The sequence below is a fragment of the Battus philenor genome, unplaced genomic scaffold (genome assembly GCF_028537555.1).
Source record: "Battus philenor isolate CCGP_79_NKW_IND1 unplaced genomic scaffold, ilBatPhil1.0.hap1 SCAF_29, whole genome shotgun sequence".
Lineage (NCBI taxonomy): Eukaryota > Metazoa > Arthropoda > Insecta > Lepidoptera > Papilionidae > Battus > Battus philenor.
Window position 1 is genome coordinate 1,452,470 of NW_027181692.1, and position 72,089 is coordinate 1,524,558.

The following is a 72,089-nucleotide window of genomic DNA, read 5'->3' on the forward strand; positions in this document are numbered from 1 at the left end:
GCTGAATGATGTGCATTCCTTTACCGTTCTAAAAAAAAAGTAAACGTCAAAATGAGAATTATAGACAAATACAGCTTCGGAGGTTAGATTTACCATTAAATATTTAAGATTCGTGAGCATATATTTGTACAATTTGATTTCTAACGCTATTAAAGAATTTTTACATTTAAATATATTTTTATCAAAAACATTTTAGTATTCAAAGATGCATATTACATTTATCGCAGCCTTTACATTTAAGTTTAACATCGTCCAATCCACGTACCAAGTAGTAATAAAATATAAAACAGAATTGAAACAAAAATCGTAAAATAAATAAGACATTGACGTCGAAATTGGCGGCAATGAATGTCAACTGTCACAAGTTTCACAAATTATAGAAATGTCACAATTTTTTTTTCTTGACTAGATACAAAGGCGCACTTTATGCGATTATCTGTACATGTTTCTTCTGTTCTCTCGGCTCTTTGAGAATATATGACGTGGTACGTCTAAGGGTTCCTGCTGAATCTGAAAAAATAATGACAGTATATATATATATATGTGTGTGGGTGGAGTTTAACAGGTTAGGCAGGCAATGTTATAGACAATACCTAACGAGATGGAACACAAAAATTTAAACGCTTGGATGAAAGATACAAACAGTTTTATCAACTTCAGACACAAACCGTAAGAAATTATATGTCATGCGAATGAAATAATTTTTACATAAACTTTCACCACTCATTTGTACATATTAAACATTGATTCAAAATTAATATAAGATAGTCTTTAATTCAATATTCCACCACAGCACTAAAGAATTTATACAAATTCACAAACAACAACACATATGTCACTTGACGCCGTTCGCCATTATTATATTTCATAATATTTTTCAGCGTGAGACGCAGTTTTGACAACCGCCTACAAATCATACGCCGCGGGTCCTAAGTTTTTGCGCATGCGTAGATTGATGGATTGACAGATAAGCGAAAGACTTTTGACAACTGTGATTATTTCGCTACACATATATATTTATATACATATATATGAAACAAACCAGGCTTTTCTTTCGTGTAATTTCAATAAATTATTTTTAGGTTATTTTTAATCATTATTGACATAATTTCAACCGTATTTCTTCCACCACTGGACATAAGGTTTCGCCATATATTTCCTAGAAGACCGGTTGTAAGACTTCATTCAGTGACACGCCTTAAATAAAAACCTAATCCGAGCCTTCAATCAACCTTTTCTATTTATTCATATTTTTTTAATTTATTTAAAAACCTTTTACACATTTTTGTACAGCAGCGAAATTAATGACGACGGCATTCTCTGCCAGTTAACCTTTAAGCGGTGCAGAGGAAAAAAAAGGCAGGTGAAACAAGTTAATATCATAAAATACGAAAAATTACATAAAATGTGAAATCAAATTGATAATAAAGAAAATTACATAAAACACCTTATATAAATATACTAATGATTTCTGCGTTATATAATCTAATATATAAAATTCTCGTGTCACGGTGTTCGAACTTGAACTCCTCTGAAACGGCTCGACCGATTTTTACCAAATTTTATATGCGTATTTAGTAGGTCTGAGAATCGGCTACTATCTATATCTTTTTCATACCCCTAAGTGATAAGGGTTGTTCACCCTTAACATTTTTTTTTGACGAAATTTTTTGTTTTTATTTTTTTATGACAACATACAAAAATACATACAACCCTAAATTATAACCCCTCTACAATCAACCTTTATTTTTAAATTGAAAATTAAAAATATTTTTTTTGCAAAACAACGTTTGCGGGATCAGCTAGTTATATATAAATATATCATAACATATATATTTAAAAATCTACATATACATATATAAATATAATTTATAATAAAATCCAATTATCGTGAGATTCCGTCAACTTGTCAAGTGACAGCTGTCAAACCTTAGCTATGAATGTAATATTTATTCCTGTTATAAATTGTGGGTATAAAGAACTTACTGTAGTGCTGCGAGCGACGCAGCGTGGGATGGTGGTGATGGTGATGGTGGTGCAGCGGTACACGGGCGGCGGGTGACGCGGGCGCCGAGGCGGGCCCGCGTCGCGCCCCGCGCTAAGACCACCTCAACTCCTTCAGCTCGACCGTGCTGGAAGCGTCCGGCATCTGAACAAACAGACAGAATAAAACATCTCTGTGTTTGGCACTAATACGGTGTAACATAGCTCCTGAAGATGCCCCGTGGAGGGGTGAAACACGTGTTGAGTGATTTAACCGTGGCAGTTGTGTAATTCGCATTGTTTGCCGCATGCACATTTATCAGCGGGCTGGCGGGCGGTGCGTTTCATTGCACGACTACCACTGCATGTGCGGAAGTGGATAAATATTGGTCCTTTTCTTACTTAGGATGGACTTCCGCGAGGTGACGCCTGATTCCATTAAATAAAACATGGCATAGAGTGGCATAGAAGAAAACAAAGTGGCATGGATCTATTGGTAAGTATTCCTGAAGGACAGTTAAAACACCCAGGCCTTTATACCGGCTTTCAAGAATCGCCTATTGATGTTCATCAGTCAGATCAGTTATTTGACATTCATTTACAGTAAAAAACAATATTGTGGAAACCCTAACACTGTCACAAATATTAAAATGAAAAGCTGTACGAATATACAGTACCCGGCTTTCTTTCTTTCTTTGAAAAGAGACAATCGGCTAATTTCAGCTTCGTAGAGCATTATCTCTGTCTCACACTACCTGTGTGACGTTTTGCCAGTCGTTGTATATCGTGCGACAGAGATAACGCTCTACGAAGCCGAAATAAGCCGATTGTCTCTTTCCAAAGGTCGATGTGTAATAGACGGTTTAACTTTGATATTTAGTGGACTGTAACGTGACGCGAGGGGTTTGCTGTTGAAAGAAATTCACAGTACGGAAAAAGGAGGTATAAGAAAGAAACGACAGCATCCACCATGAGGAAATTCTTCTCGGACGCCTTATAAGCCTATTTCGTACTCTGAAAAGTCCAGCTGGACCAGATGTTCATGGGGCACAGGGGATCCTGTATACCTGCACAGGTTTAAGCTGAAGGAGCATCCCTCGTACATCTGTGACCCGGAGGAGGACCGGACCATGGTGTACCTTATCGTTATGTTTGAAAGGCTCCACCTTGATCTCGAGGTTGAAATGGAGAGTGGGAGATGGAAGGAGGAGACCACCTTCATTCTAAGGTTGTGCAGAGAAGTGATCCGGAAGACCAATGCTCGGGACGTGAGCAAGAATCAAAATAGAAATAAATAAAACCAGTAAACGTAAAGTTTACCAGTATTATCAAAGAAAAAAAAAAACAGCAGAACTAGAACTCGAACTAGACTCAATTCCTACCTGTATTAATACTGAATATAAATACTGATTTAAATACGAACTTGTGACACCTCCGCGCGCATACGCCGTTCAAAAGCTACTGAGGATCGACTTCCCGCGAACACGCGTTTTATGCGGCACTACCTTTTTAAAGTGTGCGAGAGGGACTTGCGATGAGCGCCCTCATTCTCACATATAAATAGAAGTCATTTTTCGAAATTAAATCACTCTCAAACGTCTTTCTTTAAACACGCAACGATATATCGGTGACCAAAACAGCTGCCAACGCTAAAAACTAAAAATAATTTATACATAAACTAACTCTATGATTACAAGGTATCGTATATGAGAGAGCAGAATGTTTTCGTCGCTTTGACAACTTTTTTGGACTCATGGCGCGAAGATCCGGAACCCGGGAGCTAATACATTTAAAAAATCGCATCAATAAAGCATTGTTTCAGTTTGAAGTTATTGCTAATTACTTTTTGCCTTAGTGCAGCTTCATCGGTTTTGAGTCCGCGGAAATAGAAGGTCCGAGAGCTAGAAAATGTACTCTGGGCGATCATATCCCAGTTACATCGAAGAGGGACCTATACCCGTGTAGGTATATCATGTTGTGAGTGTAGTGTAGTGTAGGTTTGCTAAGTGTGGACTACTCCGCGGTCAGGAGTGACACGAGTCCCTCCTAACCGCCCCCTCTTGAACGCAGGCGCCGGTATCATGAGTGTTTGCGTCATGTATGTTCTAAAGGCTCGATGTGCAGTGTGTATTCTATCCTTAAGATGATGAGGGGAACTTAAATAAATTCATTCAAATCATCATCTTCTTTTCTTTCTTGACCGGAGGCTTTGTGAAGTTTAGCAGCTAGAATAGAGACATCCTCGAGGTCTGTATTTGGCAAGTACTGGTGGTGGGATAAGGTGCCTCGGCTTCGAAGATTTCGGCTGCCCAGAGTGAACCGTCGAAGATATGATAGCGGAAGTGATGAGTGATGACCTTGGCTCTTAGATAGATAGGCCTAGACTAGGCCGATGAAACCGGAGGCGGAGAAAGGGAAGGGGGAGGTTTCGAAGCGAGTTATGAAACTTTCAACAAGGAAGCGGAAGAAGCCGATCAGGTGACATTCCTGGGAGACGGGAGGTGCTTTGATACCGTACGTGGACTTGGATGTGATTAGTCTGCTGGTGGGAGATATCGTCATCTGGTCATTTTGACGGAATTCTCGAGGTCGAAGGGTTGGGTTCCGTGTATCAACTTTATGCACAGGTGCTCAGGATGCGAAACACGAAGGTGGGGGCTTCATGTATGCCTGCTCAGCTCGACTCTAGCCGTCCGTAACAGGGACACTGTTTTTTTTAATTATTCTTCTATTACAGTAATATAATTATGAATATTTTCCAGTATTTAATGGAGTCAGGCGTTATTTTGGGAAAGTCCATCCTAAGTAAGAAAAGGACGTCGTGCAATAAAGTGCACCGCCCGCCAGCCCGCTGATAAATGCGCATGCAGCAAACAATGAGAATTACACAACTGCCACCGTTAATCACTCAACTCGTGTTTCACCCCTCCACGGGGCATCTTCAGGAGTTATGTTACACCGATTAGTGTAACTGTACAGCGTAGTGTAGGGACGCTATGTTTGACTGTGTTTGTTAGCTATATATTGGTCCTTTTCTTATTTTCCAGTATTGCAAAAAAAATTATAAAAAAATATTTACCTAACCGTTATCGATTTTATGTGTAAAAGAAATACCTCGTATCTGGACGGAGCTGGTGGCACATGGGTCGCCGGTGAACATCTAGAGCATCCAGGTCTCAGCACCGTTCGTGATGAACCACCCCTCATTGCGGTTCTTAGTTCCTGAAATATATTCACATCATCATTTGTCCAACCGATCTCTCCATAGCTAACTGGTTATAAATTAAATTCTAAATTACAAGATATAAAGTTTATTTTACAATGACTGGTTTTAATAATTATTAGCAACACCCGACTAATTTGTGAAAAAAATTCTAATCTGTAAAGAACTGAATCAGACTTTTTTAATAAAACTGCTAAACATTATTGGATATTCAATGATAAAATTCAAAACTCTTATTAAAAATAAACACGCATTAAAAACATCCGCATGATCATGCGGAAGATCTTGAGACCAGCGAGAAATCAAGACGGATCTTGGAGGCTCCGAAAGAATGCCGAAATTGAGACTTAAGTAGCACAGCCAAATATCATCGGCGAATATAAAACTCAACGAATCTGCTGGCTTGGTCACTTGGAGCGAATGGGATCGGATCGGAGCGTGAAGGTAGCGTACCTGGAAAAACCGAGGGATCGAAGACCAGTGGGTAGACCCAGGTATCGCTGGATCGATCGCGTTGAGGCAGACTTGCGCGAATTGAATGTCAACCAATGGCAGACGATGGCGCAAGATAGAGGAAAGTGGAAGTCTCTCGCTTCGGAGGCCAAGACCCACTTTGGGTCACTGAGCTAGCGGAGTAGTAGTAGTAGTAGTATTAAAAACATCAAAAGATACATGGACCCTAGTCTAAATATTGAGTGCTAAAGCACCAAACAACTTACTTGTCCCATCTCGCTGCAGAGCGATTGGCGACCGTGTGACGCATTCTTCTTAGTGTTCCAGCAGAATTCCAATATCGCGACCACAATCGCCAAAGCCAGCCCGCATAATAACGTCACGAAAACACCACCTGAATCATAATTCACCACTGTACATAACCTAACCACCATATTGTGGTGGTTGTGGAAAAATATGTACCCAGTCCGCCATATTGGAAAGGCGTCCATCTTGAATTTTAAATTTTGACATAATCATCGTGTTTTACTAGTGTAGCCCTTTCATTTGATACCCATATTGTTGTGGTTGTGGAAAAATATGTACCTAGTCCGCCATATTGGAACGGCGTCCATCTTAAATTTTAAATGTTGACATAATCATCGTGTTTTACTAGTGTAGCCCTTTCATTTGATACCCATATTGTGGTGGTTGTGGAAAAATATGTACCTAGTCCGCCATATTGGAATGGCGTCCATCTTCAATTTAAAATTTTGACATAATCATCGTGTTTTACTAGTGTAGCCCTTTCATTTGATACCCATATTGAGGGGGTTGAGGAAAAATATGTAATCCGCCATTTTATATCGGCGGCCATCTTACATTTATAATGTTATTGATTTTATTATATTGTATTGTCATCTAAATTAAATTTGTGTACCAAATTTCAGATCAACAACTGGAAGGTGCTTAATTCAATTTCTAGTTTTGACCCAAATAAACAAATTCCGTACGGATCGAACTAAATAAAACCGTTTAATAAATCAATTAATAGATCGTGAATTGGGACAACACTTAAAGAGTTGAAGTAAAAAGATTAAAACGCTTAGATAAAAAGGTAATAATAACACTCAACACTCAAATATACGTATTAAACATTATTTCAGAATTCATTATTCAATCAAAGCACTAAAAGATTTAATACAAATTCACAATCAACACATATGTGGTGGTGAAATGAGATAAGCGGATGCTATTGAGAAAATTTATTGTTCACACAACCACTATACAAAGGTAGGCGCGTCGGAGAGAGAGTTTATTAGAGTATAGAGAGTGCAGAGAGACGCGAGCGCCGAGCGACCGGGGATCCGGGCTGCTGGCGCTAGGACGCACATGTTGCCGCCGCGGACAGGACAGTCCGACATAGTGGGACTGTCCGCCATACATATGTCATTTTGTGCCGTCCGCCATTTTGAGAGGCGTGTGACGCGGTTTTGACTAGACTGAAATCGAACGCTCCCGCTTACGAATCGACCAATCACAGCGCGTCTTGAGATTTTACGCATGCGCATACTAATAGATTGACAAATAAGCGAAAGCGTTTTGAAATTTGCTATTATTTCACACAGGGGCGGCTTTACTTATAGTGCAGTGTGTGCAATGTACACGGGCGCCACGACGCTCCCTGAGACAGCTAAGAGCATCATCTCGGTCCATCACAACAATGATATGACAGAAGCGGCCAGCCAGCGCGGTGGCGGCAGTTATCAAACGCGAGCTCCCTATGGGCGGCTTCTTTTTCGAACATTTTATTTCAACTCGAAATAAATCTTATTTCACGGCGAAACATAAATTCGATACACACCGCTGCTACTTCGCTGTCGACAAAACTTAAAACACAAGACGAAACATGAACTATCGCGGTTCGCCGCTTAATTTCGCAACAGAGATATGCTACAGGCATAGAAACAATGAGTATTATTCTGCCGTCATAAGAAAGGCCGTAACTAATACCATACTGTAAGCTATACCTACTTATAAAATAGCTTGTTGGAATATGAAAAAACTTTCTTGTTACGAAGGCAAAGTTAATAGTTATTTAATGGAATCAGGCATTACCTTGTGGAAGTTCATCCTAAATAAGAAAATGACCAATATTTAGCCACTTCCGCACATGTAGTGGTAGTCATGCAACAAAAGATTATATTTATTAGTGCCAAACACAGAGACTGTAATCGGTGTAACATAACTCCTGAAGATGCCCCGTGGAGGGGTGAAACACGTGTTAAGAGGTTTAACGGTGGCAGTTGTCTAATTCGCATTGTTTGCCGCGTACGCATTTATCAGCGGGCTGGCGGGCGGTGCACTTTGTTGCATGACTGCCCCTGCATGTGCGGAAGTGGCTAAATATTGGTCCTTTTCTTACTTTTGGACTGGACTCTCACTGCTGCCCATGGTATTTGCAGATTCTGCGGGTATATGGTACCAGGGTGCCTTAGATCTCTTTTATCGCTAAATATTAGTCCTTTTCTTACTTAAATTAATAGTTATAGCCGAGAGGGGGGGCAGGTCTAGGGGCGACAGGGTTTTATTGCACACGAGGGCTACACGAGCTAGAGCCGCCCCTGACTGCACAATGGGTTTTAATCGTCCAGTTGGAGATTAAAAACGAGGCAGATCAGACAGGATCAAGGTTGTGGAAAGTTCATTATGATCTTTGGGAGGATCCTTTCCCTTGTGAGCAACTGAAATAATGATGGCGATGAAGCAAAACAACAATAGCGCAAAGTAAGGATTTGTTTACATTGTAAAATTTCAAATAGCATTAACTGTGCGAGCTATAGACACAGGAACACCAAACATAACTATAAAAAACCGTGTAAATTCATACTATAAATATTATAAATATATGTATCTACATGAATTGCTGGAATATCTTCTGATAGTTCTAGAGGTAACGCTTTTGCGTGATTGATGCTGACCAGGCAATAGCATCCAAGGTTAGGTTCCAGAGCCTATGAATACAGGCTCCATAGAAACAGGTTGCATCAGGCGTATTTTTGTACAAAGTCATCTTGTCCATTTCCAACGCTATGGTTACAGGTCTTTTATCTCCAATTCACAGTCTTAAAGCCATCTATGTAACCTTCCTATTGCCTGCCTCTGGGGGGAGGTTAGGAGGTTAGGAGTTAGGAGGACAGAGGTATGTGGGATTCCTACCCACTACCCCCCCCCCCCGATGGTCGCCCTCTGCGCTATACGGGGGACCGCGGTATCTCCCGGTCAGGGATCGCCACGCGGTCTTCCCTCGCGCCGTGCTATTTTAACCTTCCTATTGCCAGTTCAACTTGACAGTTTTAAAAAAAACTTACTTTTTTATTCGAAAATGAAATGTCATTGTCAAAAAAGCATTTGCTTATCTACGCTACGTAAAAATAAACAACACAAGAGCGAGATGTAAATATATATCTATGCTAGTCTAACATCAAGCTGCTACTGACCAATGTTCTGCACACCAAGGGGGTTGGCCTTGCTGTCCTTTCCATCGCGGTTGCAGACATCGCCGGTGTTCTTCCACCACTTGTCGTACAGGATCTGGATCACGCCCTTCTCCTGGAGGTCGAGGATCGCGAGGGATATCCTGTCCCTCCACGGGCTGCCTTTCCACGTCGCTATTCCATAACCCTGAAAAGATAGAAACAAGAACCTTATAGTTAGACGGCAATATGTCTTAAGTAAATTTTTATTATAATTATCATGACTATATAATTAAAAATAAATAATAAGATAATTACCTAATCAAGTTTCATAAAGCCGAGACATCTTTTTAAAAAAAGCTATAAAAGAATATATATATATATATATGTATATATATCTTATTCTATTGTTTAACTTGTCTAAGAGTCGTTTTGAGAACTCTGTGAGTTAGACCAATATTCCTCTAACTTTGCAAGAAAATTGCAGAAAAAGCAATCAGTATAAATGAAAGTTCAAAATAAAAATAAATTTAAACAATAAAATAGCAAATAAAGCGAAATAAAAATGAAGTGTATATAGAACAAAATGTTTAAAATAGAATAAAGAATTGTAACACTGAGGAATGAGGTGAGGAATGAATGATATCGAATGAAAGATAAAGGCAGAAGAAATGTGGAAAGAATGATAAAGTACGAAAGATTATAAGAATGCAAGAAGAGCGCGCAAATAAAAGTAATTAAAAAAAATAAATGAAATAATGATACTCCTTCCCAAAGGTAGGGGTACGAGAGGCCCAAATAGCGGAGGCTATTTTAAAAATAAAAAAAGAACTCTGTGAATCTGAGCTGGTGCTCTGGTGAGCAACGACACCTCGCAGCCTGACCCTGAACTGATGCTGAAACCATCCGATGTCCCTCACGTTGTTCAGTTTCTTGGAAGGCACGACGGATATTCATATCGTTTTGCAGACAGCTTATTTGGCATAGTAAAGTCTAGGAAATTGATATAGCTTCTTGTCTAATTTGCGCATTGCTGTTTTTGTATCTAAATTAATTTTGCGTACATTTTTTATTTATTTATTTTGCTATACAAAAAAAAACTACGAAATGAGATCAACTTTACCGAATTTAATTTTTTCTTGCTTTCTAATAATGCAAAAAGCTCTTGCATTTGCATATACCAGGGGTTGCCAATCTACGGCCCAAGCCACATGCGGCTCTTTGAACAATTATTTTTGTCTTCGATTGACAGTCGAATTATTTAAATATTTAAATTTATATAACCCACGTCAGCTGCTGGGAAATCGAAACAAATTACTGGCGTGAATAATAATTATTATTATTGCACCACAACATTAGCGAAATACAAACACCGATCGTAATTAACTAACCGGCGTCTTAAGTATTGTTAGGAGTGCTGTCATATACGTGTGCATATATCTAACTTTAATACACATATTTTTTACTTTTGTTTAAATTTATTATTTAAATTTCAATAAATATGAATTTCGTAAAGAAAAAACATTGTATTGCATGTTTTAAATGCGTATTTAATTGCGGCTGGCAAGAAACTTCAATTTGATTATTGTAATATGAGCTAAATGACTTAAAGATAAGAAAAATATATAAATCACTCTTTTCTTGTCAGGGATATATTTTGCCTCTCTACTCGATGCAATTATACATCGAAAATAACAAATATATCACATATAGGGTTTGAAACATCGCCGATGTTATTTTAACCCCTATTTTACAAATGCTTCCTATTATATATTTTTCATATGGACATCATCGATATATTTATTCCTTAAAATAAAATAAAATCTGACCTTAGAATCTAAGAGTCCACCTATCTGAGTGAGATTGCAATCCCTCTGGACCCTATGGTCCAGCATTGTTGACTCCATCAGGAATGCGTAGTTCCCCGCCAGCACCCTTCTCACACCTTCCTCGTATGATGATACAAGCGCCGGTGGTGAAGTAGTGGACATGTGTTGCCACATTTTCTGGTAGATATCTATATTAGAATCCTAGAAATAAGAATAAAATTTTCAAGGTGATTAAGATTAAAAAAATGTTTAATGTGATCATAAAAAAGTTGAGTGAATTCGGGGCAACATTACGTTATCGTGAGCAGCTTATCGAAATGGGGAATCCCACAGAAAAATAATTCTATATTTACATCGGTATTATGGCAGCAACATTACTTCATCTTTAGCGGCGCATTAAAATGGGGAATTTCATTGAAATATATTTTTTTATTTACACCAATATTATGGCAGCAACATTACGTCATCGTGAGCAGCTTAACGAAATGGGGAATTCCACAGAAAAATAATTCTATATTTTCATCGGTATTATGGCAGCAATATTATGTCATCGTAAGCGGCGCATCGAAATGGGGAATTCCACAGAATTGTAATTCTTTATTTATAGATATAGCCTAGCAATTTGCCTAGTTCCAGCAGTTACATGGTGTTCAAGTAAAGGCAGCTGGAGTCAAGCGCAACGTAATTCTTCAATTCACCTGAAGACCTTTAATTTCTTAAGACCTTTGTAAACTGTCAAAGAGTCGCTGAACGCAAGCAACTTCTAACGGGTTCTATTGGAAATATATAGCAGTGATTATGTCAAACAGTGGACATCCTAGAGAAAATTATGCTGTAAATAAAAATAAAAATATATAAGCAATTTACCCTAAAGAAGGTCATGGTGGAACCACCGTTAAGAGTGCCGTATTGGACGTGGTTCTGTGCAGCGAGGTCCGCTGCACTCTGGATGGGGAGGACAGTCCTCTCCACGGTTAGGAACGCTGCCAGGTTCGCGGTGTACGAAGACAAGATGATCAGAGTGAAGAACCACCAGATGCCGCCGACTATACGTGTAGATGTCGCCTGGTGAATGAATTTTTTTATTTACTCAATCTCAATGTAATATTTGCTTTGTTAGAAATATGTTTGAAGCGGTTTTCAATAATAGCTATACTTTTCATACAAAAGTGCCGACTATAAAATCGTCATAAAAAGAAGATATAAAATAAAATCGCCACGCTTCACCGGCGGGTTGGTGATCGCAGTGTGGTATTATTGTACGCAGAGGACGCTGCTGTTCATCCTCTGGAAACTTGTTTGTGAGCTGTGGTGACCCATTATAATTAATGCACAAAGTGTCATTTATATTAGATTTTATCACAGAAATCTACACCACGACCTATGAGGTCTACCATTCCTTGGTCATAAAATATGTCATCTGAACTATTTCCAAGGGTATATAAATAGCTATATACAGTACCTGACGATAAATATTGCACATCGACCTTTGGAAAGAGACAGTCGGTTAATTTCGGCATGGTAACACAAACTGTATTGTGCAAGGTAATAACATATAAGGCAACTGTTACGGGGCTGTCTAGACATGTCTACATTTTTCCCCAAACAATATTGTCGGTATATTCCCCAAATCCGGCAGCCACAAAAATACTAAAATCCTACAAGGATAAATAAATCCATAAGTGAATTTATATCAGGGGTATCTCACCATGGGATTAAGACCGGAACCTTGACGCAGGAAGGTCCCGGTGATGAACCAGAAGGAATTGCAGACGTTGAACTGGTTCGTAAGCTGCTTGGTTTCATGACCGCAGACATGTGTACTCGAAGACCTGAATATTAAACATATACCCATTTAGCGCTGAAAGAGATATGGAAGAACGAGGAAGATGATTGCCAAGAGTGATCAAAGAAGATGTTTTTATATATATAAAGAATATTTACAATTTACACGAACCTAACACAACGGCAGCAATATCACAAGTCCGAATTCAAACCGTCGTTCGATATTTGAATTCGAACGATTTGAATGATATGACATAAAAGTATTGCGGCCGTACTGGCAAGCAATACGGTGTTTGAACACTACACACATTTAAGAAACAATCTCTTATCGAGCTGTAAAATATGTCTGGATTTTTCTGTATAAATATTATATATACAGCTGTGTAAGTCATTATTTTTATGGCCCCCGCTATTGGGGACCTCTCCTTCCACCCCCTATTTAATTGGGAACAGGGTTTTGTATTCCTTAATATTTTTTTCACTTGAATTTTTATTTTCATTCTCATCTTCCATAGTACACAATATCTCTTTCACCTCCTACTATCATTCTACAATTCCATCTTCCTTTCTCAATAATTCCCATTCCTTTCGTACATCCTCAAACACTTCAGTTATCCATTTCTATTACAGTATCACAGTTTTAATTGGTTTAATTATTTTCTCGTGTACATCAATTTTATCACTAATTTATTTTACAATTTTTTTTTAATATCAATGAATCTATTTTAATAACTTTACAATGTTTTATCCATCTTTGTTTTGTTCCTGACAATATCTTATCAAGCTGTAAAATAGAACTGGATTTTTCTGTATAAATATTATATATACAGCTGTGTAAGTCATTTTATTACGCTCATGTACTCTTTTTTTCAGTCAATGAACGCCTACTGCAAGGCATTGGCTTTCTCCAAAGATCATCACGGTAACTGGTCCTGTGGTGCCTGCATGTAACGACTTCTCGTGGCCTTCAACTATATCGTCATTCCATCTAGTGAAGAGAACATTTCGTTTTTGACCCCAACCGCCATCACCACTTTAAACGAGCAGATCTTCAAGCTATATCTGTGATCTAGTTGCGATAACCTTATTTCTTATTCGATCTCGCAGCAAAACATCGAGCATAGCCCTCTCCATTGCTCTTTGGTTGATTAAAATATTCCAGCATATATATAAAATATTTTTTATTATTTAACAAAACTTGTAAATAAATCAATTAATTTATTATTGTTTTTCAGTTATTTCTTCTACTTCTTTGTTTAATTCTCCTCTTCCATGAATCACATTTCCTTTCGCTCTTTTCGTGTACCTTCGATCCATTCTTTCGTCCATCTTCCATTCATTCTTTCGTACATTTTACATTCTTTTCATTCATCACCTCACTCTGCTCCACAACTTCACAGTTCGTTATTGTAATTTTTGATCTACTTTGTATATCACTTATTATTACATTATACATTTTTTCTTTTGATTTTTTTTTGTATACTCTGTTACAATATTATATTCTTTTGACTTATGTTCTGACTAGATATATAAATATCTAGTCCCCTTGATTATTTCACTGCAACATCTAAGAAATGCGTGAAGATGTTCGTCGCTGCTTATTTAGAGACGATTTTGCCAATCTCTTTCTCTCTGTTTCGATTTCAAAATGCTTCCTGGGTATTTTTAATTCAGAACAGCCGGTCAGATCTATGCTCAGAACTTTTCTTTCTGGTCAAATCAAGAATTAGGAGATCCGTACACGAATAAAGGAATCTACAATGTCCAGTGGATTGGCAATGGGTAGGGCGTTGCGTCCAGAACAGACTACCTCTATGGCTTTTAGGTTTCAGCGTGAAGACCACGGTTGGGCAAGCCGATTTAAGCCGGATCTATTAGAAAATCTAGATCTATTTCGAACAGTGAACGGTAATTACCTGAATTGATGATAATGATTTTAAATTATTTATTTTATCTTGGGTTTTAGTTATTAATATAGATAAAGGAGTCATTAATCTTACCATTCATAAGGAGAAAACCTAGCCATGACGAACAGGGTGAAAGAGACGAGGATATATGCAGCCAGAACGTAAAGCCAAATCTCTATTGCCAGAGGATTCAGGAAGCTGAACAGTCTCGTTGGCTGAGATGTTGGTACCTGAAAAAGAAGTAGAATAAGTTCAAACATATATAAAACCTTTTTAATGAAATTACTACGTTTCTTTAAATATATATCATTAGCTTTTATATTTTAAAATCCGATTTTATATTTTAAGATCCGTCCTGAATCCACAGTTAGGTTTATCATGACGTGGTTTAACGTTAACTCCGAAATAAAACCTTAGCTTTCACACTGAAGAGGCTTTAGTTAAATTGCGATAATGAACTACACGAAACAATGCAAATCAACGCGGATTAAATCAGATTTCGTTAGGACGCAAGCGATCCGTCATCACCGACTGTTACACGCCTGTGAATCTTGAAATGTCAAAATCAACATGGCTGCACGGTGATTCTGGCGTTTGACTAGAGTAGGAACTTCTGGACTGTTCCACTCTCGTCCACTTTCGGAAGGAACGTTCCATCCTATTGTACTAGATGGCGTCACCGACCCGCCGTCATATACATAACACTGTTTACCCATATGTCCCATAAATCAACGTCAAGTCGAATTCGAGCGATAACGTATATATAACAATTGTGGGTATACATATACTTTTATATTTGTATGTAGTATGTACAATAAAGTGTAAGAACTATTACGTTTTAATATTTACACTTTTAGCTCTCATCTATCCCCTTCGCGAAATCAACGCTTCCACAACCCCATTGGGAGACATGGGCTAAAAACTCCATTCTTAACTGATCTTTACTCAGGGATATTACTTTCAAATTTGATTACACTAAGCATAGTGGTTGTGAGCAGCGGTAGAGGATAGAGACTGGATTCGATTCCCGGGATACTATCTTATATAATTCTTAGTTTCCTGACTATGAACAGCAGCGCCCTCTACTTATAATACCATATTGCGATTGTCAATCCGTTTACCAAGCGTGGCAAATGTGGTATATCCACTTATATTTATCTTTGGGGAAGGCTTTTGCTTTACTATATATGTAAGTATGTTTATATAAGATTTCCGCCCAATAAAAGACCTTGATTTTTGAAAAATCCGATTGGCTTGATTTTGCCATAGTTATAGATTTGTATTATTACCTTGAACAGAATTCCAATACCAAGATTCATGAAGGGTTTAGTGAAATCTATGACCGCTTCACGTGCGTAGTTTATAGTCATAGACGCTACAGCTATGTCGGCTTTCTGAAATTAAATAACAACATATAGTACATATATATACCGTCTTCTGTTATATATTAGGGCGACCGGTAAGTAATGTCGCTTTCTTAAGTTAAATTTAAACAAAGTTTTTATTTCTAATCAATACATTCACCTTCGTTATCAACAACTTTGCCGTCTATACAAAATGCCGGAACGATAACAAATCAATTGGTTTTTCTATAAAATATATCGACAGAGATGATATTACTTTCCGGTCCCCCTAATATATACGCCTTTTTTTTTTCATCAAAAATCGACACGTCGACCGGTTCTATCGTTGTAGTATGTCGTTGGTCCACTGAGTGGAACGTGGCCGTGCCTTCCCACGCCTCATCTACTGGCTGATGGTCACCATTCAATAACCATTCGGTTCCAACGGTCACCAGTTGACCTGCGACTTTATATTTCAAAAACGAGTCATAAAAATAGTTATTCAATTTGAACTCAATGCTTGTCAGCAGTGGCAGGGAACAACTGACAGATTATGAAACCAAGGGTCCCAGACTGGCGACCATGAGGCGTGAAGTCATGGGAAGTTTCTGAATGAGTTCAGCTCAAGAAGTCAGATTCTCACCCTATCCATCAGCTCCTTGACGATTCCATTCCATTGTCCGGTATCAGGATCCCAGGCGCCGTACATGTTGTCAGGAACCAGGCGCAGTGTGTAGTGGAAACCAGCTCGTGCAGCTACACGGGCCAAGAGATCTATGCAGAATCCCTCGAAGCGGGCGTTACCTTGGAGGTTCCATCCTTCTTTTACCATGACATACGGTTTCTCCTAGAAGAGGTGTTCTCAAATGAATTATCCAAATACATTTAAGCAGAAAAATAGATTTGGCACTTATTTTCAATCAACCTGTATTACTTGATATCTCTGAAATATGTTATATTAATTTTTCATAGTACACCAATACCTCGCTTTACGTCGTTTCGTTTTGCGTTTTTTTTTTCTAAGTCGCGTCGCTGCTTAATTAGAAGTCGAAAATCTAGAACGAAAATCTAACGACGCACAGTGAAAATAAGTACTTATTTTCACTGTGCGTCGTTAGATTTTCGAGGTTGCGTTGTTTTGGGTTCGAGCCTTAAATTTTTTTTTTGAAATTTTCTTTTTTTAAACTAAAAATAAACGCTATTTTCATACAGTTTTATTTTCTCTTTGTTTTGCTAATTTTAAAGTTCAGTTTTAATTACGTAGTGTGTTGTAATGTAGTGTTGTGCTTTTTTTAAAAAAAATAATAATAAATTTATATAAATTTTTACGTGTTCTTTCTGGTTACAAAAAGGATAAATATTATTCCAATTTATTTATTGGCAGAGTTATATTATTTTTGTTTTTTTTTTTTATGTTTACTTTGTTCGATTTTCTTTTTAAAAAGTAGTGTTTTCGTGACCCTGATGATTGATTATTTGGTCAGTAGATAGCAAAAAGCTTAAAAGAATATCCGGCAGTACAAAGTCTGTAGGGAAAAATAAACAAACGCATGAGAGATCTTTGAGCTCATTAGAGAATTTGAAATTAAAAATGGCGGCGCATTCTACTTCGCTCATGGTCAAATCTTTCACCACACATGCCATTCGATTGTGGAATGATTTACCGCTGAATATAAAACGTGCTAACACACTGCATATTTTTAAGAAAATGGTAAATTAATATTTACTAGACCTATGAATAATTATCTGTTAATTCATTTCTTTTTCTTCCTAAAGCAAATGCGATCCAATTCAGTTTGATTCTTTTATTTATTATTATGTATTATACCATATTTATTATAAGTATATATGCTACATATACATATGTATGTATGTTTTGTCTACATGTAGACGATACTATGGTAATCTTTAAGAGATTGTCTCGTGTGATAAGACCGCCCATCGTACTTTTTTCTTTTCTAATATGCAAATATGTATATGCGCTTTTTCTTTATTTTTAGATATGATGTACCCTTCATACATTAATTGATAGTAAATTATTTATATATATATATATATATATATACGTGTGTGTGTGTGTGTATGTATGTATGTATGTATATATATATATATTATAAGAGTAATAAATAACTTATATATATAAGTAATATATTACTCTTATAAATGTGTACGTTTTAAAAACTGTGAAGCATTGAACTGTTACAGTGTCATTTACCTCAAAGAGGCGCTGTTCGTACGGAATATGATTAACTTACCTCAACGGTGACGACAGTGAGGGTGACATTTGGAGGTGGATCCCGCCTGTACGCGGCCGGGTCGGTGAGCTCCAGACCCTGGGTAGGAGTCCAGCTGCCCGCCAGCACCGCGCCACCACCTTCCCCGCCTGCCAGTCGCATCAGCTGGAGCCTGAATTTAGTTCTGGCGCCGTGGGAGAACTCAATTGGTCCGGTCAAACCGTGTGCTTGGATCTGAAATGGTAATCTTCTATTGACAAATAATATCAGAGTAACTTAAGCACTTAATATATGCAGTTTTGTTTATGGTGGTTAGTCCAATAAATTAACAAGAGATGAGGTTGCAAAATAAATTCTGATCATGAATCTGGATGTAACATAATCTCTTGGCAAAGCAATCTTGGAGATTCAAATCGTTGAATGACAAAACTCTGGAACCCTCTATATCTTCCCCACATCTATGTTAGAGTACAACTGGATTCAGAAGCGACTACTTGGCTTTTGTAAGACATGTCCAGTGTAACGCGTGACGACGTCTGGATCAAGAATCAGACTTACAACTCCACCCTGGACAACAAAACCCTTCATCATCAACATATCTGTAGCTTCTGGAGAATATTGACACTGGTGCTCTAATGAGTTCAAACATCTACTCTTTCTTTTTCACCACCATATTTTCAACCGACTACGTGTCTGCGCCGCAAAGAGTTGGAGAATCGTGGACACAAAAAGAGAAAAATTCTCTTTCATATTGTTACGATATACCTGTCGTCCGGCTAGCCCATGGACGCCCACTGCAAGGCATAAGTCTAACCCAAAGATCGCCACTATGACCGGTCTTGCCTACTGCTACTCAGACGAGGAATTCTTCGAGCTATATATGAGATCTTGGTTCTTCTGTGGATCTTCTTATTTCTGATTCGATCTTGCAACAAAACTCTGACCATTTTCCTCTCCATTGCCCTCTGGATGACCTTGAGGTTACCTAGGAATCCCATCGTAACTGACCACATCACGCTGTATCTACCAGCACATAGTCGTCTGGCTTACCTTGTTAATATTATCCCGGAGTGTCTTCCCATGTGTCCAGGCGGTTTCAGTCTCGCAGGACATGTTCGCAGTGTGGACTTCCTTCGTAGACGATAGTGCCAGTGCTAAAACTTGAACTGCGTCATATAGGAGAGCTGGTTCCGTCTGAGGACATGGTTAATAGTAAATTAACTTGGTTTCCATGCTACCAGACTTTAACAGAAGTCGAATGGCGTCCACTTGTCTTCATCAAGCTTATTCCAGATTTAACCAGGTCGTATGTCCATTTTTGAGGTGGACTCCTTTGTTGCGTAAGCGGATCTGTGGACTCTAAGATTCTGGAGACCTTAAAAACCCTGACATCAGTTGGAGTACCCACTACCAATAACCAATCTGCTGGACTACCTTACTTATATTGGTGTATAGATATATTCATCAATGAATCAGTCTAGTAGAGTAACCCCCCATAAAAGTCCAGTAAGTCTAGTGAGGCCAGGAGTTACTTTCAGTGCGGTAAGTCGTCGAACACATTGGTTGTAGACCTTCGTATTTAAGCAGGGAGGTATATTGAACAAGATGTTCCTTAACTCCTCTGCCCAGGCTAGTTCGATTCGATTATTGACCTCTTTTTAGTAGTTTTTTTTTTTAATTTCCCTACCATGGGGGCAGTGATGTTACATTTCGGATATAAATAATTGGTCAGATTTTATTTTTTAATTCTTGCTCCTTTCTTTTCACACACTCTTTCTCTCTTTCCTCGCATTCTTCACAAAATCTTTCATTCCTGATTACGAAAGGGACTAGCATATAGCTACTTCCGCTATGCAGCAGTAGTCGTACTTCTGCATAGCGGAAGTAGCTATATATTAGTCCCTTTCTTACTTAGAATGGACTTCCGCAAGATAACGCCTCAATCTATTAGATATTCCTGATAACCTTTCTGATTTTTTTTTCATACTTTTATTACATTTAAATGTTGGTGTAAAATTTAATTGAAATCTTAGTAAAAATGATTTAGTCCAAAATAATATTTGCCTTTATATGACCACCAGTGAGGATGTTAGCACCGATCGGGTGGAACTTCTCCATCACTTGCAGGGCCTCCTTCACCTTGTCCGAATCTCGATCCACCAGCCGCCAGCCGCTCATGTTCACACGGTTGTAGTAGAAATCCTCAAGGTCGAAGAGTTCCATATCCTGAAAACACAAGTTTCAAATGAGTTTCAGGGGAAGATTAGAAATTTGTCAGGATCAGGTGCGATAATGGAACTTAGAGGTATGCTAGAGAAATATAGAATGAAAGAAGAGGTAAGTTAGATCATATACACCAATACCTCACTTTGGTCGTGGTTACGTTCCAAAAAAAATACGACACAAATTGAAACGCCGCAATGTGAATTAAGATTTTCTATAGCAAACCATGTAAAGAACGTAGATAGGTTCCAGGGTTACGAAAATACTACTTTTTAAAAAGAAAATTGAACAAAGTACACATTTAAAAAACAAAAATAATATAACTCTGCCAATAAATAAATTGGAAAAATATTTACCTTTTTGTAACCAGAAACAACACGTTAAAAATTATATAAATTTACTATTCCCTTTTAAAAAAAGCACAACACACTACATTACAACACAATACGTAATCGTTGATTTTTAGTTAGAAAGGGAATCCCCCGGTTTTGATGGCATGGCGGAATAAGAAACAAAAGTGTTGACATCTTTTGGAAAACAAAGAAAATTTCGAAAAAAAAATAAAAGACTCGAACCCAAAACAATGCAACCTCGAAAATCTAACGACTCACAGTGAAAATTAGCACTAATTAAGCAGCGACGCAACTTCGAATAAAACGCAAAACGAAACGACGCAAAGCGAGGTATTGGTGTATAATAAAAGAAGAGTAAAGAAATAAAAAGTATATAAAAAAAAATTATTTAAAAAAAATGTAAATGCCTTGTCTCAAAATCATATAGGAGACTACGAGACATCCCCAATAACGAATGCCATTATAAAAATGACAGTGATAAGGTTGGAAACACATCATCTTCATTCACCTATGATGATATGTTCCAATCCTACACTGAATCAGCCAACGTGGTACGAAAACTCACAAATTTTGTACTTAAAAGCGTAGTCTTTAAATAGTAAGCCATTATTATATCTTCATGTTTTATACCAGGGGTGAACAACCTTTTTATTCGACGAGACAATTTTAGTTTTAAAATTGTTTAACGGGCCGCATCTAAAGTACTTATTAATCTACAAAAATAAATAATAAACATTAGAAAAAAATTGCACAGGCTCTTTGTGTGAGTAACTCGTTACAAACAAATTGTTTTGTATGCACTATTATAATAAATTTTATTAATAATAATAATTATATATATATATATATATATATATATATATATATTTAAGAAAATTGATAAAATAAATTCAATTTTCGAAATACTAAGCGGGCCACATAAACATGTTTAAAATATTTAATGGAATCAGGCGTTACCTCGCGGAAGTCCATCCTAAGTAAGAAAAGGTCCAATATTTAGCCACTTCCGCACATGCAGTGGTAGTCGTGCAACAAAGTGCACCGCCCGCCAGCCCGCTAATAAATGCGTATGCGGCAAACAATGCGAATCACACAACCGCCACCGCCAAACCACTCAACAAGTGTTTCACCCCTCCACGGGGCATCTTCAGGAGTTATGTTACATCGATTAGTGACTCTGTGTTTGGCACTAATCAGTGTAACATTGGTCTTTTTCTTACTTATGTTTAAAATACAAGCAGCCTGTATATTGCACACCCCGGGCCTTATTGTATTCGCCACAGATATTAATAGATTTAAAAAAATAATACTCTAAAATCTCAACGAATTATAGCTGGTATTGTAAATGTTTTTTTTTTCTATTACGCTACATCAAAGGTTTGGTTTTAAATAAAAAAAACTCTTAAAGTTATAACAATAATAATTTTCCAACAAAGAACTAAACGTCGGACTGAACCGATAGATGGCGCTGGTAGTCAATTGCCTCGCGCTATCGGTTATTGTATTTAAAATTGTTCACTTAACACAGACATTTTACTTTCAGACACAACCTACGAACAACAGCCTGTTTTCAAGTGACGACCAATACATGCGTAAGCGCAAGAGTGATCATTAAAGCGACCTTTGTTTGAGGGCCTGCCAGTTGTAAGTCATCTCTAAGTTGTTTTGATATTAACTAATAAATAGAATCGTAAAATATATACATTTTGAGAAGGAAGAGGTCCCCGTTTTTGGGCACTAGTTTCACCCCTATTTATGTGGGAACATTGATTTTACTGTCTATATTAAATTTTTCACTTTACATATATCACAGCTTTTTAGTTTATCAAGATAACCATATCTTTGTTTCTTACATTTTAACTTTTCCTGATATAATTAATTCCAGTTCACATTTTTTTCTTGCCTGTTTTACTTATTTATTTTTATTTATCACAGTTTTTGCCGCCAACTTGCGGAAGTTAACCCTTAATAACCTGATTTACGAAAGTGATTTTTTTTATATTACTGTGTTTGCTTGAGGGTCTAGATGAAGGGAAAAATAGATTTTTTTAATTTTGTTGGAAAGAATATTATACAACAGTAAAATTCGTACAGCCAACCTATAAAAAAAAACTAATAGTAATGTGAACATTCGGTATAAAAGATTGGTATCAAAATTGAAACTCTAGGCTATTAAGGGTTAAGAAAGGAATCTCTTCCTTCTTCGTGACGGAGGCGATGGTCGCCTCTTCAATCTTTTTCCCCAACCGGCACTCATTTTAAGAAAAGTGAAAGTTTACAATAAAAGTTAGACCACGAAAATTATGGACTTGTTACTATTTTTAATTTTAATAATAGAACAGTCTTAACCCTTTCCACTCCAAGGCTGTTATGTAGCATCGATAAAATTTAATTGAATTATAGTATCATGCGATTCTAGAATATGTTTCATTCATTCGTGATTCAAACATTTTAGTAACAAAAGTCTTTGCTGTTTTAAAATTTTCTGCGAAAAGAAGTATTACACCATGTCGAGTATCACTCGACAGTGGAGCTTGTGGAACAAAATCAGTGTCGAGTGACACTCGACATTGGAGTGGAAAGGGTTAATCACTAGGAGAGGAGTCAGGAGTCAGGTCGGTGAAGGAGTTACGGCCCCTCTCCCTGCAAAGAGATCCACGACACCTGCACGGTGAACCCATGGTACATCGTATTTTATTTTTCCTTCATTTATATTTCAAAATTTATGAATTGTTAATATTACAGGCTTGTACTTACAAACGACGTGAAAATGTAATGATATCTGTCATTGTTCATCTGAAGCTGCAGAATCTGAAAGTAAAGAAATATTACATTAGACTTTTTTTATATATAAATCTTAAAAACATTGGCATATATATATATATATATATATATATATATATATATATATATATATATATATATATATATATATATATGTATAACTCTTCGTATGGATTTTATAAAGAAGGCTTTGTAGGAGTGGTCGTAGTACTGTAGCCTCTTGTTCTTCGGTAGCCTCTTGTTCGTCGGTTGTTTCTTGTTCGTCGATTGCTTCTTGATCTTCATTTGCTTCTTGTTGATCTGTTGACCGCACCTCCGCTAGCACTTATAATGAGCGCGGAGACTCTCAACAGCGCGATGCAAACTTTTGTTGCGTCTACTGTGGCGCCATCTGTCATTTATCCGTTTCACTGCCGCCGCCGCCGCGATGCGATCGACTGCGCGGACACTTGGGTAAGAGCTCGTTGCTCGGCAACGCGTGTTTGAGTGGCGCGCGATATGCACGCCATAGCTTTTATGTAGACGGGGGGGGGGGGGGAGGCTCCCATTAGGTGGAAGGACAAGGTCTCTGGTAGTGAATAAATGCAAGAAAGACGAGATATGGAAATGATATGCATTCCATTATCTTCTTAAAGTGGACCCGGAGACAGTAATAATATGAAGTGGTCTTGGTACCTTGTAACACAAAGGTAGCACCAGAGACTCTTCCACTAACTCCGGTAACTCCTCACAAACCGATGTGTTACGTACAAGATCCTGCTCCTAAGATATCAAGGTCGACTGCAAAATTCAGGCCTCCCCCAAAGGGTCCCTCCTATGACCGGTCTAGCGCTGTCCACATCCAGGGACTTCCCGCGACCCCAACTACGTTACCATGCAGCAGTGGTCGTGCAATAAAGTGCATCACCCACACAGAACTCTGTGTTTGGCACTAATCGGTATAACATACTCCTGAGGATGCCCCGTAGAGTGGTGAAACACTTGTTGAATGATTTAACGGTGGTAGTTATGTAATTCGCATTGTTTGCCGCATACGCATTTATCAGCGGGCTGGCGGGCGGTGCACTTTGTTGCACGACTACCACTGCATGTGCGGAAGTGGCTAAATATTGGTCCTTTTCATACTTAGAATGGATTTCCGCAAAATAACGCCTGAATCAATTAGATACCTAACTACGTTGTCTACGTAGTGGGGAGGTCTACCCACGCCGTGCTACCGACTCATGATTGCCACAAGAGAACACAACACAACAGCCATCAGCTGAAAAGAAGAAGTAGAAGACTATCTTCTCCCTGCAGACTTATTGCCACTTGGGTTTTCGCATTTAAATAGAAAAAAAAATAACTCATGTAATTTTATATATATTTATATATATTTGTGTGTGGAAAGGAACGTAATAGCATGCGTGAATAGGAACGTTGGATGGTGCAAGCGAGAGGGGTGAAAAATGAAGTGAGAGGGACGACGGTTGAACGAAAGAGCGTGCGCAGTTTAGATTAGGAATTATTTTTTTAAAAGAAATATTTGTGCCCCACAAAAGACTTTAAAATTCAATCCCTGCATCCCGACTACGATATATATATATATATATATATATATATATATATATATATATATATTGATGATATAGTTGGAAAATACGCGTTTTTTAAAATTCCTATTATTACATATTAAAAACAATTACCGTTTACTATTCCTGCAGATTTTGTACTGATAAAATTGGTCTGTCGCATTTAAATAAAAAAAATAATATCAAAATATTCACAGTGATCACTTTATACAGGGTGATAAGAAAGGTGTGACTTTCAAGCTATTTGCTGATTAATGAGGTATACAGGGTGGAATTTTTAACGCCACCTAGCGGGAACGTACTGTAAAGGGAACATTCCTTTATTTAAAAAAAAAACACAGAACTGCATTCACAGATTTTCGAAACGCATAAAATCAGAAAAAATAACACCCAGCACTTTTACGGCATCGAACGATAAGGATAACATCTCTGTAATGTAATCTTATCCTGTTGAAATTATAAGTTTAGATTTCATGTTTGTTCGAGTTGTTTCTTGTAAAAAATAAAGTAATATTTACTTTAAGTAAATTTGTCCATCTCCCGTATAAACAGTACTTTTCCTCCAGAGCTTTCACACATGTAACTAATCATCCTGTATATAACATCGTTTCTGGTGACGTTTACAGACATCATTGTCAAACAATTACAAAAAAAATTAAAAAAAACTTACCGCTCTCGAAAACTGTCTTAAATGCCTCGGATCCGTGTCGACTATGATATGCGTTATCTGTTGCTGCTTCAGTTGCTGTAGTCCCCTTCTATAGTCCTTGGAATCGGCGCAACGGACAGCGTACATATCACGCCCGTCGCCGGCCAAGTTGAGTATGTTTATTTCGCCTGGAATCATATTACGGTGAGTTCTACAAGAAACTCAGTAAGTTCAACTGCTTGGATTTTATTTTACTTAAATAATGTAATGTACAGGGTGATTGGTTATTGGTTTTAAGGCTTTAAAGGTGTTAATATATCTCACATATTTCTCAACTAATATATGAATACCTCCTACCGAAAATCGATTTTGCATTTATATATTATTTACGTGAAAATAAATTAAAAAAAAAAAAACAGATAAATATATTTACAGTAATACCCCGTTTTACGCGACCCCGTTATACGCAGTTTCACTATAACGCGAATTGCAAATTTCGCGCTCAAATGCCTCGAATTACGCGAAAGAGTGCGTATAAATATAATGTAGTCATCAACTTCTCTATGGTGTCTTGACCATCTGTCAAACAATTAAAAACAGTGTTGGGTGTTATGAACGTATTATACAAGAACGTAAACAAAACGTTACCAAAAAGACAATAGATATATTTTCGGTAAAAAATAAGAGTATGTATTGCATAAAGTGTTCCTAGAATTAAAGTGATTGATTAAAATGATTTGTATTTTTTTGTAATAATTTTTGACTATGTTTAATCATAAACCTCGTTATACGCGAATTTCAGTTAACGCGATGTTTTTTGGAACGTATCCCTCGCGGGAGTAAAGCGGAGTATTACTGTATTTATATAATAAAAACAAAAACCATATACCATATCCGTAATCCTCATAAATGATACCCATTCTTGTCCAGTTGAGATATGCAGTCAGCTCTGCGAAAGCCTTATCCATCAGCTCCCGTGATGGATAGAGATTTATGGTGAAGAAGTCAGATTTATTCACCGCTGAAACATCAAAACATCATTCTGAAATTACTAGATTATTCTGGTTTATTTTTAAAAATGTAGTTAAATTAAAATATGACAACACTGAAGAATAAATATATACCCCGTGAAATTATCTTAAAAGAGCCTTAAGGATGTATTAACAGTACTCATACATGTCGCCTTTTCAGCCCGAAAGCCTCCAATGCAAAACATATGTCACAACCAAAGATATACACTGTGTAAAAATCTGTGAAACAAATTGATGTACACGAGAAAAATAAATAAACTAAATAAATCTGGGATACTGCAATAGAATATACAACTGAAGTGTTTGAGGATGGATGAAAGGAATGGAATGATTTAGAAAGGAAGATGGAATTATAGAATGATAGAAGGAAGAAAAAAAGATATTGTGAACTATGGAAGACGAGGACGAAAATAAAAAAAAATCATGTGAAAAAATAGTTAAGAAATAAAAAAACCCTGTACCCAACAAAATAGGGGTGGAAGGAGAGGTCCCAATAGCGGAGGCCTCATAAAAAAAGGAATTTGGCAGGCGAGTTGATCGCAGTGTGGTATTGCGGTACGCAGAAGATACTGCTGCCCATCTTCTAGAAAGTATTAAGCAGTGACAATACCATATAATTAATGCATAAAGAGTGAATTATATAAGATTATCTCCCGGAAATCGAATCTGCGACCTATGATCGCAAATCCACCACTACCATTGATAATTTCATGTAATATCTCTAAATCAACTTATATGTGTTATATATTTAATAATATCACTAAACAATTGTTAAAAAAATATTATAGTGTAAAATATATGAGAAAAATAAAAGCTAGTTTCATTTTTCTCATATATTTTACACCTATCCCCCGATTTACACAGTAGATACTTTCCTGAGAAAAACGTGTAAAAATTTTCAAGTCAAAACCATGTAAATCGAAAAGGTTGCAGAAAATACATAATTTTGCTGTGTGCAGTAGTGATTTTTTTCAATATTTTCATGTGTACACAGAAATAAAAATAAAATGCATTGACAAGTTAAAATATTTAATATATTACGGAAATAATCTAAATTAAGCACTCACTTGTAATTTATGAATGAAATAAAACTAATTTTATGCCAAGAAATACAGACACAGTGTGCGCGTGCAGCAAGTCAGCACATGAGCTCGGGATTCCCCGTGAAATGTGTACACAGCGCACGTGTTCAATCGCAGTAGCATTTAGGAGAGTGCGATAAAAACAAAAAAAAACTTATTTGGAAAATCGTGTAAAAGCGAAAACGTGTAAAACAAGTACCGTGTAAATCGGGAGAGGTGTATTATACGATCGTATTTTTGACAACCATGAGCCGGTAGACGCGGCGTGGGTAGGCTCCCCTAGATTCTCCGAAAAACCAACATCACCGACGTAGCTCAAATAATTACACGTCTGAATTGGGAGTAGGCGGGGCACATCGCTCGTGCAATCGACGGCCGTGGAGGCAAGATTCTCGACTGGCGATCACGAGTTGGTAGACGTGGCGTGGGTATGCCCATCAATAGATGAACCGACGACACAGTTAAGGTGGCGAGAAATCGTTAAATGTAACGCAAGACCTGTGGCAATCGTGGCAATCTTTGAAGCAGGTCTATGCCTTACAGTGGATGTCTATCTGCTGAAAAAAAGAAGAAGACAGCTTGGTACTAAAATTCTTCACTGTTGTATTAAGATTATTGTAAAAATGTCCTAAGAAACCTTTTTGCTTTATTGTGGAGCCTCAATTGAGGTCGGGTTTAAAAGCCCCATAGCTTTAAATTGAAGAATAATATTTTTTTTCATGTACACCAATACCTCACCTTGCGTCGTGGTGACGTTCCAAAAAAACGATTAAAACGATGCAAAGTGAATCAAGATTTTTTATAGCAAACCATGTAAAGATCGAAGATAGGTTCCAGGGTCAGGAAAATTGAACAAAGTAAACATTTAAAAAACAAAATTAATATAACTCTGCAAATAAATAAATTGGAATAATATTTACCTTTTTGTAACCAGAAACATCACGTAAATATATATTTCAAACCGTGATAAAATTTTAAAATCGGAACACTACTTAATGTGATAAATATAATAAAAATTAACAAATAAATTGAGTTAAATGAATAAATCAAAGAAATAAGGTGGGTGTTCCGTACACATTAACTTATTTTAAAATTATTGCAAAGGAATAAGCTACATTTTTACACCTATATCTGATCATCCTGTATAAAGAATGAAAATAAATAAATCCCACCGTCAATTATTAAGTTCTAGCCTTTGAAATATCAAAGAAATCGCTATCAATAAGGCTTTATTAAATTGAGGTCGAAATCATTAATAACACATTCAGGTCCTTTGTGGAGCAAGGCATGATACCTCGTCTGTTATAGTCGAAGGACCTCAACAGGAATTTATATAAATAATGTTCTAAATTAACATTAGAATGGGTGAGTTTAGCCATCAACTTTGAAAGCATTTATAAAAATTTAATACGAAATTTCTCATAGACTACCAGAATAAATTTATTTTCAAGAAAGAAAACATTTTTTCATTGACTTTATAATCTTGGGAACTCAGTGTAGGGTGCATTATGGTTGTACCTGTTCCTCATTTATGGCCTGCCCAAGTTGAGGAAGGTAAAAGAAACAGCGAACTCGACAACATAGGTAAAATATATTTTTATATAAATAGTAGTGGTAAGAAAAGGACTAATATATCTCTACTTCTGCTATATAGCAGTAGTCGTGCAAAGTGCCGCCCGCCCCCTCAATACGTGTTTCACCCCTCCACGGGGAATCCACAGGTGAGTTAATTAACGGTGGTAGTTGTGTAATTAGCATTGTTTGCCGCATGCGCAATAATCAACGAGCTGGCGGGCGGTGAACTTCATTACACGACTACTGCTACATAGCGGAAGTAGCTATATATTAGTCCTTTTCTTACTTAGGATGGACTTCCGCAAAGTAACGACTGAATCTATTAGATGAATAGTAGTGGGCAGAAGGCCTGGTCTGATTTTACACCGCAGCTCGGTACTCCTCTGATGAAGGTGGTAAGCAGCAATTTTAAACTAGCACAGGAAGCTAGTATCCGAAATTCATCACACTCTTATCGATGAATGAAAAAAGTGAGAATATTTCCTTCCAACTGATATCATTCTGGTCTTATTTCTCATTTATAATGCGACCATGTCCAGCGGATTGTTTTCCAAACAGTGAAAGAATTCAGAGAGTTTTTCTTCCACTGACAGCTTCCGAAGTAGTGGAAAAATTATCCAGGTGGAAACCGATCAAGTCGAGGTTCTGGCCTAAGCCAAGACCCCTTGATCCTATTTAAATGAAGCATCTGCCTAAACGATCTAAGATTTTAGCAATCTCCCAACTTAAAGTAAAATATGTTGTTACATATTTTACTTTAGGTTGGGAGAGATCTGTTGATCAAACCGAAGTTCTGGTCTAAGCCAAGAGCCCTTTAGGGGGTCCTTGATTCTAGTTACATGAAGCATCAGCCTAAACGATCTAAGATTTTAGCAACCTCCCAACTTGAAGTAAAATATGTAACAGATCAAGCCGAGTTTCTGGCCTAAGCCAAGACCCCTTTAGGGGGTCCTTGATCCTAATTACATTAAGCATCTGCCTAAACGATTTAAGATTTTAGCAATCTCCCAACTTAAAGTAAAATAGGTGACAGATCAAACCGAGGCTTCTCAGGGAGACCTCTAACTTCTCTATCTTAGTAAAGGATTTGGGCCAACCTTTCCTTGCGCTCTGCCTCTTCGAGCACGCTTAACCTACAGCCCCCCCCCCCCCAAACCAGCAATGGACAAAATTAACCCACGGTTAGAAACGATAAATAGATAGATTGAACTTACGTTCAGGTGTGTGATGCGATACAGTTAGATGCGGTGCGTGAAGAGAGCGACACATGGCGCCAAGCGTCGCTCCCAGCAGTGGGCCTGCGCTGTTCAACAACGCCACGGCGCCTGCTTTTATCTGTGTACACGCTGGAAATGATAAATATATAACATTACCACTGTTTAAACTCAAAAAAAATTCATAATGAATTTTATACTTGATAAATAGATAAACCATTTAGAACTGAGTCTCTGTGAACGAGGTAATTAGTATAATTGATATTTGATGCAAAGTTACAAAGGGAGAAAAGCCTTATTCTATTGAGGAAAATAGAAAATATCGGTGAAAGGTGTGAACCTTTTCTCCTAATACATTTTAGCTGAACGGTCACGGATGGCATCTGACTTAGATTTTTTTTAATTTATCCGAATTCCAAGAGATACTTGGATTTTGAACCCGCAAGCCATGAGTCCGAAGTAGCTGTACCAGTACCAGCTGAATGTAGCCGAAGTCAATTGACTGATGCTAGCACAACTCTTTTGTTGTTTAACACTAGAATGTTTTTAACTTAACTTTATTGTTTCACCAATAAAGCATCAGCAAATCTCAAGTTGGAATGTATTTTACTGTACCCGGCGATAAATATTGCACATCGACTTTTGGAAAGAGATAATCAACTAATTTCGGCTTCGTAGAGCGTTATCTCTGTCCCACACTACCTATGTGACGTTTTGTCAGTCGTATTCTGTCTTCCACCCAATTACGTCAAGCAAGCAGTTCTTCCGCCACCATTCAACCACGATTCCGCTCCAAATTAAACTTGACGCGTTTGACAACATTGAAACATTTGACAAAAACACGTGTAAAACGGAGACTATTGAACCTATTGACAAACGCTTGGCAAATGTTATAGACCAGGGGCATGCAACCTTTTTTATTTGTAAGAAATCATTACAGTTTCAGATTTTTTATATACACCAATACCTCACTTTGCGTCGTGGTTACGTTCCAAAAAAACACGACGCAAATTGAAACGCCGCAAAGTGAATTAAGATTTTCTATAGCAAACCATGTAAAGATCGAAGATATGTTCCAGGGTCACGAAAATACTACTTTTTAAAAAGAAAAATGAACAAAGTAAACATTTAAGTAACAAAAATAACATAACTCTGCCAACAAATAAATTGAAATAATATTTACCTTTTTTGTAACCAGAAACAACACGTAAAAATTTAAATAAATTTATTATTCTCTTTTTAAAAAAAGCACAACGCTCAACGTAATCGAATCTGAGCTCTAAAATTAGCAAAACAAAGAAAAGGAATCCTCGAGTTTTGATGGCATGGCGCAATAACAAAAGTATTGCTATCTTCAAGAAAAAAAATCAAAATAAAAAAAAATTAAGACTCGAACCCAAAACAACGCAAACCTCAAAAATCTAACGACGCACAGTGAAAATTAGTACTAATTAAGCAGCGACGCAACTTCGAAAAACGCAAAACGAAACGACGCAAAGCGAGGCATTGGTGTAACAAATACATTTTCTTATCTCTACTTGTCTTTATATATAGAAGGTAAGGCAACCAATCATCTTTTGTAAGACCCGAACCAAATCGTGACATCGTGGATTTTCACGTCCCCCTCAAAAACTTTTGTATAGATTTATTTACACCCCCCCCCCCCCCTCCCCCTGTCCTTTGACATGAATTAATGGGATAATTAAAACTTAGTTCATTAGGATTTGATAACTTTTCGATACAACCACTCCGAAGAACGTACGTATAAATTACGAAAGGATATTTACATTTGGACGTTTCGCGGGTTGATGTTTCTTTTTGCGACCCCCGCTATTGGGGATCTCTCGTTCCACCCCCTATTTTGTTGGGAACAGGGATTTACTTTATTTATTAAAATTTTCACTTCCTCCAAGAAATGTATGAAAACTTCTTCCATTCTTCGCTATCTCTATCATTCTGTTCTTCATTCCATAATTCAGTCTATTTTTCTCTTCCGCTCTAATATCCTTTCGTTCATCCTCAGTTACCGCAGCTTAGTTTATTTATACAATTTATATATATTACAGCTTTTTGAGTTAATTTTATGTTTACCACCGTTAAATCACTCATCAAGTGTTTCACCCCTCCACGGGGCATCTTCAGGAGTTATGTTACACCGATTAGTAGCACTTATCACTTATGGTAGTTGTGTAATTCGCAGTGTTTGCCGCATGTGCATTTATCAGAGGGCTGGCGGGCGGTGCACTTTGTTGCACGACTACCACTGCATGTGCGGAAGTGGCTATATATTGGTCCTGTTCTTATTTAAATTTCGAACGATTTTTCATGATCTTTTTATATTTATGTTAAAATAAGTGAATGTTACAAATATAAATATAAATTCAAAATACCGAAACGTTTGAAGAGGAAGGTCTTTAAGCAATGTGTGTTTTTTTTTCTTTTTTATGGCCCCCGCTATTGGGGTCCTCTCATACCCCGTATCTTTTGTGGGACAGGGACTTTACGGGCAAATTTAATTATACACATATTTTTTTATTATTTACTTTCTCTTCTTTCATACTTCACGTTGTCTTTCGGTCTATTCTTTCATGCCACAATTCTGCTCTTTCCCTTTTGCTCTGTATCACCATTCATTCATTCCTCTTTTCTTTTTACATTGTTATTTTATATCACATTTTTATTACTTAAATTCTATAATTATTTTATATCACAGTACTGTATATTATTTTGCTCTTATTTTGTCATCATTATCTTGTTATTTGCAATATTTACGTTTTATTTCTTTCTGTACCATTTTTTACGATTTTTCTGTAGAGGGTGATGAATGACTGTTTGGTGTCTTTTTCGGTTATCAGGGAGGCTATTGACTCCACCCCGACTTTAACGCCAGACCGGCACTCGAAGTCGAAAGTAATGTGTGTTGCCGGTGATGACATATATATCCGAGATCACTTACGACGTGCTTCATGAGAAGGCTCAAAGTCACCCGAAGAGCAAGGGAGATGGTTACGCATTAAGTTTTCTATGAAATCGCATCAGAAATGATTCCGTCTGAAGTGGCATTGGGAAGAACATCGCTCGTACAACTGATGGCCGTTGTGGGCGAAAGGTTCTCGAGTGACCACCAGCCGCATGGGCAAGCCCCCACTATGTGAAAGGAAGACAGTTAAGATCATGACAAGTCACATCCTTGTGGTCATCATTAGGAGACTTACGCCTTACAGTGGATATCAAAAAGTATATTTGATACATTTCTAAATGTCAAATATCATTTATGTTATATTTTACATCATTAACACGTTCACTGCGGGCCCAATTTTGAAGAACTTTCAGCAGGTGCGGCTGAGGTCGAATCAGCCTCAAGCTGAACTTCCTAGTAGTGCGGTTGAGGCCTTTTCTGCCTCATGTTTCGGTTGAGTGTAAACAGCCGCCGCACTAGAGAGAAAACACGAGTTTTACGCGCCGCACCAGTGCAAAGTCTACCATGAGGCTGAATCGGCCTCAAGCCGCAGTGAACGTGTTAAGTGTTACAACTGATCATCCTGTATATGCTAATATTGAAACAACTCTTCATAAAACCTCTACAAAGGGGCACTTGTGAATAAATCTCGTCAAATTTGTTTCATTCCGACTTTGAGCTTTTTATAAGCAAGCATGCAAAGTTTGCAGACCCAACCGCGCGTCGCCCCGGACTCTTTATGCGGAGTATTTACACAAAAGAGATGCGGTCTTGGTAAACGAAGAATTATTAGATTGAATATAACTGCGTATTTCACTGTCTCTTTTATATATCTACTAGCTGATCCCGCAAACGTTGTTGTGCAAAAAAAAAATGATATTTTAATTTACAAATATAAAATAGGGGTTGATCGTAGAAGGGTGAAAATTTATGGTTGTATGTATTCTTGTATGTTGTATCATAAAAAAACAAAAACAAAAAATTTCGTTAAAAAAATAAAAAATTTTTTTTAAGTGTGAACAACCTTTATCACTTAGGGGTATAGAAAATAGATAGTAGCCGATTCTCAGACCTACTGAATACGCATATTAAATTTGGTAAAAATCAGTCAAGCCGTTTCAGAGGAGTTCAAGTTCGAAACACCGTGACACGAGAATTTTATATAGGGATGGCCATAAATTTTTGCACTTTGGAAACATGTGTAGAAATAAAAGCACAAATGCTATTTTGTTTATGATTTATTTACCGTAATTATCATTTATTAAAATTTATTTTTTAATAATTACATCGTCGAGATGTGCTCCGTCTCGCCGTTGGCACTCCTGTAATCGACTATTGTTTGTGTGTCGTGTTGCTATTTGCAAAAATTTTTGGCTCACCCTATATATTCGATTAGAAAATTTTCTCCCTAAAAGATACACGCACTTTTTGAGGACGATACCTCATTTATTAAACGGTTTTATTTAGTTCGATCCGTACGGAATTTATTTGTTTATTTATTTGGGTCAAAATTATAAATTGAAATTTAAACACCTTCCCGTTGTCAGATTGATCTGAAATTTGGTACACACGTTTAATTTAGATGACAATACAGTATAATAAAATCAATAACATTATAAATCTAAGATGGCCGCCGACATAAAATGGCGGATTACGTATTTTTCCTTAACCCCCTCAATATAGGTATCAAATGAAAGGGCTACACTAGTAAAACACGATGATTATGTCAAAATTTAAAATTCAAGATGGACGCCGTTCCAATATGGCGGACTAGATACATATTATTCCACAACCACCACAATATGGGTATCAAAAGACCGTTTAAATTAAAAGTTTTTTTAAATGTATTTATTTTTAGTTTTACGTCATATTGGGTTGTTCGGAAAGCAAATTCGTTTTTTGTGTGGTGGAAATGCAAGACGATCTTCGTATATTGAATAAATATTTAACTAAATCATATATTGGTCATTATGATCCAACACCTTTTTGCCATATTTCTGATAGTAACATAAGTTCACGTTCATAAAATTTTTGGTCTTTAAAAAAAACTGATCCAAATGATTTTTGACGTATTCATTTTAGGTAAAGGTTTTACTTTCCAAAAGATTTTTCAGTGACCGAAACAAATAATAATACGATGGGGAAACTTCTGGAGAATACGGTGGGTGTGGTAGTACATCCCATCCAAAATGAAAACGCTTTTGACGAGTGACCAAACTCTCTGTGACATGGGGAATCCATATATCGAACTTAAAGGTTAAACCCAAACCTTTCAGGTGATCAAAAACAGTTGAATTCAATAAATTGAATCGATCACCGAACTCACGTGTTGTTATTCGTCAGTTTGCATCAACTAATGTCTTTATCAGCTTCAACTGGCCTTCCAGAACGTGGTGCATCTACGACATCAAAATTGCCGGATCGAAATTTTTCTAACCTGTTCTGGCACTGGCGTATTGTCAATACATCTCCATACACATCGGTTAATTTCTTTCTGGCTTGAACAGCATTTTTACCTTTTCTATAGCATAAAAGTAAAATATGACGAAAATTCTGGTTACTGCTCTCCATATTTAAAATAGCACCGACCAAAAACAACTGCGTAAAATAAATTGAACTTATTCATACACAATTCTTAATATACTAGATGCCTAAGTAAGAAAAAGACCAATATTTAGCCACTTCCGCACATGCAGTGGTAGTCGTGCAACAAAGTGCACCGCCCGCCAGCCCGCTGCTAAATGCGTATGCGGCAAACAATGCGAAATACACAACTACCACCGTTAATTCACTCAACACGTGTTTCACTCCTCCACGGGGCATCTTCAGGAGTTATGTTACACCGATTAGTGCCAGTAGTGGCTCTGTGTTTGGCACTAATCAGCATTAAGCAGCATTACTGTCCATCCTCTAGAAACTTATAAGCAGTATACTATATAATTAATGCACAAAGTTTGAATTATATAAGATTGTATAATGGGAATCGAACTCGCTACCTATTGTCCGAAGTCTCATTCCTTTACCGCTGCTATACGTACCATAAGAGAAGAAAGGAAATTAAATTTTTAATAAACATTTTTTTTTATTGGCCCCCGGTATTGGTGACCTCTCCTTCCACCCCCTATTTTATTGGAAACAAAGTTTTGTGTTTCTTAATAATTTTTTTTACTAGAATTTATATTTTCGTTCTCGTCTTCCATAGTATACCATTTAAGTAAACATTTGGAATAACTTTAAAACTAACACATTTTTTCCAATGTGGGCTTTTTGATACGAATTCATTTGACAAATTTTTCCCAATGTGGGCTTTTTGATACGAATTCATTTGACAAATTTTTCCCAATGTGGGCTTTTTGATACGAATTCATTTGACAAATTTTTCCCAATGTGGGTTTTTTGGAAGAAATCATTTGCAATATAGTAAACTCATTGCCGTCACCGGGTAGATTCCTGAGATACAGTTTTATATAATTTACACTTGTATTAATTATATAGGATTGTCACTGTTTATAGATAAATCTCCAGAGAATGCGTAACACAAGATTCCTACGGTATTTCCATTAATAAAGTTCGTTTTAAAACGGTATGCAGGTAAAACCATTATGTGGTACGGCGTACCGTATCCGAGCAATTTGGACGCGTTCCAGGGTAGGAATTAATGTGGTACTTACAGATCCAAGAGGGTCCGTCAGGGTTGACTACATTCTTAAGCCGTACCCGAAATCCGAGCCTTTATTGTACCATATAAATTAAAAAATAAAAGTTTATTTTTTTAACACGTTGAATGCCATTAAGTGTTTTCATAAATTAAGGATCTCACAGATGAGACATCTTTTTAACGCTTTCTTGTCCATTTGACCACTTTCAGGTACCTCCAGACCCTGAAGAGACCTGGGTTATAATTCTCGGAAAATAAGCCGGAATATCCTTTCATACTTGGACTTTGCGGAACAGAAACTTGGAATTACGCTTACTTCCAAGGAAACCCAGTGTAAGAGTGGTAGAGATCCAATTTCCTGCTCCTAATATAGAAAGTAAAATGGAATAAGGTAGTGAAGTTCCGCAGTGCATTCCCCAAAATGAAACCTATAAAAATAGATACTATCAAATAGCCGGTGGTATTGAAATCTGAAAATTTTCTTAGAAATTAACACATTATCACCACTACTAAAGATTAGCAGTCTAGGAGAAAATGCTGTGTAAAACAAGTGATGCGTAAAAGGTAAAGGAATGAAAGATTGAAGGAAAGTAGAGAAACGACAGAGATAGACTAAAGAAGAATGAGAAAATAATAAGAAAAGAAAGTGAATGAATTATTTAGTAAAAAAGCCGTTCCTATGAACCAAAGACGGGGTTGTACTAGAGATATCAATAGATCTCGTTATTGAGGTGTTTCGTACATTGTTTTTCTTATTAAGTTTTATATTTGATAATTTTATTTTCATCTTTACCTTTTGTCCTTCTCAATATCTTTCAAGCGTCTTTCTTTTATTCGTCAAATAATCTTTTATTCCTTTCTATACTTTATTTCTTTACTTCGCCTTCACCTCGATAATAGAACTTTTATATTGACTTTTGTTCATTTTTGTATTACAATTTTTAATTTACATTTTTCCTATTTAATTTTGTTTAGTTATATATTCCGTAGTATCACAATTTGTACAATATCCGGCGATAAATATTGCACATCGACCTTTGAAAAGAGACAATCGGCTAATTTCGGTTTCGTGGAGCGTTGTCTCAGTCGTACGAAGTACAAACAGTGTGAGCTACAGAGATAACGCTATAGGATTTATTTATTTTAATTACGTAACTACTTGTAGTTCTCTAAGAAGATCCGTTCTCTTTTTTAGTCTCCTTGGTTCTCAATAGCGGATGCCATAATGAAAAAAATTGTATACAGAGGTTTGAAACCTTCGGAACACTCTGTACTTAGAACACTCTGGTGAATTTTATACAGACACGCTACTCGCTGGCGGTGTTAAATGCTAAGAAGTTTAATCAAGTTCAAGTGTTAACACATAGTACATAGTTCATAAGAAACGTCTCCCACAAGCCACATATATAATATATATATATAAATATATATATATATATATATATATATATATATATATATATATAAATCAAAGAAAACGCACAGAGAAGCGAGCTGCGTGGTCCTGTTCCAACTGGATAGCATGGTTTTCAAATCTAAGGTTAAATGACATTAGTTTCTATTTTATGTATATAACTCCAATATTATTTACTTTAGAATGTAAAACTTAATTAATAAATAAAAAAAATTATAATTTTGGTTACGCAATACGCTAGGCCAGGAGTGAGCAACATTTTTCCACAACGGTCCAATTTAAATTTTTTTTTTTGGCGGACTCCACATAAAGTAACATATATTAATAATTTATATTAAGTTAAACATTTCATGTACTTATTTTAATGCAAAATGAAAAAACAAACAAGTAAAGAAGGCTTGAAACTTGAAATGATTAATGAGAAGTTCGCCACTGTTTTTTTATATAAACTGATTAATATAAGTAGGAATTGATGGGATTACTACACAAATTCAGCTTTATAACCTTGCATTTATCTTAATTGTATATCATTTTGGATTAATTGTTTCGGTCTAGTATGTACTGACATTTTATTATAATTAATCTTATAACAATATACTGTCAGAAAAGGACAAATATTTAACCACTTCCGCACATGCAGTCGTAGTCGTGCAACAAAGTGCACCGCCCGCCAGCCCGCTGATAAATGCGCACGCGGCAAACAATGCGAATTACACAACTACCACCGTTAAATCGCTCAACTCGTGTTTCACCCCTCCACGGGGCATCTTCAGGAGTTACGTTACACCGATTAGTGCCAAACACAGAGTCGCTGTGTTCACTCTTAAAATTGGTCCTTTTCTTACTTAGGATGGACTTCCGCAAAATAACGCTTGATTCCATTAAATATAACAATATATTCATCAGAAAAAATCGATAAAATGAATTAAAAATAATATATTGATCAGAGAATATCGATAAAATAAATTAAAAATTTACTGCTCCAGGCTCCTGTGTTGAAAACCATACATCGCGTTAAATAAATTTACAAAAATTCCTAAAGTTTAAAACCTCTGACCCATTTTAAGAGTTCGCGAGACAACTAGAGCGTTGAGTCAGACATTAAAAGTGCCCAAATTACGTAGACTTCACAATATCTCGGCTCCAATATCTAGATTTAGGTCAAAATATTCTTACTTTGTGTGTATTTTTAATTGTACATACATATGAGAAGTTCCTATTGTCTGATAAAAATGAATGGATTAGTAAAGTCAGCGGGTTTAAAGGCAGTTTCCAAGATCTATTAATGTTTAAATGTAAATAAACATTTTAATCTTGGTGAATTAACATCGGTACTTCCAAACATAAAAGCATTTTTGCAATAAAAAATTACAACGAAAAAAAATTTTAGCGCCTTATGAGAAAAAATAGCAAAAGTTTAATTACGTAATCTTGCTGCTTATTCCATAAAGGTAAATTCAATACTTCGTTTTGATAGCAAAAAGTTTATAACGAGTAATACGATATGGAGGAGATTCTTGTGTTTCGATTAAGTTAAATTTAGTTGGTAGGTATGGTGTTTTGGTGTTAATTTCATTGGGCTTACATTACAAAAGTTACGCAACAATGCGTGGTACTCGAAGCGTTTATGGAATAAAACATATTATTTATTTTAATAAATCATTTCAAAGACTTCTTTGTGGACCTCTTGTGTTGTGTGCCACGCTTATCTTTTATCTTTTTCAATGTCTTTCACACATCGTTTCTTCCCATACATTATTTATCTTTCTTACATCGTCTACCTTACTTCGCCTTCACTTCCAAAAGAACATTGTAAACTTTTCAGTTTTTTTTTTATTTTTATTGTTTTAATTTATAATCCAGGTTTTTTAACATTAAGAAATATGTTTTGTATTAAACCACTTGAAATCTCTTTCCATCAAATATTGTACTACACTAAATTCAATACTACTTTAATTATATGTAAACCTACAATTATACCGAAAAAAAAAACAATTACAGTTACATTAACCTGATCGTGTCAGGGACCTTTGGAAAGAGAGAATTAGTTTTGTAGAGCATTATCTCTGTCGCACGACTGACAAAACGTCACATAGATAGTGTGGGGCAGAGATAATGCTCTACGAAGCCGTAATTACCCGATTGTCTCTTTCTAAAGGTCGATATGCAATATTTATCGCCGGGTAATGTACATATCTGTTTTTTTATTACTTTTTTGGCTTTTTTATATTTATTATTTACCAACCTACTACAATGTTACATGCATACCATGATATTCGACGAGAAAATATATCATATATATGTTCTGGAACGCTGACCAGCCGAGTTGGATTCAGCTATCGACCTCTTGTCGAAGTTTAAGTTACCTATTTTGACTATTTTCCCGTGGAACATGAACAAGTGAATAATTTTAAGAATTGAACTTGCTCCTGACGTTGGAAACGGCACGGTGGGGGTTTTACTTAGTTTTTGTCTTATCATTGTTACTAGCGCTCGTATTTTTATAAACCCGCGTCGTAAAAAGACCGAAAGAGGCGCAAGGTTTATACCTGAAGACAGCTGGAAGAACCGGTCTTACGCTATAAGCTGGCCATATTCGATTAATGGTTGCTGATAGCCTTTTTGGTTTTTCAAGCTTCAAAACCAAGTTTCCAGAAGCTAGGAAGCAGCGTCTTCTGCATACCAAGCGATGCCGGGTGATTATGTTATATCGCGCCCTAGATATCTTTGTGTGAGACATATATCTTACAGTGGACGTCTATAATCTCAAATGACAGTTTGAGTTTAATATGGTGTTTATAGTTTAATGGAATCAGGCGTTACCTTGCGGAAGTCCATCCTAAGTAAGAAAAGGACTAATATTTAGCCACTTCCGCACATGCAGTGGTAATCGTGCGACAAAGTACACCGCCCGCCAGCCCTGTATGCGGCAAACAATGCGAACTACACAACTACCACTCAACACTTGTTTCATCCCTCCACTGGGCATCTTCAGGAGTTATGTTACACCGATTAGTGCATTCTGAGTTTGGCACTCACACACGCATACGCATTTATCAGCGGGCTGGCCGTCGGTGCACTTTGTTGCACGACTACCACTGCATGTGCGGAAGTGGCTAAATATTGGTCCTTTTCTTACTTATGGTCTTTATAGCTTGTAAATAATTTACCCCTTTTGCGGCCAGATGACAAACTTCTACTTTTCAACCGATACACGCCCACTGGAAGGTTTGGTATCCCACAAAGATAGTCACGATCATCGGTATTGCGCTGCATATATCCAGCGATTTTCTCACCTACTGGATTATGTCGTCGGTCCATCTAGTGGAAGACTCGTGGTTGACACACGAGAACCTTCGGCCCTGCCCACTGTCACTACTGTCACTTTAGACGAGCAATTCTTGGAGCTACGCTTATCTTGGTTCTTCTACGTCTTCAGTTCTCGTTCGATCTGACGATGCTCCACGCATAGCTCTCTCTCTTTCTCTCTAGGTGACATTGTGCCTATCCTTCGGAATACTAGATCTTATTACATTATTATCTACTATCCATCCCTTACGACTATACTGCCAAAAGCTAAGACACTATCATAGTATCACTTAGAATCACAAGACTCTGTGTTTGGCACTAATCGGTATAACATAACTCCTGAAGATGTCCCGTGGCGGGGTGAAATACGTGCTGAGTGATTTGACGGTGGCAGTTGTGTAGTTCGCATCGTTTGCCTCATACGCATTTGTCAGCGGGCTGGCGGGCGATGCACTTTGTTGCACAACTACCAATGCATGTGCGGAAGTGGCTAAATATTGGTCCTTTTCTTACATAGTATCACCTAGTTTTGCGTGCCCCCCTAAACCTTTCTCAAATAACACCAACTCCCCCCCCCCCCAATATTTATATCAAAGCATGAGTGTTAAAAATGTTTAGAGTCCATTTTCGAATGCCGCACTTAACAAGCAAATTGACTCGCATGTGCGTGGGCCCAACGTTGGGAAACACTATCGCATTCTAATATAAAATGAGTTAACAGCTTTAAAGCCTTATAGAATAGCGGAGAAGCCTAAATTTAATAAGAAAAGAGCTTTATGAAAATTATAATAGTATGCAAAACAGAATAATCTTACTATAAAATCTTCAATGTTAAACAGTACAAGATTAGTTTACATATCTAACACTAAAGCCGAGGGACGCAAATGATTTACCGCTTGACCTCAAAAACCCACTTAAGGTCCGAACGGTTATTAATCACGTAAAGCATATTGGCAGCCCTGACCTCCTTTCTCCGACTCTAATCTCATGAAGCGACAAACAAAGAACATAAGTAAACACAGCACAGGGTGATTCGTTATTGATGTGAGCTTCAAAGGGATGAATATATCATTTATTTAAGCCATAAAGAACAGCTATATCCAATATGTTTCTAAGTATGTTACAAAATAATATTACAAAGTACAGTAGTACTCGGCGATAAATATTACACATCGACCTTTTGAAAGAGACAATCGGCTAATTTCGGCTTCGTAGAGCACTATCTCTGTCGCACACTACTTATATGACGTTTTGTCAGTGGTGCGGTGTATTTTATAAGAAAAAAAAATATTATCAAAAGAAGCATAGGTACTTGTTGTAACAGCTCCTAATAGATACCGGACTGTTTGTATTTCGTGCGACAGAGATAACGCTCTACGAAGCAGAAATTAGCCGATTGTCTCTTTCCAAAGGTCGATATGCAGTATTTATCGCCGGGTTCTGTAATAACTTCTGGCAGTACAGCCATCAGGGACAGAAAGAACTATAATTAATTTTAATATGTAGCAATACGATTCTGAAAACGCTTTTTCTTATTTTATTCTTTTTCTTCTTCTTTTTCATCCGGTGGACGACCAATGCAAGGTAATGGTTTCGCCAAATACCTCCACGATGACCGGTATTGCACTGCCCGCATAAAGCGACTTTATGACCTCGGTCCACCTAGTGGCCCTCCCCACGCCGCGTCTACTGGTTCGTGTCGCCACTCAAAGCCACGGTATATATTCTTCTTCTTTTTACCCGATGGACGCCTACTGCAAGGTAATGGCTCCACAAAGATCGCCACCATGACCGGTATTGCAATGTCCGCATACAGTGACTTTATATCCTCGATCCACCTAGTGGCCCTCCCCACGCCGCGTCTACTGGTTCGTGTCGCCACTCAAAGCCACGGTATATATTCTTCTTCTTTTTCAGCCGATGGACGCCCACTGCAAGGTAATGGCTCCACTAAGATCTCCACCATGACCGGTAATGCACTGTCCGCATACAGCGACTTTATGACCTCGGTCCACCTAGTGACCCTCCCCACGCCGCGTCTACTGGTTCGTGTCGCCACTCAAAGCCACGGTATATATTCTTCTTCTTTTTCACCCGATGGACGCCCACTGCAAGGTAATGGCTTCACAAAGATCGCCACCATGACCGGTATTGCACTGCTCGCATCCAGCGACTTTATGACCTCGGTCCACCTAGTGACCCTCCCCACGCCGCGTCTACTGGTTCGTGTCGCCACTCAAAGCCACGGTATATATTCTTCTTCTTTTTCACCCGATGGACGCCCACTGCAAGGTAATGGCTCCACAAAGATCGCCACCATGACCGGCATTGCACTGCTCGCATCCAGCAACTTTATGACCTCGGTCCACCTAGTGACCCTCCCCACGCCGCGTCTACTGGTTCGTGTCGCCACTCAAAGCCACGGTATATATTCTTCTTCTTTTTCACCCGATGGACGCCCACTGCAAGGTAATGGCTCCACAAAGATCGCCACCATGACCGGTATTGCACTGCCCGCATACAGTGACTTTATATCCTCGGTCCACCTAGTGGCCCTCCCCACGCCGCGTCTACTGGTTCGTGTCGCCACTCAAAGCCACGGTATATATTCTTCTTCTTTTTCAGCCGATGGACGCCCACTGCAAGGTAATGGCTCCACTAAGATCTCCACCATGACCGGTAATGCACTGTCCGCATACAGCGACTTTATGACCTCGGTCCACCTAGTGACCCTCCCCACGCCGCGTCTACTGGTTCGTGTCGCCACTCAAAGCCACGGTATATATTCTTCTTCTTTTTCACCCGATGGACGCCCACTGCAAGGTAATGGCTTCACAAAGATCGCCACCATGACCGGTATTGCACTGCTCGCATCCAGCGACTTTATATCCTCGGTCCACATAGTGGGGAGGGTCCCCACGCCGCGTGTACTGGTTTGTGGTCACCATTTAAGAATCTTTCTACATCTTACCGAAATTATTATGATGATAAAATCTAATAGAATAATAACACAGAGTGCTACTCCTACTAATCGGTGTGACGCATTTAACAGCGGGCTGGCGGGCGGTGCACTTTGTTGCACGACTACCGCTGCATGTGCGGAAGTGGCTAAATATTGGTCCTTTTCTTACTTAGGATGGACTTTCAATGCACAAGGGCAATGTACAACTTGTTCATATAACATCTGTTGAAATACATGGTTCTCGTTATAAAATTTCTATAGTAGAATTTAAAATAATATTCAAAAGTTGGAAATGTTTCTGAATATTCGTAAAACTCTACGAGCGCAGCATTGAGAGGATGCTCGAATAAGCCACTTCCGGTCGCCATATTGCGCTTCCGCTGCTCTAAACCAGTCAGTTTTCCGATCTCTTGACCATCTTTTAAATATATATGTTTATTGAAGCATTCAAATTTGGAATTATTTTATTAATTGTATTCTTTTATAGTGTGTGTAAATATTTTAATTACCAGTTTACGGTGAAACAATATAGAACGCGATTTGCAAGACGCACACGACATATTGGAGAACAGATGGCTTGACATTCGACTAACCTCTATATTGCCTGAGGTATGTGCGGTGAGACGACGCGGTTGACTAGACGCACACGAGATATTTTAGAACAGACGACTTGATGATCTTTTTCCCTTCTCCATTCGTTCACATACCTCTGTAGATCACCGACAATTCAGCGCCTGCAATCAGTGCTTGAGGTATGTGTGCGCTGAGACTAAGGAGAGTGCTAATGTCAAGACGCACACGAGATATTTGAGAAAAAACGACACCGTCGCGTCAATAGCACACCTCGGGAGATGACCAAATTATTCATCGCACAGTTTAATCAATGCCATAAACGAATACCAAGAGGCACACGAGATATATAGGTTGTCAAATATCTCCCTTCCGCTTTTTTGCTCTTTATTCAATGCTTTATAAAAAGTGTTACAGTGATCGGATTTAGTTCAAATATGCGCCGTTTTGTTCGATAATCTGTTTCCATCTAGACGGCAACTTCATAATACCTCCCTCGTAGAAGCCCCCCTCCTTATTTGCGAAGAACTCGGACAGCCACTTTTCACAAACCTCTTTTGAGTTCAACTTTACACCACCAAGGGCGGTCGCCATGGACAGGAACAGGTGGTAATCACTTGGCGCTATGTCCGGGCTATATGGTGGATGTGATAAAACCTCCCATCCAAGCTCCCGTAGCTTCTGACGAGTCATCAACGAAGTGTGTGGTCTGGCGTTGTCCTGGTGGAACACTACACCCTTCCTGTTGGCCAATTTTAGACGCTTCTGGTCGATCGCCTGCTTCAAGCGGTCCAGTTGTTCGCAGTAGATGGTAGAATTAAGCGTCTGGCCATATGGGAGCAGCTCATAGTGGATGATTCCCTTCCAATCCCACCAAACACACAGCAAAACCTTGCTGGCCGTCAATCCCGGCTTGGCCACTGTTTGGGACGATTCACCGACCTTCGACCACGACCGTTTTCGCTTGATATTGTCGTATGTGATCCATTTTTCGTCGCCAGTCACCATCCGCTTCAAGAATGGGTCGAGTTCGTTCCGTTTCAGCAGCATATCGCAGGCGTTGATTCGGTCCAGAAGGTTTTTTTGCGTCTAATCATGCGGCACCCAAACATCAAGCGTTTTTTTGTATCCAGCCTTCTGCAGATGGTTTAAAATGGTTTGGTGACTAACTCCCATCTCCTGGGCGATGTCACGAGATGCCACATGCCGGTCTAACTCGATGTAGTCCATGATTTGATCGGTATTTGTCGTCACAGGTCCGCCGGCTGGCTTACCCATGGTGTCGTTTTCGCCGGCTCTGAATCGTCGAAACCATTCCTCCGCGGTTCGAAGTGATAGAGTACCATCTCCCAAAACACCATTAATCTCACGGAACGTTTCTCTAGCGGATTTGCCTTTAACGAAGGAAAACTTTAAAATAGCGCAAATTTCGGCGTTAGTGAACTCCATGTTTACACGTCTATAACTGTTGAACGCAATATCCAAACTAATCATGCATAGCGTCGTTTTGTAGGTTATGTCAAGACCTTTCAAATTATGTATAGTATTCCCAGATACGAGCTCTGTAGCGCTTTGTACATAGCCGCGAAATTCAAAAGACAAAAAGGCGGAAGGGAGATATTTGACAACCTTTTATATGATAACAGAAAATTTGATCTTTGACTATCTTTCCATTCATGAAATATCGTGTACCATACACGACATTCATGAACCTGTAGACGCGGCGTGGAGATGGCCACTAGTGGGACAGACGACATAGTTAATCTTTTATAGTCTTCAACAATATGCTAGTATGTTATCATTTTGACATTTGAAAGTTTAAAATTATTAAATTTTTAATTCTCTTGCAAGCCAGCCGCAGTATAAAACCTCTGCAGTTAAAATAATATAATTTGGACAATCGTCCTAATGGATTTTAGCCATAAAAACTTCTTGAACCTTTTCTAAACATTTTATATGTGACAGATATATTGACGTTTCCTGCCATCTTGATAATATATTGAGAAGTTATATTAGATTGGACTTCACAAAAAATATATAAATTTTTTAAATTATTTTATTTATTTTTTTAATATTCTTTATTATACACGTTAAGATACATTAAATAATTTTTACAATAATATACAAAAACTTACAATGGACGGTCTTATCGCACAAGGCAATCTCTTGCAGACAACCATAGTATGGAAAAGATAAAAGTACTAATAAAGGGTAGTTTATGTGTACAAAAAATACATATTTACTAACAAACGAACATAAACATACATACATACGTATATAGCATATACACTTATAATAAATAAGGATAAATACATTTTATAATTATAATACAATAATAAATAAAAACATCTGACTTCGATCAGTATTGGTTCGATCGCACTGGCCTCAGAAGGAAAGAGAAGAAGAAAAGGAAATGAATTAAGAGATAGATAATTATGGGTTTAGTAAATGGTTCTTAACCATTTTCTTGAAAATAATTGATTTTTTTTAAATTGATATGGAGGTATAAATGAAAAGAGGTTGCTAAACACTGATCGAGTGTAACAAAACCTTTAGTGCCTGAAAAAAAAGGTAACAATCGTTATCGAAACAAAACACAATCAATGAACACCTAAAACTGATTCATAAAGAAACCACTCTAGTGTAACAGAGCCCTATTGTTGTATGACAAAAGATACAACACCCTATATATCCTTTGTGATTCAAACAATGAAGGATCGAGTGTCCTTTATCTTTGTGATATCGATTCAGTTTGAGTCAGCGGGCCTGCCACCTATGTTGCTTTGTTCCGTGATATCAAAAGAGAATGGTGAATCCATTATTATTTAAAATACACCTATTTTAAAATATAATACACATTTAAAGAGGTTTCGCAGGAAACAGAATTAAAATACAGGTATCTCGTTGGTCCACCTAAAGAAGGTCCTCGTCCTCGAGAACCTTTCCGCCCCAACTGCCATTAAATGCATTAGCCATATGCCCAGTATACTGCCACCTCATACTTTGGTTCTTCTTGATTTAAAAGCAGTTGATAAAAACATCAAAATCAAGATTTATTTATGTAAGTATAAATAAGTTAAAAATGTATTAAAATTTTTCATATACATATATATATATATATATATATATATCTAATATATAAAATTCTCGTGTCACGGTGTTCGAACTTGAACTCCTCCGAAACGACTTGACCGATTTTTACTAAATTTTACATGCGTATTCAGTATGTCTGAGAATCGGCTACTATCTATTTTCATACCCCTAAGTGATAAGGGTTGTTCACCCTTAAAAATTTTTTTTTATTTTTTTGACGAAATTTTTTGTTCTTATTTTTTTATGATACAACATACAAAAATACATACAACCCTAAATTTTCACCTCTCTACGATCAACCCTTATTTTAAAATTGAAAATTAAAAATATTTTTTTTGCAAAACAACGTTTGCGGGATCAGCTAGTATATATATATATATATATACATACATATATATGTATATATATCTTCATTTTAAATTTACAATACTAATGCTAAATTATTTTGTACAGCGCGAAATTTTCTTCAAAGCTATGTACTTAAAAATATAAGGGAGACTGAAAAGTAATGTCGTTTCTGTCGACATATTTTAAAGAAAAACCGTTTGATTTATCACTGCTCCGACATTGATTTTGTATACTAGACGGCAAAAGGTTGTTAATAACGAAGGTGAATATATTGTTGATTAGAAATAAAAACTTGTTATAAATGTAGTCGTGTGAATTTAACTTGAAAAAGCGACATTACTCTCCGGTCACCCAAATAGTTAATTAAAATTATAAACCAAAATATACCATAATATATATATTTAAATATCTACATATAGTATGTATATAAATATAATTAATAATAAAATCAGCTATCGTGATGTTTCGCTTTAAATGCGATTTAAATCTATGACAGAGGCTTTTGTTTCAAATAATTTTCAGTATATTTTATTATTATTTTCTTCGGTCGTCTTCCTCGAGTTCTCTTATTTACTCTTCTATCGGTCTTTACATTCTCTTGTGTACACTTCGTTCATTTACAATCCTTACACACATTAGTTCACAATTATTAATTATTTATCATGATTTCTTTTATTAATGTTTCATATTTTACAATTCATATGTTTAATTAGTTTTATTTGTATCTATTGCTTTACTCGTATATAATTTCATAAAATATTTTAAATTTTATTTTGCATTATAAAAGCGACGATGCTTCTTTCTATTCTTGAGTCCAACTCCACTTTGCACTTTTTACCAAGTTCATTAAATTTTCTGGAGATAAGACTACGGAACGGAATACGAAAGGAACGGAACAGTGGTTAGACAACGCTGGGAAGCATACTGTTTGGTTTTACAGGAAATTTATGGTTAAGCCAATATCCAAAAGTGATGATGACGCTGTCTTCACCATCACCCTTCACCACAAATTTATGACATGAGTTTTAGAAAAAAAAATCTCGTTTACTTATATATATATTTTCAAGAATCGAAGAGAGAATTGCATTTAAAGTTATTAAAATTTAGTCCGTATCATATTGGTTTGCGCAATCTATTTTGTTTGAACTTACGATTGAAGCGATTTCACGATATTGCAGACTAGCGTCTTTAGTACACAGTTATTTTTTAATATTTTAATGGCAATTTATGTCAGTCACATTGTGTTTAACGTGTCAAAAGAAGTATAAAACCTCAAACTTAAATTAGACATTTTAATAATGAGTTACCTAAATAAGAAAAGGACCAATATTTAGCCACTTCCGCACATGCAGTGGTAGTCGTGCCACAAAGTGCATCGGGGCATCGGGGCTCAGAGTCCTTGACTCTGTGTTTGACACTAATCGGTGTAAAATAACTCCTGAAGATGCCCCGTGGGGTGAATCACATGTTGAGTGATTTAACGGTGGCAGTTGTGTAATTCGCATAGTTTGCCGCATACGCATTTATCAGCGGGCTGGCGGGCGGTGCACTTTGTTGCACGACTACCACTGCATGTGCGGAAGTGGCTAAATATTGATCCTTTTCTTACTTAGGATGGACTTCCGCAAGGTAACGCCTGATTCCATTAAATAAATTAGCTACCTGCTTTACATGTTATAAAAAAACAGTAATGTACAGAGTATAAAGAGTAGTAATAATTTAACTTACCTTTTTTATAAGTCCTGAAAGTGTCTCTCGCTGTAGTGTACTGTATGTCATAGACCAGAGTGCTTCCGGGCAAGAGTGTTCTCTCTTTATTAATCCTATACACCGCGTACTTGAACGCGAGCTCTGCGCTCCCCCCTCGGGCCTCCTCCGTGAATATGGCGCCTGCAAAAAAAAAAAATATTCCTGAGGCGACATTTTGAGGTTAACTTTTTATGGCGGGTAAAATGACAGATGTCAAACATACATATATACGAGTACTAGCTGTTCCCGCAAACGTTGTTTTGCAAAAAAAAAATAGGGTTGATTGTAGAGGGGTTAAAATTTAAGATTGTATGTATTTTTATATGTTGTATCATAATAAAATAAAAACCAAAAAAATTGTCTAAAAAATAAAAAAAATAATTTAGGGGTGGATCACCCTTATCACTTAGGGGTATGAAAAATAGATAGTAGCCGTTTCTCAGACCTACTGAATACGCATATAAAATTTGGTAAAAGTCGGTCAAGCCGTTTAGGAGGAGTTCAAGTTCGAACACCGTGACACGAGAATTTTATATAACATATTAGATTTATTTTACGGTGCTCGCTTTCAACGAGTTCTCGCGACTTTAATTATTTCGTTGGTCTACCTAGTGGGGGGGGGGGTGTCTACACCGAGTCTACCGGCTTCTGGTCGTCACTCGAGAACCTTTCGACCATCGGCTGCACGAGTAAGATATCCATTGCCATTCAGACGAACAATTCTTCGAGTTATGTCGGTGATGTCGATTCTTCATTAGATCTCTCTCTATTGCTCTCTAGATGATAGATGCTCTCTTGTGCCTTCTTATGAGGCCGTAAGTAATCACGTCTCGGATACGTATGTCATCACCGGCAACACACATTGGTCAAACACCTTCGTCTTTACACATTGCGGTCTTTTTTATTCATATTTATATTTGTAACATTCACCTATTTTAACATAAATTTTAAAAAGATTTTTTCTAATGTTATAAGAATCAGGTATAAATAAATAGCTCTACTCGGGTACAGTGGTTTACTACGTGGGAACGTCATCGTACAACTGGAACGCAGACCAGCTTCTGTTTTATTTTCAAGTTCACGGACCCTTCCGCTCCGTGAACTCAGTTCCGATGAAGCTATAAAAGCCTTCGGGCTAACAGTATCAACTTCAACCGAAACCAAACAACACGCTGTTCAAAATGCCTCGTGTTCTACGCCACACGCTACAGTGAATCTGATTCAATTTCTTATTAACTATAATTGGTATAATGGACTAGTATCTTGAACTAAATTAAAAAATATATCATGAAAAAAAAATTGAAATGTACTCTCACCAATTTTGATGACTGGAGACAGTGCAGCAACGGCGTTCAGCAAGATAAGAAGCCAGCGCCACTCACTCCACATATTGTCACCTCATCACCGGGCCTGACGTGCGCCACTTCCACCACCTGGTAACAAATACACCATCACCACCAACTCATAATTTAAACAACATGTCAAAAATATATTAATCAAAAAAAATAGAATATGTAAATAATAAAATAAAGAATTAAAAAAATGTACCTAGCCACGTAAGAGTAATAAGATGATGGAAGGAAAGCGATGACAGCAAGAAGGAATGAAAGAAAAAAATGAAAGATATTGTGATGGAAATAAGGCAAGAATAAAAGAAATTGAAAAGTATGACAGTGAATGAAGAATAAAGATGAAAAATCTGAAAAACTTATTTGTAAACAAAGTCCCTGATCCCAACTAATTAGGGGTACGAGAGACCTCCTAGATAAAGGAGATATATCATAATCCCCTCGCTTGACAGGTAGGTCGGCAGCCAAATGTCTTTCCTATAGATTTCTAGGACTGTTTAAAAACGATCTGCCTCCATAATAACATAAATATACTTATACATACTATATATTAGAGAGACCGGAAAGTAAAGTCGTTTCTGTCGACATATTTTACAGAAAAACCGATTGATTTGTTACCGCTCCGGCATTTTGTGTACCAGATGGCAAAAAACTTGTTAAAGATATAGTCGTGTGAATTTAACTTAAGAAAGCGACATTACTTTCAGGTCCTTCTAATATATATGCCGGAACTCTTTAGTTGCTGCAGGCGTCGACAGATGGCGCTGGATGTAAGTAAACATGAAAGATACATCGCGCGGTAGAATCGACATTAATAAAGAGGATTCAACCGTGACACTACGTGTAAATATGTATATATAGGTATATATATATGTATATATATATATGTGTATGTATATAGTAACAAGTATCTAATTTTCCTAAATAATTAAATACGTAAACATAATGTGAACATGTCTAGTTTATTTTATTTTACCCCAACCTTAAGCCACCGCTTATACAAAAATTGGTGTATTTTATACAAAGAATAAAAACTTGTTGTAACAGCTCCTAATAGATACCGTACCGTTTGTATTTCGTGCGACAGGGATAGCGCTCTACGAAGCGGTAATTAACCGATTGTCTCTTTCCAAAGGTCGATGTGCAATATTTATAACCTCGTATAAATATTCAGATTTCATTTCGTATTATTGACGTTAAAATAAACATTATAAATTAAATAACGGTATACACATAAAATGCGCAAGTAAATTTAAACCACTTCAATTAGAACAGTAGCTTGAATAAGACGAGGTTACCTCGGGTGCCACTTTGCAAAGCAAACTTCGGAATGGGAGAGACGGTCCTTTCAATGAACAATTTTCGGAGGGCCATTGAGGGCACTCGACGTGCGTGTACAATGATTGTTCAGGACGAGAGGCTGCGGCGGCCCTCTGTAGAGTCAAGAGCCTGTACACGTGATCAATTTTATATAACATTTATCTACAATGAATTGCAAAAAACGCCAGACTTTTTTATATAGTTGTAATTTAATACAATGACCGGACCTGCGTTGTCTAGCGTCAAGCGACTACATATATAACGTGGTGCTGGTGTCGTGTCTTCTTTATTAATGCGCGATATATAATGCGCGGTGTCCCTTTTATACGTTTACGAACAACTAGCGCCATCTGTCGACGTCGGCCGATATCTATATTTTTTTTATATAGTTGTAATGGTATAGGCATTTTTCTACCATCATACCTGATGAAAAGTGTAGATGAAGACGAATGTGGTACACGCCTATCCAAAAGAAACCTGTTCACTTCACTCTTAAAGGCTTCTGAGTTCAACTGATCAGGAAAAATAGACTCAGGCAGGTCGTTCCAAATCTTGGCGACTCTCACCAAAGATCAGCTGTCAAACCGTTTAGTTCGACTTTTGGGTATGTCGACAACGTATGGATGAAACTTTTGCCTGCGCCTAGTAGTCCGATAAAGGAATGGAGATGGCTCAATCAGTTCGAAAAGAGCCTTCGAGCACTCTCCAATGTGTATCCTATATATAACCGACAAGCTGGCAGTTCGACAATGCTCAAGGGTGTGTAGTCTGCTATACTTTATATATGTATTTATTTATGCCAGTTCAGATAAGCAATTTTTCAAACTATATCTGTGATCATAGTTGTGAGGATTTCCTCATTTATTACTTATAATGTTAATATAAATCAACTAATCAAAATCGCGTGTGATTGCCAACTTAAATAAAGATATTTGAGATTCAATCTTAGACAAGAATAAAAATGAAATTGTCTGATTCAGAGTTATAAATAGTGATGTTATTTCAATATAATATCCAGTATGAAGCTGAACCAAAACGACGACATCTAATAAACCTATCTAAACTAATGTAAAGATAAATAATTTAATAAGATATTTAAGTTAGAACTTGAATGTTTAAGTTACCCTTCCTAATTTAAAGTACACAAATCTTTGCAACGTAAGTGGAAACCTCTTATAAATAAATTTGAGGCTGGTTTGCCTTCAAAAATGCGGTTTAATGATGAAGTTTTTTTTTAATGTCGTCTCTAAGTAAATGTTTGGCCAGACTACTTAAGGTTTTCTAGAATTAACTTATTTCATATTTTTTCAAAGCACGAGTTAGATAAACCTCTAAACAATAAACACGGAACCCTAGGATAAAATCCCGTACACATGCGTGACCTTGAAGTTATTTAAATGAAGAATACACTGGAGAGTTCTCGAAGGCTCTTTTCGAACTGATTGAGCCATCACCATTCCTTTATCGGACTACTAGGCGCAGGCAAAAGTTTCATCCATACGTTGTTGATATACCCAAAAGTCGAATTAAACGGTTTGACAGCTCGTTCTTGGTGAGAGTCGCCAAGATTTGGAACGACCTGCCTGGGTCTATTTCTCCTGATGAGTTGAACTCTGGAGCCTTTAAGAGTAGAGTGAACAGGTTTCTTTTGGATGGGCGTATACCACCTTCGTCTTCATCTAAACTTTCCATCGAGTGAAATGGAAGACAAACGCCTATTCCATTACAACTATATAAGATATATAGATTTTTGTGTACGGTTCTCGGAAATTTTATATCTTACAGGCATATCCTTTGGACTAAAACGACCATATATGTATGTATATATATATGTGTTTGTGTGGCTCGCAACTCTATAGTTTCGGTCTGCGTCAACAGATGGCGCTAGTTGTTCGTAAACGTATAAAACGGACACCGCGCGGTAGAATCCTCATTAATAAAGAAGACACGACAGCGACAGTACGTAATATATGTAGTCGCTTGACCCGGGCAACGCAGGACCGGTCATTATAAAGACTTTTACGTGAGGCCTATACCTTGCAGTGGACTTTTATCTGACTTATATTAATACTATATATAATTAACTACATTTATGTGGGAGTGAATCACGCAGGCGAATAAAAGATGTTTTAGAAATTTTTTAAACACTAATTTTTCACTTCTTACATAGTTGATACAAACCGGCCCAGCCCATCTTCCGAGAGAATGCCTTAATTCATTCCTACTCTTCATTCATTCATCAATCAATCGCTCACTTCCTTCACTCTTACGTTCCGTTCCCACATTTATATCTTATTACGAGGACCGGAAAGTAATGTCGTTTCTGTCGACATATTACAGAAAAACGAATCGATTTGTTACCGCACCGGCATTGATTTTGTATACTAGATGTCAAAAGGTTGTTGAAGACGAAAGTAAATATTGTGTATTAGAAATCAAAACTTCGTGTGAATTTAACATAAGAAAGCGACATTACTTTCCGGTCCCCCTAATATATACCTTACATTTATGTACTTATATATACATACATCATTCTTCTATAATTTATTAGTGAAAAATTCTCTAGATTTTATTACGTTATCTAATTATTTCCACATAATTCTTACATTTTAATATGAAATATAAATATAATATATATTAGTGTTTGGAGAAGTATCTTCATCGTCCGTTTTTTATGACCGGATTTTAAGGTGCTACGTAACTTTCCGTCATAAATCGGATCACAGATATATGTGAAATATCATTAACAAAAGGCTTTCATTCCTTTAGATTCTTGTTTCATGTAGACCCCATATGTATATACACATATAGGTTACTTAAGAAAGCGACATTACTTTCCGGTCCCCCTAATATGAGTATTACATATAATACTAGCTAATCCCGCAAACGTTGTTTTGCAAAAAAAGTATTTTTAATCTTCAATTTAAAAATAAGGGTTGATCGTAGAGGGGTGAAAATTTAGGGTTGTATGTATTTTTGTATGTTGTATCATAAAAAAATAAAAACCAAAAATTTCGTTAAAAAAAAAAATTAAGTGTGAACAACCTTTATCACTTAGGGATATAGAAAATATATAGTAGCCGATTCTCAGACCTACTGAATACGCATATAAAATTTAGTAAAAAATCAGTCAAGCCGTTTCAGAGGAGTTGAAGTTCGAACACCGTGACACGAGAATTTTATATATTAGATTATTGCACCTAATTTTCTCTATATACTACTATCAGATTCAAAGCGTTGATTCAGTTGAGAAGAACCAACTTCTTTTTTTAAATTTACGTAATTTTTTTTTTAATGTTATTGATATGTTTTTTAAATGGTATGCCTAGGCTAAAGTCTCGGCAGCTTAGTATAGAGGGTTTGTATTATATTTTCATTCGAGTCACACGTCCAGCAACACGAACCAACAATAAAGGAGTCCGCGGTGTTGATGAATAAATTCTTGGGCCGGAGTAATGGCCGAAGGGGGAGGGGGAGGGGGGGGTGAAAAATGCAAAGCGCACTTCCCGTAGCCCATTCCCGGGTAAACACTCGGCGTGAGCGAAATTATTTCGCATTGTTCCCATGTACAAGTCGCATCTGACACACGGTCGTGAAGAATGAAATACGCTTGCTTGAACATACAAGGGTGGATTGAAAAGTACTCGGCCTAACCAAGAAAATAAACACATATTAAATCAGTTATATTTTTATTTTTCTACATAATCACCATCAAGTTCAATACACTTTTGCCACATCCCCTTCCAAGCATTTAGACCGTTGAAAAAAGATGATTCTTTCTTAGAGTCAAAATATGCGTCTACGGCTGCTTTGACCTCGTCGTTTGTCGAAAATCTTTGACCTCCCAAGTGCTTTAACAATAACTTTTCTCGAACTTTGAAAAGTAAATAAACGCATAGAAATCATAAGATAAATTAAAAATAATGTGATAACCAAAAGCTGTGATAGTAAGGAACTAGGCGAAGGAAGTGAGGCGATGAACAAACTGTAGAATGTAAGTAGAAGAAAGATAGATTATGTGAAGTATGACAGAAGAGCATTGAAATAAAAAGAGAAAAGAATTTGAACCATTAAAAGATATAAACGTCGCTGTCCCGTAAATAAGATAGGGGAACGATAGGCCCCTAATAGCGGGGCCATAAAAGGAAACTTTAACTGCGCGAAGAAAATAACACAAAGCTCTTTTTTGATCTGTGTTTGCAACTCAACGGAATATACATAGGTAATATATTTCTAATAAAGTACAACCCACATTCATATTCTATCGTTCAATACTAAAACTACACCAATACCTCGCTTTGCGTCATTTGTTTTTGCGTTTTTTTCGAAGTTGCGTCGCTGCTTAATTAGTACTAATTTTCACTGTGCGTCGTTAGAATTTCGAGGTTGCGTTGTTTTGGGTTCGAGTCTAATTTTTTTTTTTGGAAATTTTCAACAAGATTGCAACACTTTTATTTCTAATAGCGCCATGCTATCAAAACTCGAAGATTTCCATTCTAACTAAAAACAACGCAATTTGAATACAGTTTTATTTTCACTTTGTTTTTCTAATTTTGGAGTTCAGTTTCAATTATGTAGTGTGTTGTGCTTTTTTTTAAAAAACAGAATAATAAATTTATATAAATTTTAACGTGTTGTTTCTGGTTACAAAAAAAGGTATATATTTTTCCAATTTATTCATTGGCAGAGTTATATTACTTTTGTTATTAAATGTTTAGTTAGTTCAATTTTCTTTTTAAAAAGTAGTATTTTCGTAACCCTGGAACCTATCTTCGATCTTTACATGGTTTGCTATAGAAAATCTTAATTCACTTTGCGGCGTTTCAATTTGCGTCGTGTTTTTTTGGAACGTAACCACGGCGCATAGTGAGGTATTAGTGTATATGTTTAATATTACATTACTTATTTAAGTTTAAAAACATAAATCTGTCACCAGACACCTTTATTTTCATCCGGTGAATGCCCACTGCAAGGCTTTGACAAAAATCGGTACTATGACCTGTCTTGCGTCGCCCGAATCCAATCTCTAATAGATTCAGGCGTTACCTTGCGGAAATCCATCCTAAATAAGAAAAGAACTAATATATAGCTACTTCCGCTATGTTTTTTTTTAGATAGTTAATTGAATTATCATCTCGTTCCAATTTAAACTTAATTTTTGGATGAAATGTATTTAAATTACTTACAATTATATAAACATACTGTTTCTTTTTATTTTTATATGGCCCTCGCTAATGGGAGCCTCTCGTACCCCCTATCTGGTGTGGGACAGGAACTTTTTATACATATTTCATTTTTTCACAACCTTTTTCATTTTCTCTCTCTCCATTTATGCATCTTATGATCTTCCATTCGGTATTCATTCCACATTGCTTCTTTCGTTCTCTTTCGCTCTATGACCTTCCAATTCTTCTCTCATTACACATTAACATTTTCTTTATTTTATTTCTGTTTATTTTACATTATTTTTATATACATACTGTTACCCACAATACGCATATTCTAGAATATATAGAATAGGTATATTGTAAGTAACAGTGACATCCTTTACTTCCTTATTCCTATACTTCTCATATGCTGGACAGGTACAAGGCAAGACCTAGGTATTGTTTCTGAAGATGTTAATGCTGTTAGCCTTAAGGCTTTTACAGCTTCATCGGTACTGAGTTCAATGAGCAGAAGGGTCCGTGAACTAGATAGGCAAGACCTGGACATTTTTGTAAGTAATTTAAATACATTTCATCCAAAAAGTTTAAATTAGAACTAGAACATAATTCAATTAACTTTCTAAATAAAAACATAGTGGAAGTAGTGGTATATTGGTCTCTTTCTTACTTTACTATGTCCTCGGTCCACCCAGGGGGGGGAGAGGGTATCCATACCGCGTCTACTGGCACGTGGTCGACACTCCAGAACCATCAGCTCTACCATTTACTGGTGTTGCGAATTCGTATGTTTTAATGATTCATGGAAGAAGGCTAGAGGTAAACTTTAGAATTCCTGCAGCAAAAACGCGTTCTAGATCTTTCTTTTTATCAACTGCTAATACAAATATCGGTAAACGTGCACCCTTATATATTTGACCTCCACAATTCATATATCAGTGATATTGATATATTCTCGTGCTCTCTTGTATCTTTTAAAAGACAATTTCATTCGAAATTATTGGATATACACAATACAATTTAAACCTCATTGGAACGTGACGGCTGTGACTCGTAATTATTACTGTGTTCTGCAGAATGCTCTGGATCTTTGATCGCTGTTTAGTAATGTTTTTGTTTTGTTTTGTCATTGTTTGACTATATATCATTAAATGTTCTCAGTGAGATAATTATAAGGTAACAATTGTAACTAATTTTATATTTCAAAGTTTCTATGTTTGTAATATCTTACTGCCTTTTGTAACTGTTTATCTCCAATAAAGTAAATAAATAAACTCTTCGCTGATGCTCTCAACTCCGAAGCTCAGGTTTCACCAAAGCATAAGCACAAGTCTCTTGGATCGTCTCTATATGGAGTTTTAACCTTCGAACTGGTTTTTTTTTTTGGTCTATATGACTCGGGTCAGAGTTTAACGTCTCTTCTGCTGTTGGGGAGGACCTGCTACGGTTTCTTCTAGGCGACCCTCTAGCATGAGTGTATCTAGTCACACTTATGGCGGACAGTCCCACTACGTCGGACTGTCCTGTCCGCGGCGGCAACATGCACGCCCTAGCGCATTGACGTAAGCCAGCGGCCCGGATCACGGCACTCTAGGTTTGGCCGCACATCAGCGCACGCGCAAGCTCGCCGCAATAAACTCTCTCTCCGACGCGCCTACTTTTGTATAGTGGTTGTGTGAACAATAAATTAGGATTTTCTCAATAGCATCCATTTGTCATTTCACCACCACACACTGATAATTTAAAAATTACATTCTCTATTGTTTTTTTTTTTCTTGTGAGATTTTATGTGTTCTACATTAAATGTTATAGGAAGTACAACTTTCAGTAAAAACTTCTGCGACCGCTTCTATTAAAAAAGTTATATTTTTAGTGCACGTGTACTTACGTTAGATTAGTAATCATTATGATATTACATACTGAGATAAAGAAATGTTTTTTTTTTCTTTTATTGCCCCCGCTATTGGAGGCCTCTGGTATCCATAACTTATTTATGGGTAAGGGAATTTTATTTCTTTTTAATAATTAATTCACTTATATTTTTATTTTCGCGCTCTTCTTCCATGCATCTTAAGATCTTTCATTCTTTCATTACATTCTACATTTCATTTGTCTTACTCTTTCATTCCATTTTCCCTCTTTTCCGATGCCTTTCATCCATCGCCACGTTTCTCAGTTTTTTACAATTTTTAATTTATTTTTCATTATTTTTATATACTTATTATTTTGCTTACATCCGTTTTATTATTTTTACATTTTTCTTAAAATATTTGACTCTTATTTATTTTTATTACATTTATTACAATCTTTCTACATAGCCTAAAAACTCGGGTCGCAAAAAAGAAATATATCATTTCACAATAGATTTTTAATTATGTGTCGAAGCCTATGAATACCTACTGCCAGGCATCGCTTCGAAAAGATTTGGGGGATATACCATAATCGCCATGCTTGGAAGACAGGTTGGCGATCACAGTGAGGTATTATTGTACTTAGAAGATATTTAATGGAATCAGGCGTTACCTTGCGGAAGTCCATCCTAAGTAAGAAAAGGACCAATATTTAGCCACTTCCGCACGTGCAGTGGTAGTCATGCAACAAAGTGCACCGCCCGCCAGCCCACTGCGTATGCGGCAAACAATGTGAACTACACAACTGCCACTGTCAAATCACTCAACACGTGTTTTACCCCTCCACGGGGCATCTTCTGGAGTTATGTTACACCGATTAGTGCCAAACAAAGAGTATTAAGTGACTTGTATCTTGGAAATTTTATCTGGGCTTTGAAATTGGCGTAGTTAGCGCTATTTCTTCAACAATCATTTATCGTCAATAATTCCTATGTCTCCAAGATGGGGCAGAAGGCGTCCACAGTACGTCGCCATCCCAAGCGCTTCATGAGCTAGAGCCGCTCCTGGGTAGCGGACTGAGAATTGAGATCCTAGATCGCTGGTTCAATACCTGGGAGACATTCATAATCAACACTCTATTAATTGTAAACGATTGCCACAGCTCACAAACAAGTTTAAGAGGAAGTTTGGGATTCCTCTGCGTACCATAATACCACACTGCGATCGCAAACAGCCTGTCAAACGTGTCAATAATGGTAAATCCCACCATAGATATCTTCTGGATCAGGCCTATGCATGAAACGACATATATTATTAATGTCATTGTTGAAGAAATGGACGCCGCTTCGAGAATCTCCAAGGGAAAGGCAGCCTTCGCACGGCTCCGTTCTGTATGGCAATCACCGAAGCTGACTAGGAGAGTTAAGCTCAAAATATTCCGGTCCAATGTGAAAACCATGTAGCTTTATGGATGCGAGACGTGGAAGGATACCAAGGATATCACGCGTCGGCTACAAGTTTTTGTTAATAACTGTCTTCGACGTATTCTCGGTATATACTAGCTTGAGAAAGTCTCCAACGTAGACCTCGGAAACATTGCGGTGAGATGCCGATCGACCAGCAGATCAAACGCTAGTGGAACTGGATAGGCAACACGCTCTGAAGGGATCTTGATCATATACCGAGGCAAGCCCTAGAATGGAATTCTCAAGGAACGAAGACGTGGCCGCCCAGAGCAAATCTGTCGGAGGATCACTGCAGAAGTGAAGGCAGTTGGAATGACGCGGAGCGAAGTAAAGCGCGAGGCTCAAGACCGCTCGGGATGGCGACGTACTGTGGACGCCCTCTGCCCCATCTTGGAGATATTGGAATAAATGAATGATGACATATTATAAATATATTACAATAATAAATAAAAACATCTAATTGATTTCGATCGCACTTACTCCAGAAAGAATAAAGAAACAGAGGAAGAAAAAGAAATGAATTTACAGATAGATAATCATAGGTCTAGTAGATATTTATTTACCATATTCTTAAGAATATATAGTGAGTAAGCACGTCTTATGTTCAGCGATAAATCATTCCACAATCGAACAGCCTGTGCGGTGAAAGATTTGGCCGTTGAACGAGGAAAAATGCGCCGCCATTTTTAATTACATTACATATCTATATTCATCGATTGGTTGTAAGTGAAACTCTAAGTTGCTCATAGAGCCTATATGTTTTGCTTACAAAAGCATTCTTGCTTCGCTCCAAAAGATTAAAAACATTTTTTATATAAGCTCAGGGAGGATCCCTCGTGCTTCTGTGAACCGGGTGTAGATCAGACCGTGGTCCACCTGATTGCTGACTGTCCTGCATTCGGTAGAGCATGGCGAATGCTGGTTGAGCATTAAAATAATCCAAGAAACCATCGCCTCAATAATGAATGACGAACACAGTGGGTCAATATTTCTAAAGTTTTGTAAAACCATTGTCAGACAAGTAACTAAACCTCCACAATTCATATATCAGTGATATTGATATATTCTCGTGCTCTCTTGTATCTTTTAAAAGACAATTTCATTCGAAATTATTGGATATACACAATACAATTTAAACCTCATTGGAACGTGACGGCTGTGACTCGTAATTATTACTGTGTTCTGCAGAATGCTCTGGATCTTTGATCGCTGTTTAGTAATGTTTTTGTTTTGTTTTGTCATTGTTTGACTATATATCATTAAATGTTCTCAGTGAGATAATTATAAGGTAACAATTGTAACTAATTTTATATTTCAAAGTTTCTATGTTTGTAATATCTTACTGCCTTTTGTAACTGTTTATCTCCAATAAAGTAAATAAATAAACTCTTCGCTGATGCTCTCAACTCCGAAGCTCAGGTTTCACCAAAGCATAAGCACAAGTCTCTTGGATCGTCTCTATATGGAGTTTTAACCTTCGAACTGGTTTTTTTTTTTGGTCTATATGACTCGGGTCAGAGTTTAACGTCTCTTCTGCTGTTGGGGAGGACCTGCTACGGTTTCTTCTAGGCGACCCTCTAGCATGAGTGTATCTAGTCACACTTATGGCGGACAGTCCCACTACGTCGGACTGTCCTGTCCGCGGCGGCAACATGCACGCCCTAGCGCATTGACGTAAGCCAGCGGCCCGGATCACGGCACTCTAGGTTTGGCCGCACATCAGCGCACGCGCAAGCTCGCCGCAATAAACTCTCTCTCCGACGCGCCTACTTTTGTATAGTGGTTGTGTGAACAATAAATTAGGATTTTCTCAATAGCATCCATTTGTCATTTCACCACCACACACTGATAATTTAAAAATTACATTCTCTATTGTTTTTTTTTTTCTTGTGAGATTTTATGTGTTCTACATTAAATGTTATAGGAAGTACAACTTTCAGTAAAAACTTCTGCGACCGCTTCTATTAAAAAAGTTATATTTTTAGTGCACGTGTACTTACGTTAGATTAGTAATCATTATGATATTACATACTGAGATAAAGAAATGTTTTTTTTTTCTTTTATTGCCCCCGCTATTGGAGGCCTCTGGTATCCATAACTTATTTATGGGTAAGGGAATTTTATTTCTTTTTAATAATTAATTCACTTATATTTTTATTTTCGCGCTCTTCTTCCATGCATCTTAAGATCTTTCATTCTTTCATTACATTCTACATTTCATTTGTCTTACTCTTTCATTCCATTTTCCCTCTTTTCCGATGCCTTTCATCCATCGCCACGTTTCTCAGTTTTTTACAATTTTTAATTTATTTTTCATTATTTTTATATACTTATTATTTTGCTTACATCCGTTTTATTATTTTTACATTTTTCTTAAAATATTTGACTCTTATTTATTTTTATTACATTTATTACAATCTTTCTACATAGCCTAAAAACTCGGGTCGCAAAAAAGAAATATATCATTTCACAATAGATTTTTAATTATGTGTCGAAGCCTATGAATACCTACTGCCAGGCATCGCTTCGAAAAGATTTGGGGGATATACCATAATCGCCATGCTTGGAAGACAGGTTGGCGATCACAGTGAGGTATTATTGTACTTAGAAGATATTTAATGGAATCCGCCATATTGGAACGGCGTCCATCTTGAATTTTAAATTTTGACATAATCATCGTGTTTTACTAGTGTAGCCCTTTCATTTGATACCCATATTGAGGGGGTTAAGGAAAAATATGTAATCCGCCATTTTGTATCGGCGGCCATCTTAGATTTATAATGTTATTGATTTTATTATATTGTATTGTCATCTAAATTAAATGTGTGTACCAAATTTCAGACCAACAACAACGGGAAGGTGCTTAAATTTTTAATTTCTAATTTTGACCCAAATAAATAAACAAATAAATTCCGTACGGGTCGAACTAAATAAAACCGTTTAAAAATTGTAATGCTCGTCATTCTTTTGAGCCGTGTGTCTCGCGCCATCACGTTCGAAACTTACAAAGGCACGGTTCGCTGTTAATATTCATAACGCTCTAATGGTGTCGCCGTTGTCTAATGGTCCGATCTGCCAGGGTTGCCAGTACTGCCAGGTCAGCCAGTTCAGATTTACACACAAATCTGAATTATTACACTACCACTATACACTCATGATCAAAAGAACCATGGATGTCGAATCATAGCCAAATCGAAATGGCCAAAACCTCTTGTAGAAACCTTTGAGCCTAGACGCCCCATGAAAGCCTTCATACTTGGACCCTTTATCGAACAAACTATGGGCTACACTTCTATCTCACGAATGTACTTCCTATAACGGAATATTGTTACAAAGCACGAGTTACAAAACCCTCTAAACCAGAGTTCCCCAAACTTTTTTGTGTCGTAGACCCCTTGCCATGTTTTTCCGTGTTGGGTAGACCCCCTACTTACCTGATATTGATTTCCTGTAAATTTATAACTTTTAAAAACTTAAAGTAAAAACACATGTTAATTTATACATTTATTAATTGAAATTAAAACTACTCAAAATAAAATTTTGTATCTGTTATGTAAAATATACGTAACATTAAACAAACACGAGACTGCTTCTTTTTTTTTTTCAGTGTTTTTTTTTGACCATAAAGCGAATACCAACATCCTACAACTTACACAATTTTATAAACATATATAATAATTTTTTTACTTCATAGATACTTTGATAAATAATGTAAATGTTTTGTTATTATAAGATAGTATGATGTAAGTAAATAGGTACTATCAGTGTATGTGTTGAGTTCCGTTATTGTGGACCCCCAAATTTTTTTTCGCTGACATTTACCCCTTGCAGGTTGTCATAGACCCCTATGGGTCGATATAGACCACTTTGGGAATCACTGCTCTAAACAATAAACACGGATCACTAGGATCAAGAAGTGCTGTATACATGCATGACCTTGAAGTTACATATAGATTTTTGTGTACGGTTCTCGGAAATTCTAACCGAGCACTATCTCGAACTTACTAGAACCTTATCCGTGGTATAAATAGGTGTACTCCACATGTCGACAGTTCAATGTTGTTTTTCGAGTTATAATATTAAGATCTACGATCAGCGATACAAAGTGACTATTTGGTAAGTTATTTGGACAGTGAATTCTTGAGCGATTTGGAAGCGAAGTTTGGACTAAGCGAAAGTATACTTTGTGTTAAAGTAGGGTGACCATCTGATTTGTTAATAAATGACTCCTTGTAAACTAGTGGTGTTTCATTTCGAGTCAGAACCCACAGTACGTAACGATATTTAAACAATTGACTGCAATCGATATCTTTCATGGCTATTAGTCTTTAGATGTCATTAAAGATTCACTGTATCCATAAGAGATTCTTAAACACACGGACTTGAAAAAGAACGAAGGAGAAATGTTTTTAAATTTTGAGTTCTTTGGTGTGCAAAGTAAGTCAGATATTTCCTCTTACGTACGATAATTTTTCTCTTAATTTTTTTATTTGACGTTATCTGATCTTTCTACAATGTTGAATAAAGTAATTTTTTAACCCTTTCCACTACAAGTCTATTATGTAGCATCGATAAAATCTAATTGAATTATAGTATCTTGCGATTCTAGAATATGTTTCATTCATTCGTGATTCAAACATTTTAGTAACAAAAATCTTTCCTGTTTTAAAATTTTCCGCAAAAAGAAGTATTACACCATGTCGAGTATCACTCGACAGTGGAGCTTGTGGAACAAAATCAGTGTCGAGTGACATTCGACTTTGGAGTGGAAAGGGTTAATATTGTTTCACCTATAAAGGAACACATAACGGAACCATTATTTATATGGTAGCTTGATTATATGATGACTTGATTAGACATATATATAGATATAGATGAGGTTGTATTGGACAGGGTATATGCGCACGAGGAAGTCGAGTCGGCAGCGCGTTCTGAAGAATCGAGATTGCACACGTTCCTGGTCCAAACGTTCCCTGGGTACGGGTGACTTTCTGAGTAAGTAAACTCAAGAAGAATCCCTTGTTCATCTGCGACCCTGCGGTAGACCAGAACGTAGTGCTCAATAACTAGCTACAACGTATTCGCAAGAGGAAGGTTGAAGTTAGAGAGAAACGTGGAGAGTGACACCATCGCCTACATTACGTAGGGAAATATTACTACAAAATTATGAGTTAAATTAAAATTAAAACGTAAGGTCGTGTAGATCAAAGTGCAATGAATATTGTACCCAAAAACAGTTAAAAAAAATGATGAAAAGAGATTGTAAGATAATATAAAGGACGAAAGAAGATAGAGAAATAGAAATTGTGAAGGATGAGAGAAAGAGTGTCAATAAAATGTACGTTTAAAAAATATAACGCAATAGAAGTCCCTTTTATTTTATAGAAGTGAACGAGAGATAAAAAATAGTCATAGGTATAATATGAATGGCCAACAAAAGCCTCAAAATGAAACTAGACATTACTAAGTTGTAAACAAAACAAGACAGCACTAAAAAATTAAAAAAAAATTTTTTTAAAAGGAACGTGAACCAAAAATACGTAAATATTGTCGTAAAAACAAAGGCACGGCTGTTAATGTCTATTGAAAAAAAAAAAAAAAGTAGATCGAAAAGCGTTGTGCATGAAAAGGTCCTAAATCGATAAAAGATCGAGAAATTTAAAAATGTGAATGTATTGCCATTCAATTTGCGAGCGTACACGAATTATTTATCTGTAATGTAAAATTAAAAAAATCTACTTCTATAGCTGTCTTTGATCCCATCACGCTATTTAACATGTTAAAAATAGCTATGCTATTTTAACGTAAAATTGTACAACGCTAATAGCAACGGTTATAAAATTAAAAAAAAAAATTACTAACACATATAATAATTATTTCAGAAATATTTTTCTTAAAGTTTTAAAATCGCTTTTATTAGGTCTTTGTAAAACATATATTTGAATAAAAATGTTTGTGTGTAGCAAAGTGGTGTAGGAGTGAGAGTTGCGATCGCTGGTTCGTTTGGGATCCAACCTTATATCATTCATATTTAATGGAATCAGGCGTTACCTTGCGGAAGTCCATCATAAGTAAGAAAAGGACGAATATTTAGCCACTTCCGTACATGCAGTGGTAGTCGTGCAATAAAGTGCACCGCCCGCCAGCCCGCTGATAAATGCACATGCGGCAAACAATGCGAATCACACAACTGCCACCGCCAAATCATTCAACACGTGTTTCACTCCTCCACGGGGCATCTTCGGGAGTTATGTTACACCGATTAGTGCAAAACACAGGGAGAAGAGTGAGTCATTCACTCACATGTGCGGAAGTGACTAAATATTGGTCCTTTTCTTACTTATATCATTCACACTTAGTGCATTAGTTATATAGAATCGTCACTGCTCACAAGTATGTTTCCAGACTATGAACAGCAGCGTCCTCTGCGTACCATAATACCACACTGCGATCGCCAGCCCGCCTGCCAAATGTGGCGATTATGGGTTTATTATTCGCAATTGTCGTCTATGGATTGAAACGAAGAAAAACTAAATAAGAATTCAAAATACACTCCTAATTGTTATATAGTTATCTCTGTTGCACCAATTATGACTGCCAAAACGTCACATAGCTAGTGTGGGACAGAGATAGTGCTCTATAAAGACGAAATAAGCCCATTGTCTCATTTCAAAGGTCGATGTGCAATATTTAGCGCCGGGTACTGTACTTGTTGAATGTAATGTTTGGAATTTGGTTTGTTGACTCATTTACATGATTGATACATTGTTTAATTTCGTTTAGATAGAGCAAATGTTAAGTGTTACCAGCTCTTCTCAGCAGATCTGTATTCCTCGGTAGATTACTACTTATATAGTTAAAGTAATTGACATTTCAAAAGTGTCAATTTGAATAAAAACTTTTTTTTTTGTACTTTTAACCTTCTTTTCGATAGCTTCCCTGATAGGTGAAAAAGAAACTAGGCAAGAATTCCTCGCTTGTTGCAAGAAAATAGTTAAAAACGTTACACAAAAAAATAAAAATCCAAATATATAATAAGAAATGTGATAAAATAAAACTCAAATGTGACATATAATGTATTATAGAAAATAAATAAAAATGTATAAAAATGTAAATTGAAAAAATGTAAAAAGAAAAGAGGAAAGAATGATAGATAAACAGAGCAAAAGGGTAAGAAAGTAGAAATGTAGCATGAAAGATAGATAATAGACCGAAAGAGAAAGTAAAATATGAAAGAAGAGAGAGAAAATAAAAATCATGTGAAAAATTAAATTGCAAATTAAGTGCCTGTCCCACCATAAATAGGGGTCCGAGAGGCCCCCAATAGCGGGGGTCATAAAAAAAAAACCTTTTCGTGGAGCCTAGAGCCACAGCCCTATGTTAAACAGATTTTATTTATCAATTCAATTCTCCCTCATCGCGAAGGTGAAAGATCGTCTTTCTAACTATATAAATCGATCGCACGTAACGCTTCATGACAGACGTGCGCCATCTTGATTTAATGAGGCGGGAAAAATGTGCTGTCAATTCGAATGTGCGAATGTGTTGCCGCCATCTTGTTATCTTTCGCGGCTATAGATGTTGGATTTTGAGAAATGTCAATTTTTTTTTATATATTTTTTTAAATCATCAGTAAGAAAAAAATATATTAATTTTACAGACTTATTAATGATTACGGGCAAAACAATATAATGTTAAATGTTATATATTTTTTTAATACAAAAGGAATTTGTAAAAATATACACTCTATTATAAAACAGATAATAAAAATTTAAAAAGGGAAAAAATCAAATTAATTCTTTTCGAAGTCCGCTAAATAATATTCAAATGCTTCTTGTTTCCAATCAAAGAGAATCCATTGTTGCGAACTTCTGAAACTTCGTGTATGCATTATTCATGTTTCAGATCACAGAGTAATAAATTAAACAGAGATATAATTTATTCTATATACATACAAACAGAATTTGTTTCAGTATTTAAATATAGGCGCATACACGTAGTACGTTTATTTTTACGTACATAGTAAGTTTTTAAATATTTGAAACAGTTAATGGTGCATTCTATTTTGAACAGATTTAACGTTTCCAGAAATCTATAACTTAGGAGTTTACTAGACAAGAGTGAATAGATTTATTCTAGGCCAGAGTTCCTCAAACTTTTTCTTGTCGTAGACCCCTTGCCATGTTTTTCGTGTTGGGTAGACCCCCTACTTACCTGATATTGATTTCCTGTAAATTTCTAACTGTAGTAAAGTTTAGTGTTAAAAACTTAAAGTAAAAACACATGTTAATTTATACATTTATAATTGAATTTAAATTAAAACTACTCCAAATAAAATTGTGTATCTGTTGTGTAAAATATACGTACCATTAAATAAACATAAAATAAACTATAAATAGAATAACATAAGCAATAAGTCAATATTTTAAGTGAGAAGAATAAACCTGATGCTTTAATAATAAATTATCAACATTTGGCGTCAATTTTATAAGTATTAATCTTAAATCTCCTCAGCTAATGATGTCCAGTCTGTTTCTTTTTTTCTTCATATGTACTTTTATAAATAATGTAAATGTTTTGATATTATAAGATGGTATGATGTAAGTACATAGGTACTATCAGTGTATGTGTTGAGATCCACTATCGTGAACCCCCATTTTCATTTCATGGACCCCCAAAATTTTTTTCGCTGACGTAGACCCCTTGCAGGTTGTCATAGACCCCTAGGGGTCGATATAGACCACTATAAAAATATAAATCAAAAAATTTAAAAAGAAAAAGGGAAGAATGATAGACGAACAGAGCAAAAGGGTAAGAAAGAAGAAATGTGGTATAAAAGAATGGAATGAAAGATCATGTGAAGAATGGAAGCAGAGAACTGAAATAAAAAAAAAACTAAGTGAAAAAAAAATTGCCAAAAAAAGACCCTGTCCCACCACAAGATAGGGGGCCTCTCGTAGCCCCCAATAGCGGAGGTCATAAAAAAAAAAAGATATAGACCACTTTGGGAATCTCTGATCTAAAGGAATGAAAGCCTTTTGTTAATGATATTTCACATATATCCGTGATCCGATTTATGACAGGAAGTTACGTAGCACCCTAAATTCCGGTCATAAAACGGAACATAAAACGGACGATGAAAATACTTCTCCAAACTCTGATATATATGTTATATATATTTCATATTATAATGTAAGGATTATGTGTAAATAATTAAATAAGGTACTAAAATCTAGAGAAACTTTCACTAATAAATTATAGAAGAATGAAAATATTATTACTTTCTAATAATGTATGTATAAATAAGAACGTAAATGTAAGATATATATTAGTGGAACCGGAAAGTAATGTCGCTTTCTTAAGTTAAATTCACACGAGGTTTTTATTTCTAATCAACAATATGTTTACCTTCATCAATAACCTTTTGCCGTCTAGTATACAAAATCAATGCCGAAGGGGTAACAAATCAATCAGTTTTTAAACGGTTTTATTTAGTTCGACCCGTATGGAATTTATTTGTTTATTTATTTGGGTCAAAATTAGAAATTGAAATTTGAGCACCTTTCCGCTGTCAGATTGATCTGAAATTTGGTACACACATTTAATTTACAATACAATATAGTAAAATCAATAACATTATAAATTTAAGATGGTCGCCGATATAAAATGGCGGATTACATATTTTTCCTTAACCCCCTCAATATGGGTATCAAATGAAAAGGCTAGTAAAACACAACGATTATGTCAAAATTTAAATTTCAAGATGGACGCCGTTTCAATATGGCGGACTAGGTACATATCTTTCCACAACCACCACAATATGGGTATCAAAAAACCGTTTAACTTAAAAGTTTTTTAAATGTATTTATTATGTAAATATGTCGACAGAAACGACATTACTTTCAGGTCCCACTAATATATGATTTAGATTGAAAAGCTCCTAATAGATACCGGACTGTTTGTATTTCGTGTGACAGAGATAACGCTCTACAAAGCCGAAATTAGCCGATTGTCTCTTTCAAAACGTCGATGTGGAATATCTATGGTCGGTTACTGTATCGTACTGTGGAACTTTTTAAGAAACTAAACAAAGTCAAACTATTTTCTCACTTGACATTGTTGACTTTTTAGCTTAGAGTTGACACGGGAAACAAAAAAACTGCCCGGAGATATTGTTTCTCTT

The 72,089-nt window shown here is 36.7% G+C and overlaps 1 protein-coding gene across 1 annotated transcript; it reads right to left on the bottom strand.

The window, feature by feature from the left end:
- Positions 1-402: 402 nt before the first annotated feature.
- Positions 403-30,800, bottom strand: LOC137926359 (glutamate receptor ionotropic, kainate 2). The gene is made up of 18 exons (XM_068769962.1): positions 30,695-30,800; positions 26,682-26,813; positions 25,814-25,980; positions 23,546-23,599; positions 20,277-20,438; positions 19,263-19,406; positions 18,234-18,446; positions 16,622-16,825; positions 15,925-16,029; positions 14,729-14,865; positions 12,652-12,775; positions 11,811-12,008; positions 10,944-11,144; positions 9,139-9,322; positions 5,926-6,053; positions 5,098-5,205; positions 1,987-2,149; positions 403-510 (listed from the first exon to the last, which is right to left on the bottom strand). The coding sequence occupies exons 1-17, from the start codon at positions 30,747-30,749 to the stop codon at positions 2,099-2,101; spliced, it is 2,367 nt and encodes a 788-aa protein (XP_068626063.1). The 5' UTR covers positions 30,750-30,800; the 3' UTR covers positions 403-510; positions 1,987-2,098.
- Positions 30,801-72,089: the final 41,289 nt, after the last annotated feature.

Coding starts and splice junctions, on each gene's coding strand:
- LOC137926359 (XM_068769962.1), bottom strand. CDS start 30,749: ATGTGTCGCTCTCTTCACGCACCGCATCTAACTGTATCGCATCACACA. Junction 25,981..26,681: donor TTATGAGGATTACGGATATG/GTATATGGTTTT, acceptor ATATGATTCCAG/GCGAAATAAACATACTCAAC. Junction 14,866..15,924: donor GTATTGGAATTCTGTTCAAG/GTAATAATACAA, acceptor CTTCTTTTTCAG/GTACCAACATCTCAGCCAAC.